This window comes from Chenopodium quinoa, unplaced genomic scaffold (assembly GCF_001683475.1).
Source record: "Chenopodium quinoa cultivar QQ74 unplaced genomic scaffold, ASM168347v1, whole genome shotgun sequence".
Lineage (NCBI taxonomy): Eukaryota > Viridiplantae > Streptophyta > Magnoliopsida > Caryophyllales > Amaranthaceae > Chenopodium > Chenopodium quinoa.
The window spans coordinates 1,013,561-1,080,431 of NW_018742523.1; the positions used below are offsets into that span (position 1 = coordinate 1,013,561).

General features: G+C 37.3%; 1 protein-coding gene and 1 long non-coding RNA gene across 5 annotated transcripts; one reads left to right on the forward strand and one right to left on the reverse strand.

Annotated features, from left to right (window-relative positions):
* Positions 1–34,172: 34,172 nt before the first annotated feature.
* Positions 34,173–41,913, reverse strand: LOC110719955. Of its 4 annotated transcripts, XR_002511192.1 has the most exons (5): positions 41,821–41,913; positions 41,056–41,189; positions 38,664–38,958; positions 35,895–35,996; positions 34,173–34,623 (listed from the first exon to the last, which is right to left on the reverse strand). It is a non-coding gene; the product is annotated as an uncharacterized LOC110719955 (long non-coding RNA). The 4 variants fall into 4 exon arrangements; XR_002511193.1 differs by lacking the exons at positions 41,056–41,189; positions 41,821–41,913 and adding an exon at positions 39,148–39,548; XR_002511191.1 differs by lacking the exons at positions 41,056–41,189; positions 41,821–41,913 and adding an exon at positions 39,133–39,548.
* A 511-nt stretch (positions 41,914–42,424) lies between these two features.
* Positions 42,425–46,232, forward strand: LOC110719954 (receptor protein-tyrosine kinase CEPR1-like). Its single transcript, XM_021898951.1, has 2 exons — positions 42,425–45,264; positions 45,558–46,232. Exons 1-2 carry the CDS (start codon positions 42,783–42,785, stop codon positions 45,950–45,952), a joined length of 2,877 nt encoding a protein of 958 aa, XP_021754643.1. The 5' UTR covers positions 42,425–42,782; the 3' UTR covers positions 45,953–46,232.
* Positions 46,233–66,871: the final 20,639 nt, after the last annotated feature.

Sequence of the window (66,871 nt, forward strand, 5' to 3'; positions counted from 1 at the left end):
TTGTATAGTTGTAGTGTTTCTTTTCTTTTGGCTCACTTTCCTTGTAGCTTGAAAACGGAAGCACAAAATGATGGGATAAGGAGCAACTCAAGCTCCGGAAACCTTGGTGAGATCGCAATTTTGCCTTGTGTTCTATTTCAAGCAGCATTTGGTGAGATCTTTCCCTACTTTCCTTTATTTTTTCCTTGTGTGCATAGTTAGTTTAGACTAGAATGGAGTTGATTGTTCGAGGTTGTTTGCATTTGATTCCTCGGAATCTGGTGATCGTTGGTATTGATGCCGAACGATCTTTGTTTGTCGATTGAGAATTATATGTTTACTAGCCTCTTATCTCTCTTGTACTCCTTGCATTAAAAAAAAAAAAAAAAAAAAAAAAAAAAAAAGGGTGAAAAAGATTTTCCTTTTTATTCATGGCAAACCACGAAAAGCTTAGTTGTTTCATTTTCATTTCGAGCATAATAATGTTGACTCGTGTGTTTGAATGCTTTGCTTCTTGAGTGTTATAAGTTTGCATGCTTCGGGATTGCCATTGGTTGACTCTGGGACATGTTCATGCTAAGGTAGTTGTTCTAGAACTCGTTAGGCCCATCGAACCCAAATTCACTTGTTTGTGGTAAGAAGGTGTTGCTCTCATTAGGGGATTTGAAGCCCTAGAGATGGTTTTTGTAACCCGATGTGAGCTTTATTGTTCAAGCCTCCAACATTACTTGTATGAGCGGCGTAGGATCCTCACCAAGGCATGCTTAGATCTAGAACTTGGCGTCTGGCTCCCGAGATCGAGACCGAACTAACCTACGAATGACAAAGGCATTCTTCATTCGGTGACTATTTTTGTTTTCTAGTATTAGTTTTTTTTTCTTTTGTATTTTTGGGTTGCATTTGCCCTTACCATGTTGAATCTTCCCCTCCTTGATTATAGCACATTGCAAGCTGATAACTTGCTATTTTATGCGGTTTTAGGGCGTGTTTGAACCTAGTTTACCTGAACAAATTTGTGTTTTGGTTCACTTTTACCCTATTATTATGCAATTTTTGTGTATCCTATGCTTCACGGGTTGTTAGTGTTTTTGTTGAGATTTTAGGTCCAAAGACGACCAAATGAAGCCCATGGTTACCAAACCGAGGTTAGAAGCAAGGAAATGATGGAAAGAATCCAAGTACAAGAGCAACGTAGAAGAAAACACGAAGAAAAGGGCCCAGAAGACCCTGCACGGCCGTGCAAGATGTTGCACGTCCGTGCAGGAGTGCAGACCTGAAGCCATCTTTCTGCCAAGGCCTGCACGGACGTGCCAAATATTGCACGTCCGTGCAGATGATGTAGCACGGACGTGCTTCCGTGATTATGAGGCAGCACGGACGTGCCAAATATTGCACGTCCGTGCAGATGATGCAGCACGGACGTGCCAAAGGTGCACGCCCGTGCTGCAGCAGGTCGTCTTAAACTGAGTTTCTGCCTTGGTCTGCACGGACGTGCCAACTTCAGCACGTCCGTGCAGACCTACAGTTTACCCGTTTCTTGTTTTCACCGTCCTCTTATTTTAGGGGGTAATATAAATAGCCCCTTTGGACCATTTTAGAGGGGTTCCCAATTTTTTCAGATTTTCATACTCCTCTTAGTTTGAAACACAAAAATCCTCAAATTAGCATAGATTTTAGTTCTTGTTTTGAAGGTTTTCAATCCAATCATTGTAGAAGACAAGTTCCACCATTGTTAGTCAATTATTGAAGCTTCTAGTAATTTTTCTTACTCTTTCTTTCTCTCTTCTATCTTTAATTCTTGCTTTTTATTAATTGTTTGGTTGTTCTTTGCATGTTTGATTGTTAGATTCTACTTAATTCTTAGTTTTAATTTGTTCATGAATTCCTTGAAATCTTTAATTGCTTTAACTTCCATGGATTGTGAGTAGTCTAATTTCTAGGGTTTGGGTGAACCCTCAATGTAATCACCAACACTTGTTGCATGTACTAATTTGTTAATTGTGGGGTGTTAATTAGTTGAGTTTAAGAGGTTTCATTGTTAATTCTTGTAATTGGCCATTGCTTGAATTATTTATCTAGCTTCCTCAACGAAGGATCGAGAGATGAACTTGAGGAAGCTCCCTTATGCTTGATTGACTTGATTTGCCATGAGAATAGGAATTTCTAGTCAAGGGAATTTGCATGTTATCGTGAGGATGTTTTAACACTTGTTTCTTGCCCATAATCACGAGAGTAGGTTATGGTTTTGATGTCAAGTAATCCCTCTAGCTTGAGAGAGTAGTTGGGTGCATTTGATAACTTCCCCTAATTTATCCCCTAAATCACCATTTCTATGCATGCTACTTGTGGTCCGTGATGAAGTTGAGTGGTGTAACCCATGCCCTAGGCCTTCTTAATATTGTTAATCACATCTTAGAATTAGTTGATTTGAATTAGAATAGTGTGACGTAATACCAACTTAAAACCCCCGACTTAATCTAGTTTGTTTAAACAATAACATTTGGTGGTTGATTCAACGCCTCTCATGGGTTCGACCCTTTCTTTCCCTTGCTACTAGTTTAGTAGGATCGAGTTAGGTCTTATTTCTTGATAGGTTAACGACGTCCTATCACAAGCCCATGGCCCTTTTGTTTTACTTTCACCCTTAGAATCGTGAAGCTCAAGCCATGAGGGCTTATTGTAGTTTTGATTTGAAATTTGGAAGGGAATGGTTCCACTTGGAAAGTGAAGCAGTGTTTTTGTGAATATATGTTCAAGAAAAGCAAATGTAAATCCTAGAAAAAGCCTTTGAAGCTAAAAAAAAAAAAAAAAAAAAAAAGAGAGAATGTGACAAACGAAGGGTTGATGAATGAAGATGTAAGAGGGAAGCGAAAGCTCAAAAGTGTTTGGCATTATAGTTCAAGATTGTGGCAACGTAGTTTGAAAATTGGTTGATGATTGATTTTGAAAAAGAGGCTTGATCACCCTTTGCTTCACGGTTAGGCTAAGCACCAATTTCCAAATTCCTCCACACCCTTACCCCCCTAGCCATCGTTATAACCCTTTCAATGCCCTGTTGACCTAGGTTGGTTGAGTCACTAATCGGTGGAGGGAGCTGGAACTCAAGCATATGGAGAAGGCATAACTTGGTGAGATGTTGGGTTCCCCTATTTTGCAGTGTTTTATCTTTGTTCCGGCTCCTTCGAGGAGTCACTTGATGCTATCTCCAAGGGCGGATTTGAATCTAGATGAGGGAACGCGGTAAGATTGTATGGAATGCGGGGGGAGTGGTGCATTTTTGAGTTCTCTATGCTTAGCATAGCTTATCCTTCAATCAACTTTCGGCATCCCCTTGCATGCTCACTTCTACTACTCAGAAAGTTTGACACTCATTCATGTTTGTTATGTCCAAAAGCTCGATTTGGCTATGATTTGTGTTGGATTTGTTGTTTCTTTTTCCCTTGTTCTTTGGTTTGTCTTGAACGCAATTTTGTAAGAGTTGTGGGGTATGCTCTCTGGAAACCCTCACGAGATCACAACTCGTCCTCATCGGCGACCTTGGGGTTTAAATGGCTTGTTGCTTTTGCTAAAAGAAATTTCGGTTTTTCTTTTGTTCCTTGCATGTTTGAATAACTAATTCTTTCTCCCTTGTTCTTTTTCCTTTGCTTTGCTCGAGGGCGAGCAAAGGCTTAGCGTGGGGGAGTTTGATGAGTGACATTTATGTCACTCTTAGGGGTAGAATTTAGGTCTTTTTCCTCTTATTTTTCTTAGGTTTTTCCACCTCATTATCCTCTTATGGCTTCTTTTTGTGTTGATGAAAAGTAATGCTTATTTTGATAATCTTTATGCATTATTTTATCATCCCCACGCTCTCGTGAACTTTGGTATCTTCTGCAGGTTCCGTGACGGTCCTATGCACGGTGGGAGGCCCCTTGGCCAAGCATGGAAGCCATGGACAAAGGCAAGAGGAGAAAAAGGGAAGGAGAGGAAGCAAGAAAAGGAAGTACAAGAGGAGGTGTGGCCGAACCTCTGAAAGGTCCGGTCGAACCTTGGTGTGGTCAAACTTTTCAAAAGTTCGACCGAACCTCCAGGGTGCAGTGAAGGCAGTGTCAAACCTGTTTTCAGCAATTTTGCAGGAGAGGTCGAACCTCAAAAGTTCGACCAAACAAGGATCAGGGAGGTTCGACCGAACCTACACAGGGTTCGACCGAACCTACCCTGAGTCCGACCGAACTTACCCAGAGTTCGGTCGGACCTTTTCCCGATCTCAGCCAATTTTGTACGGACTATTTAAGGTCCTTTTGAGATCGTTTAAAAAGGAGGGGAGAAGGGGGACAGTAGCCTAGTTTTCAAAAACCTATCTTAGTTTGAAACATTCCTTAGGATTAATTTAGCTTAGTTTTCATCAAATCAAATCATTGTATTAGTGAAATTCAAGAATTATTCTCAAAGTTTGGCAATTTGTATTCAACATGTGAAGCTTCAATTAGTAATTTCTCCAACCTTCTTCCTTTTAATTTCAGATTTTATTTGGTATTTGCATGTTTTTTAAATCTTCCTAGTTCTTGGTAATTTGTTATTGGATGATAGTTATTTCAATTGTTAACCACTTTTCCCCAATTATTGAAGTATTTAGAACCCTAATTCTTGATTGCATGTTGATAAACATGAGTTGTGAGTAGTCTTCTTGCTAGGGGTTGGGTGAAGCTCGACCTTTTGGGTTAACTATGCAAATGTGGGAGAAGCATTGATGTTTGAATTGCAATTAAATTGATTATATGAGATTGCTTGTTAGTTCCTCATGATAGGTTTAGCTACCCTTGACTAAGGAGCTTGATAGTATGATATGCCTAATTTGACATGGAAGTGTAAATTGAGTACGTCATTACTTATTGTAATTTGATTATGTATCATCTATTGCTAAACTAATGAGGAATCTAAGTTTAGTAGTGTGAGTTGTTTTCTAATTGCATGAGGTTGATTTTACATATAGTCCTTGCTATATCTTGTCTATTTTACTCCCCGTTTTCCTATTTGCCTTGGTTGAGTGGATCTCATTCCCTAGTATCTTTAATTCATTGATTTAGAACCATAGTTTGTTTGTCTTCTAGACGAACCTCAATTCACCAATTGACTTCGAGTTAGCTTAAGTGTAAAGATCTTTGGCAATCATATCCCGTTCCTTGTGGACCGAACTCTTACTTGTCATTATGCTTGGTTTGTAAGGTGTTTGTTAATAAATGTGTTTGATTGAGTGTGGAATGTACGACCGTTCGCACGCCCATCAATCCCCGAACCCTTATTTGGTTCAAGGCCTTATGGAGTTGACGATCTCTTGGATCGTTAAGGGGTGTAACCTTCACCCTGTGAACGGTTTACAAGTTCCAAAAACTTGTTAGCGACTCTTTTTCTCTATCTTCTTCCCTTTTGGACGCCACCATGCTTAAGTGTATGATCACAGTGGGGTTCAAGATAGGGGGTTAACGCTTGAAATTTATTCCCTACATGGTCCAAAACGGGTCCAATATACTTTGCCTAATTTTTTGCAATAAATGTAATGTTCGGGTCAAAAAATTTATTTCAAACTTACATTGTTGGTTATTAAGTTCAACCCCAAATTAACCAACTTATACACTCATATTTTGAATTTAAATTATAAACAACAAAAAAAAATACTATGTTACATATGAGCTAGTAAAAAAACAACGATGATGTATATAATATGAGCATCCAAAATTCATCTCTTGAAAGGGTTAATCTTTATTATTACTAATATTATCAACATTTTTAATAAAGAAACAAACAATTTTAGTTTTTTTTAATAGGAAAAATAAAAAAAGGGGTCCACGGATCTGAATCCGGGTCTAGGGCCCAGACCCAGATCCAAATCCGTTTTGGTCAGCAGGACCCGGATCCGTCGGATCCAAAATTTAAAGAGCCAGATCCGTGAAAAACGGATCTGGATCCACGGATCCGGGTCGGGTCCAGATCCATTGTCATCCCTAGTTGAGACTGCCTCTATAAGAAAAGATTTAGCGTAACTGGTCTCTTTGGTCTCATTTAAAATAAAAAAACGTATTTGACAAGCGCACTTTAGGGCGCGCTTTAGAGCATATTTTAGGTTGATTTTGGATGTATTTGGGGCCGCTTTGGCCGATTATTACCTTGTTATGCTTACGTTCCCCATATTACGTGCTTCACGGGTTTTCGATTTGTTTTTGATGTGTTTTCAGGTAATATCAACTGAGTTTAATCGGATCCCGAGCCCTTGATGCGTAACCGAGCTAGCCTTGACCGGAGTCCGAGGAGTTAAGGAAGTTCAAGTGCCGTGCATTGATTACATAGCACAGCCGTGTTACCATAGGCACCTGTGCTGGCCTATAAGCAAGCAACCCCAGGCAAGGCAGCACGGCCGTGCAAGCCAATAGCACGGCCGTGCAAGCCAATAGCACGGCCGTGTCAGTATCCACGCACCCGCACGGCCGTGTAGGCCATTAGCACGGCCGTGCCAGATGTTGCCCGTGCCCGTGTCAGCTTCAGTATGAGCCCCGTGCTAGAGCATATTCAGCACGACCGTGTCATTTTTAGCACGGCCGTGCCAGGAAGCTGCACGGCCGTGCCTTATATAGCAAGGCCGTGCCAATTTGAAGAAGAAACCCGGTTTACTTACTGACAAGCTAGCACGGCCGTGCCAAATACAGCACGGCCGTGCTGATCCAGGGTTAACTGCGCGCTTGACTTCTCCGAATTAGAAGACGTATATAAGGCCCGACTTTAAGAGGATTAAAAGACAGTTTTTAGAGATAGTTTTGAGAGCCTTTGTAGAGAGTTATTGGAGAACGTTCTTAGTATTAGAGATTCATTAGTTTTCTTAGAGATATTTCTAGAGATTTTAGTTTTCTTGGATTGATTTGATGCAAGATTTGTGAAGATTCTTTGTATTATTCATTGACGACGGATATCAAAGTTCTGAACTTTTCCATTGATTCGCATCAATACAATTGGTATTATTCATTCTTGTTTATTAATCAAGCTTTATTATTCCTTAATCAGAATTCATGTTTATATCTATTATGCTTTTGGAATTCATTATTGCTTTGATTATGAATATGTGTGAGTAGTCTCCTAGCTAGGGTTTCGGGATGAAACCCGGCCTAGGTAATCTATGTAATTGAGGATTGATTTTGATAAACGGATTGTGATTAAATTGATTATATGCGATTGCATGTTAATTCATTATAATAGGAGTAGCTAACCTAGAATCTTGAATTTGATTGCATGATATTCTTGATTTGAACAAGAGATTGTGAATTGAGTATTTCATTATTGAATGTGGTTTGATTATGTATCGAGTAATGTTAAGTGCATGAGAAATCCAAGCTTAGTATTGCCCGTTGTCTTCCTATCACATGATATTGATCAGACTTATAGTCTTTGCATATCTCGTTTGTCTCTGTGATTCCTTGTTGCTTAGTTACCAATGGTTAGGCGGATTCCCGTTCTCCCTAGTGTCTTAGTTTATTGATTTATTCCATCTTATTAGTAGTATTTTAGAACACCATTTTCCATTGATTTCGAACTAGCTTAGGTTTAAGATTGATTTGCAATTACTCTCGTTCCTCGTGGACCGAACCTTTATTTGCCATTGTACTTGGTTATAGGGTGTTCGTATAAGTATTGTTTGATTGAGAGTTAGATTGTAGCGACCGATTTAACCCTTGTCAAAATGGCGCCGTTGCCGGGGAATGGTATTTGTTAATTGCTTTTTGATTTCTTGAGTCTAGTTCATCATAAAAAAGCACAAAAAGATTTTTCCCTTTTGGCTACACTTGTAGCCTTGCTATTTAATTGGTTTGGTTAGTGTGTATGCGCAGGTCTAAACAGAGAGAATTAATACCCTTCGATCCAGAAATCGAAAGAACTTTGAAGAGCAATCGTAAATCTCGATTGACGTCATCAAACTCTCAAGGAAAGGAACACAACACACAACAGGTTCCAATGGCAGACATACCGCGCCAACCCAATCGGCCAGCACCACGACCCCTTAAGGAGTTGGGAACTCCTGGGGCGTATAGAGCTTCAAGTGGGATTGCTCCACCCACTACTGAGGCCAATGATTTCGAGATCCGGCCGACTATGATCACCCTCATCGAGAGAAGGCAGTTTAGTGGTGCCAAGCATGAGAGCCCTTTGGCTCATTTGAACGAATTTGAGAAGTACTGCAATACCATCAAGGTTAATGGGGTGAATCAAGAGTTCATGAGATTGAAGCCTTTCCCCTTTTCACTTATTGGGAGAGCTCTCGAATGGTTAGAGAAGGAGGTGAAGCCGAACTCTCTACACACTTGGGATGATGTCACGACAGCATTCTAGGGAAGATTTTATTCCCAAAAGAAGACGGCCGATGCTAGAGCTTTGATCCAGGGATTTCGGCAAAGGAGTGGGGAGTCAATCTACGAAGCCTGGGAAAGGTACAAGGAGTATCAAAGAGAGTGCCCACACCACGGAATCCCAACATATCAAGTTTTACAGATTTTCTATGGAGGATTGAGTCCTCAAGGGAAGACCAGTTTAGATGCGGGAGAAGGTGGCCCCATTATGAACAAAACCGAAGAAGAAGTCATTGATATCATAGAAGATGTGGTACGACACCACATGGATTGGCAAGATGGAGAGCGAGAGGCCATGAGCAAGAGTGGAGGAGCGATCTATTCGGTAGACCATCTTAATGCAATCGGGAATTTGACATCGCAAATTGTAAATCTAGGTAAGGAAATGTCAATTATCAAAGAGAAGCTCAACGATCCACCGCATCAAAATCTTCCATCCTATTCTAAGGGAGCAGGTATGCACTCTAACTCTAATAATATGCCTGCTGGATGTATATTCTGTGAAAACTGTGGGTCTTATGACCATGATACCTCTGCCTGTAACGTAGATTCCCAATTTCAATCCAACTATAATGATGGTAATGAGTGTGATAATGAACAAGTCAATGCCTTGTCTTATGATAATAGACCTAGGAATGACAATAACAGATATTTACCACCTAATCAAAGAGGGAACAATTATAATCAACAGGGTAATAATTCTGACTACCAACAGCAAAACCAGTGGGGAAACAGGAAACAAAGGGACCAAAATCCCCAAGGGTCTTATAATCAACATGGTAATTTTGGTAATCAGAATAATTACCAACAAAATGCAGGTAATCAAGGGCAATACAATCAGAGCATGAATGCCAATAACAGGGGAAATTGGAATAACAATGGTAACAGGAACAACTTCCAAAATCAAAATCCCCAACAGTCTAATGCGCGTGGCTCCCGAGCCTCTAATGACAACTACAATGCTCAAGGACCATCGCAAAGGACTAGTTTGGAGGAGATGATGGAAGCACAGACCAAAATGTTCAACACTTTCATGGCCACCAGTGACAAAAAGTTTAATGAAGTGATGACACATAATAAAATGCTGGAAACCCAGATTTCTCAGTTGGCTAGTGCTATAAAGGATGGGGTTGGAGTGTCAAAACTCCCACCTCAAGGTATTGACCCTAAAAAACTCTGTAAATGCTATCACCACTAGGAGTGGAAAGACATTGAGGGGGAGCGATGAAGTAGTACCCCCTAAGAGTCAATCTGTGACTACACCTACCACTGATACTGTTATAGAGAGTGAGGAGGAGAGGACCGGAGAGAATGATAAAACTGTAGAGGTCTTAAATGAAAAAAAAGTAACACAAGTCAAAGAGCCCAATCTATTGCAAAAACTTCCTTACCCCCATAAGTTTGTGAGACATAAGTTGGATGTTCAATTCGGTAAGTTTTTAGATACTTTGAAGCAAATTCACCTTTCCATACCATTCACCGACGCTATAAAACAAATGCCTAACTATGCTAGGTTTTTGAAAGATATTTTGAGTGGCAGGAGGAATTGTGATGGGGTGGAAACTGTTAACCTCACCGCGAATTGTAGTGCAATCATCATGAACAAGATGCCTCCCAAATTGGGAGACCCAGGTAATTTCTCAATCCCTTGTGCTATTAATAAAATGAAAATTGATAATGCATTATGTGATCTTGGGACTAGTGTTAGTCTTATGCCATATTCTGTATATCAAAGATTAGGGGTAGGAGAACTTCTTCCTACCAACATTACCCTACAGTTAGCTGATCGTTCGATCAAATTTCCTAAGGGTAAGGTAGAAGATGTTCCCCTACGAGTTAGGAAATTTGTGATACCTGTGGATTTTGTAGTTTTGGAAATGGATGAAGATAATCATATACCTATTATTCTTGGGCGACCTTTCCTAGCTACCTCTGGTGCTCTCATTGATGTGAAGAGTGCTAAGATTTCTTTAAAGGTAGGAGAGGAGGTCCTTGAATTTGATCTGAACAAAAGCATGCAATATCCTTTGTCTACTTCCGAAAACTGCATGATGATTGACACTATTGATTCGATTGTCTCTAGTATGCATACACTATTGCTTTCTACTAACCATGATCTTGAGCCAAGTGATACCGATGAGAGCAGGTACATAGAGGAGCAAATGCTAGAGGAAGATGATGGTGATAACAGTTTCAAGGAAATTACACCCATGTATGCACTTGCTGAGGCCACCACAAAAGAGGTAAACGAGGCCCCTAAAATAGAATTGAAACCTCTACCATTACATCTAAGGTACGAATTTCTTGGCCCTGATTCAACTTATCCTGTCATTGTGAATTCTTCTTTAGATGCGGATCAAACTCGGAAGTTGTGTGATGTATTGAGAGAGCATCAAAGTGCCATAGGTTATACCATTGATAACCTCAAGGGTATTAGCCCCGCTATATGTATGCATCACATAACTCTCGAGGATGGTGCGAGGCCTTCTATTGAGAGGCAGAGGAAACTCAATCCTCAAATGGGGGAGGTGGTGAAGAAAGAGATCACCAAACTTCTTGATGCAGGTATCATCTTCCCCATTTCAAGCTCTAGATGGGTTTCCCCTGTGTATGTTGTCCCTAAGAAGGGGGGAATGACTGTAGTTGAGAATGAGAATGGTGAGCTCATCTCAACTAGAACGGTGACCGGCTGGCGGATGTGCATAGACTATAGACGTCTAAACGCATCTACCAAAAAGGACCATTTTCCCCTCCCTTTTATTGATCAAATGCTCGAAAGACTAACTAGGCACAAGTATTATTGCTTTCTTGGCGGTTATTCGGGGTTTTTCCAAATACCTATAAACCCGGATGACCAAGAGAAGACGACTTTTACTTGTCCATATGGTACTTTTGCCTACAGGAGAATGCCTTTTGGACTTTGCAATGCACCGGGCACCTTTCAACGGTGTATGATGAGCATTTTTGGGGACATGTTGGAGGCCGAGATGGAGGTTTTCATGGACGATTTTTCTGTTGGGGGAGCCTCCTTTGATGATTGCCTAGTGAACTTGGGGAAGTGCCTACAACGGTGTGAGAGAGTGAATTTAGTCCTGAACTGGGAGAAGTGTTACTTCATGGTTGAAGAAGGTATTGTTCTCGGTCACAAGATCTCAAATGCAGGCATAGAGGTGGACAAAGCAAAGGTTGAAGTTATAGCAAAGCTACCACCACCGGTCAATGCAAAAGGGGTAAGACAATTCCTAGGGCATGCGAGGTTCTACCGGAGATTCATAAAAGATTTCTCTCTTATAGCCAAGCCTTTGACTGCCTTATTGCAAAAGGAAGTCGACTTCAAGTTCGACAAAGAGTGCCTACAAGCTTTTAACACACTTAAGAAAGCTTTGATTTCGGCACCGATTGTGCAAAGACCACGGTGGGATCTACCTTTTGAGTTGATGTGCGATGCTAGTGATACGGCTATTGGAGGTGTTCTTGGGCAACGAGTTGAGAAGAGGGTTCACGTGATCTATTACATGTCCAAGACCTTAAATGAAGCACAAAGGAACTACACCACTACAGAGAAAGATTCCTAGCCATTGTTCATGCATTTGAGAAATTTTGGGACTACCTCATTGGTTCCAAAACGATTGTTTATACCGACCATGCTGCCATTAAGTACCTAATTTCGAAGAAGGAATCCAAACCACGCCTCCTCCGATGGGTCCTCTCTTTACAACAATTTCATGTGGAGATCCGGGACAAGAAGGGAGCCGAGAATGTGGTTGCGGATCACCTTTCGCGCATGGAGAGGGAGCAACAAGAAGATGATGGGCTGCCCATTTGTGATGAGTTGAAGGATGATGTTTTATACCTCCTCAAGGAGAAGATTCTACCATGGTTTGCGGATTTGGTAAACTACTTAGCTTGTGCGGAGTTTCCCCCCGATTACTCCAAGCACCAACGGAAGAAGATTAGGAGAGATGCAAGGCATTACATATGGGATGATCCAATTTTTTTCAAGAGAGGTGTAGATGGTCTCCTAAGAAGGTGCGTTCCAGAGGAAGAAGTTCATAGTGTGCTGAAAATGTGCCACTCCGACCCTTGCGGAGGTCACATGGGGGCTAATAAGACAGCCCAAAAGGTTTTGCAATGTGGACTATGGTGGCCCCATATCTTTAGGGACGCGTGGGCATTTGTGAAGACTTGCGATGCTTGCCAACGGAGTGGAAACATTTCCAAGAAGAATGAAATGCCTCAAAAACCCATACTTGAACTTGAGATCTTTGATGTGTGGGGCATTGACTTTATGGGACCCTTCCCTTCCTCCCGTGGGAACCAATACATACTTGTGGCTGTGGATTACGTGTCTAAGTGGGTGGAAGCAATTGCCTCCCCTACAAATGATCACAAGGTGGTGGTGAAACTCTTCAAGAAGATTATATTTCCAAGGTTCGGGGTTCCTAGGGCGGTTATAAGTGACAACGGGTCACACTTTGTGCATGGGGCCTTTCAAAGGATGCTTCGAAAGAATGGAGTACATCAAAGGTTCGGGACAACCTATCACCCTCAATCTAGTGGGCAAGCGGAAGTCTCCAATCGACAGATAAAGTCCATCCTTGAGAAGACAGTGGCGAAAGAATAGGAAAGATTGGTCCGATAAGCTTGATGATGCACTTTGGGCATACCGGACTGCTTTCAAGACCCCAATAGGCACCACCCCATACCGCTTGATCTACGGGAAAGCATGTCACCTCCCGGTCGAACTAGAGCACCGCGCTCAATGGGCTATCAAGAAGGTAAATTTTGATCTAGCAAAGCGCGGGAGAGCAACGGATGTTGGACCTTCATGAATTGGAGGAGCTTCGGATGGACGCATATGACAGTGCGAACCTATACAAGTCCCGATCTAAGGAGTTCCATGACCGGAAAATAGAGCGGAAGGTGTTCAATGTTGGTGACAAAGTCCTCTTATATAACTCTAGGATGAAGCTCTTCCCCGGTAAGTTGATGTCAAGATGGAGGGGTCCATTCACTGTCAAAGATGTTTTCCCTTCCGGTGCGGTTGAGCTTTATGATTCTAGTGGGTTGCAATCCTTCGTGGTTAATGGGCAAAGGTTGAAGACATACTATGAGGGAGCCCATGTTGGTATGATAGATGTGTACGAATGCGGTCACAAGAGTTGAATGTGACCACGTCAAGCTATCGACGTTAAACTTAGCGCTTCCGGGAAGCAACCCGATTTTCTTGCTTTTACTAGAGTAGTTTCTTTTGTTTTGTAGTTGGTTTAGCTCCTAATTTGTGTGAGTTTTGTGTGCTCTTGTGTGTTATTGTGCAGGTAGAAGATTGGTTAGAAGTCGGAATGAAGAGAGTGATGAGTGCCTTGAAGGAAAAGAAAACCTGCAGACTGCAGCAGACAGCACGGCCGTGCCATCAGACAGCACGGCCGTGCCATCAGACAGCACGGCCGTGCCAGAATCCAGCATGGCCGTGCCAAATTCTGCACGGCCGTGCCAAACCTCAAAAGCCCACTGACATTCTAGCACGGCCGTGCCATTTTCAGCACGGCCGTGTCAAGTACTAGCACGACCGTGCTAATTTTAACACGGCCGTGCCATCTGAAATTCAATTTCGCAAAAAGCCTGCCAAGCCAACACGGCCGTGCCAAATTCGGCACGGCCGTGCCAAACCTCAGCACGGCCGTGCCAGTTATAGCACGGCCGTGCAGCGCGGGTTCCGGATAGTTTTTCGTGTTTTTTAAACACGATTTCACTCACACTCTCTCATTATTCTCCAACTCTCCTACCCTTTTTCTCTCTAAACTAACCCAAACCCCCAACCTCCTCCCTCAATTCCTCAAATCAAACCCTAATTCCCCATACTCTTCTTTCAAGATCTCGGCACCCTCCTTGCATTGGAGCATTTTTCAAGTGATTGGACGCAAAATTCGGCCCTCTTTGAGCTCGCCACAACTCCACTTCGTGGAGTCCTCGGTGAATTCGTTCTTAAACTCATTGATTTCCGCAATTTTTGTCCAATTTCATTCGTTTTATTGAATATTTGTTGTTGAATTGTGCTTTATTGTTGCAAGTTTTGGTGAACTAGTAGTGTTAGGGTAGTACATTGCATGCTAGGATAGTTTCTTGCTTGTTAATTGGTATATTTTGCTTAATTTCTTGAATCAAACATGCCTAGAACAAAGACATCGACTAGGAGACCGGGTCGGGACGATGCATCCTCATCCATGGTTCCACCCACGGTGGACACCATGGGTATTGTTTTTAATAACCCGTCCTTTTTGGACAAATTTGTAGGATTATCCCACCGACCGATCCGGCCTACCAAGTTCTACGACCCTTTAGCCGCTAGGGCTCTAGGGATCGAAAGCGACATGGTTCAACTATTTTCATTTACCAATTTTGACTATTTCCTTACCATGCATGCTCTCACTTACAAGAGGCTTACCCTCGAGTTTTTGTCTTCTTTGTACGTGCATCGGGATGAGAATAACTCACCTCGGTACTTGTCCTTTCAACTAATGAACTCGGGCACCATTCAAATGTCGGTGGCCCAAGTTAATGCCGCCTTTGGGTGGACATCCGACCTGAAATATGGTCCTAAGGATGGCCACTCAAAACACTACAACTCCGGGTTGTTTTGGCGGCAAATCACGGGGAAAATGGATAGAGATCCCCGTAGGGATAAGGCGACTTCCATCGTCAATCCCGCCTTTCGGTTGTCCCACAGGACCTTCTCCTCTACTATCTTTGCTAGAGGAGATAGTTCGGGTGTAGTCTCCATTAGGGAGTTATAGTTTATTTGGCACCTCACCCGTGGGGACGGGCGTCTAGACATGGGAGCGTGGTTACTAGACCACCTCGACGGTGTAGCCCGGGGTAGGGGTGATATTACTATCGGTGGCATGATCACCATTCTTGCGCAATATAATGGGATTGATTTTTCTAAATTGCAGGCTATCCCAGGCACTACGAGGCTTGATATGCGCACCTTGAGAGCCATGCAGTGGCTTGAAGGGACATCCCAGCCGGATTGCTATTTGTGGCTCGTAGCAGGCAAGCCATACGCCTACTTTCCCGATCCGGAGAGGACGGTGGTTTACAACAAAGACAACTAGATCTTCGACCCCGACTTCGCCTGGAACGAGGACGGAGGCACGGAGTATGTAGACCGCAATCCCCAGCCTCACCAGGGGGATGAGCAGGCCCACGGGGGCCAAGGAGGTGACGATGCTGATGATGATGATGATGACGAGGAGGGTGGCCCGGATGCGGCCCAGCAGATCCCGGCGCAAGACTTCGCCTGGCTCCGCCAAGGAATGGAAGATTTGAAGCTCGAGGTAGCGGATTTGCGCCGGTCGAACGAGGATATGACCTCCGCCTTCAGAGACCTGAAGAGGAGTGTTGATGATATGGCCTCCCGTTTCCCTTATGGCCCGGGCGGGCCTAGCTCGTGATCCCTTTCCCTTTCCCTTTCCCTTTAGTTACCTCCCTCTCCTTACTATTGTAAGTCCTTGATGTGTAAACATTGAGGACAATGTTTGATTCTAGCTTGGGGGGGGGGGGTCTTACTTGTATTTAGGGATTTGGATTTTTGGTAGTTTAGTTTTTATTTGCTTTCGAAAAAAAAAAAAAAAAAATAGAAAAACAAAAACAAAAACAAAAAGATTTACTGCTTTCCTAGACTAACCTTAACTTGTTTTCTAGTATGTCTTTCCTATTTGCAGATTGGGAACATTCGAGACGCGGCATGAGTTTGAAGAACGATGCTATGGCCGTTAATTGGAGCTCCCGGGAAGCAAATTTGGTGAGATCTTTTCTTTTTTTGTGTGTGCTTAGGATAGTTTAGTTTAGGAAGAAGTTGAATGGTTCGAGGATGTTTGATCGGTTCTTAGGAACCTGGGATAGTTGATGTTGATATCATTCGATCACTTGTTTGTCGATTGGGATTATTATGTGATTTTCATGCCTCTTTATGAGCCATTTAGCTTGTTCAGATTACTTAGTTGTTTATATATGTGTGCAATATAGGAAAAGCTTCTATTATGAGAATGTGTAGTCTAGTTTATATGATTTGCCTCATAGTCTTTTCCTATATTTTTGGATCGTGATAAACTTGTCTAATTGCATAAACTTTTGGAATAATGCTCATATTTGGATTCGAAATGTGAATGAATGTGTGTGGAATATCTATTTCTACTTAAGCCAGTAATGAATGCACAGTTTGAGTCTATTGTTGATCAATGTAGACGAGTCTAGGCGAAGGTAGTTGGTTAGAACACTTTTGTCATGTGAAACTCTATGCCTTTGGGCTGTGGTAAGATGGAGTCGCTTCCCATTTGTGGATTTGATCCCCTTAATTGGTAGTTGCTTTGTTTTTTTTAGATCCCGTGAGGTTTATTTGTTCTAGCCTTCATCATTCTTGTTGAGTGGCATATTTGGATCCTTGATTACGCATTTTTCGATCTTTGTGTTGACTAGTAGCTCCCGAGACCAACTTGACACTTTTAAAGGAGGAAGAGGGCACCTTTTTCATTTTTCTTATTTTGTTCCTTTTGTTTTGTTACAAATTAATTTTCTTTTTACATCATCTTACTTGCTAACCATGTTAAGCCTTTAATTCCATTCTTGGTTACCCATGTTACAAACCCGATGGCCGATGTTTTACCAACCCTTAGTTGTGAAGCGTTTACCTCGCAAGGTTTGTTTGAGCTTATTGTGTATAAATCAAGAATAATGATCGATAGTTGGTTTGAGCAAGTTTGAAAGTGAGCTTAATTGTAAAGATGTAATATGAAAATTTGTTTTTGAAAAAAAAAAAGGAAAAGAAAATCAATATAAAAAAAAAAGGAGAAAAGCCGTCCGAATTGTGAAAAAGGCAAGGACACATAAATAAAGTTTTGAAGTTTGAAAGAGGTCATTTGAGTGTGTATTATATGGATAATTCGGGATGTGTAAGAATGTGAATCAATGAGATTGTGGAAAGTGAATTACATCTTTTGAACTATTGTTTTTGAGAATTGTGATTCTTGCGCTTCATTTAGGAATTAACCCCACTTTTTTAAATTGTTTTCACCTACCTTACCCATTGCCAATACATTACAACCCTTTTAAGACCCTTAGACTTTAGAGGTGTTCGGTTCTCAAACGGTGGAGGGAGATACCTTTCAACCCTATGGAAAGATTATGCGTAATCGAGATGTCGGGATACCTTTGTTATTTCCTCAAAATATCACTTTTTTTGGTTCCTTCGAGGAATCACGAGGGGCCAATTAGGGTGGTGATTTGAAGCAAAAGGGGAGGACGTGGCCGGTTTGGTTGGGTTTAGAGGGAAGCATGACTTCTTTGTTCTCTATGCTTGGTTTAGGTTTTGTTTGCATTTTGATCAACGATACCTTGGATTGTGTGTCTCGTTGCTTGTTTGAGTGAGTTTTCATTTCGTGCATGGTTGTTCTAAGTAGGATCCATTGACTTCATTCCGTGCTAAATTGGATTTATATGTAATGGCAATAGTTTATTTGATCCTGTGTGTGTGTGTATCCCTTGGTTTTTGCTCGAGGACTAGCAAAAGTGTAGCTTGGGGGGTTTTGACAAGCGCATTTTAGGGCGCGCTTTAGAGCATATTTTAGGATGATTTTGGATGTATTTGGGGCCGCTTTGGCCGATTATTACCTTGTTATGCTTACGTTCCCCATATTACGTGCTTCACGGGTTTTCGATTTGTTTTTGATGTGTTTTCAGGTAATATCAACCGAGTTTAATCGGATCCCGAGCCCTTGATGCGTAACCGAGCTAGCCTTGACCGGAGTCCGAGGAGTTAAGGAAGTTCAAGTGTCGTGCATTGATTACATAGCACAGGCAGCACGGCCGTGTTACCATAGGCACACCCGTGCTGGCCTATAAGCAAGCAACCCCAGGCAAGGCAGCACGGCCGTGAAAGCCAATAGCACGGCCGTGTCAGTATCCACGCACCCGCACGGCCGTGCCAGATGTTGCCCGTGCCCGTGTCAGCTTCAGTATGAGCCCCGTGCTAGAGCATATTCAGCACGGCCGTGTCATTTTTAGCACGGCCGTGCCAGGAAGCTGCACGGCCGTGCCATATATAGCACGGCCGTGCCAATTTGAAGAAGAAACCCGGTTTACTTACTGACAAGCTAGCACGGCCGTGCCAAATACAGCACGGCCGTGCTGATCCAGGGTTAACTGCGCGCTTGACTTCTCCGAATTAGAAGACGTATATAAGGCCCGACTTTAAGAGGATTAAAAGACAGTTTTGGAGAGATAGTTTTGAGAGCCTTTGTAGAGAGTTATTGGAGAACGTTCTTAGTATTAGAGATTCATTAGTTTTCTTAGGGAATTTCCTAGAGATTTTAGTTTTCTTGGATTGATTTGAAGCAAGATTTGCGAAGGTTCTTTGTATTATTCATTGACGACGGATATCAAAGTTCTGAACTTTTCCATTGATTCGCATCAATACAATTGGTATTATTCATTCTTGTTTATTAATCAAGCTTTATTATTCCTTAATCAGAATTCATGTTTATATCTATTATGCTTTTGGAATTCATTATTTCTTTGATTATGAATATGTGTGAGTAGTCTCCTAGCTAGGGTTTCGGGATGAAACCCGGCCTAGGTAATCTATGTAATTGAGGATTGATTTTGATAAACGGATTGTGATTAAATTGATTATATGCGATTGCATGTTAATTCATTGTAATAGGAGTAGCTAGTCTAGAATCTTGAATTTGATTGCATGATACTCTTGATTTGAACAAGAGATTGTGAATTGAGTATTTCATTATTGAATGTGGTTTGATTATGTATCGAGTAATGTTAAGTGCATGAGAAATCCAAGCTTAGTATTGCCCGTTGTCTTCCTATCACATGATATTGATCAGACTTATAGTCTTTGCATATCCCGTTTGTCTCTTTGATTCCTTGTTGCTTAGTTACCAATGGTTAGGAGGATTCCCGTTCTCCCTAGTGTCTTTGTTTATTGATTTATTCCATCTTATTAGTAGTATTTTAGAACGCCATTTTCCATTGATTTCGAACTAGCTTAGGTTTAAGATTGATTTGCAATTACTCTCGTTCCTCGTGGACCGAACCTTTATTTGCCATTGTACTTGGTTATAGGGTGTTCGTATAAGTATTGTTTGATTGAGAGTTAGATTGTAGCGACCGATTTAACCCTTGTCAAAGAGGTAAGCTTTCAATCTAGTGGTTGAACACCAAAGGAGGAAAAGTTTGAGCTTCCGATGTTTGGGACCAACAACTACTTTATCCATCGGTGGAAAACACCACTTTGTCACTCACTCATATGTCCAAGCCTTATGTGCCATAGCTTGGTCATACCATCCTTTTGAATCTCAGATCAACTGAACTTGATAGAGTAAAGCCCTTTAGGAAATACAAAGTCTCATGCTTCACACCCTTTAGCACCACATTAAAACCCTTACAGACATTCAAAACTCAACCTTTACCCTTGAAACTGAACCCCTTATTGTATAATAGACTAAGTGAAATCAGATTTTTAGTCATTAGTGGAACATGTCTACCATCGTTAAATGAGCCAAACGTACCATCATGTGTCCAGATGTTGAGAGCGTTAATATCAATTGCCTTACAAACTGCACTATTAGCCATCAAAATATTTCCTCCATCTATTTACTCATAAGTAGTAAACATAGTACGAAAATGTGGTTTCGGTCGCAATCGCGGAAACGGCCGCGTGATTCGGAAACGAAATTGATGCGTTGATCGCGAATTGTATCGCGGTTGTCGCGTAAGAATTTAAAATTTTATTTAATTTTAAAACTCAGTATTTAAAACTCTGTATTTTTACAATGGTTTTTCTCTTAAATTTTGAAAATCTTATATTCTTATAGAGGTATATTGTTGTATTTCCCTTTTTACTAATATGTATTCTTATACTCCCTCTTTATATTTTAAAATTAAAATCCTTTTTTTTGAGTGTGGGGACCTGGTAGTAAATTAATAATTGAAAAGAGGGGAAGAGAAGGGATGGGGGGTCATGTGGGATGTGAGATAAGAAAAAAGCAGAAGGAAAGAAAAGCAGTGGGGTCAGGTTAATTTCAAAAGAGGATAAAAAGTGATGTCTGATAACCAGTTGTACCCCATTTTTTAAAAGAGAACTCGACTTTTATGGAGAATTCAGAACCCTCGCTAGAAAAAATTTCTACAAAGCTTAAAACACGGTATTTTTTCTTCGGATATTCGTTGGTAACGTTTGATGCGGCCGAATTTCACTTTAAAACGCCCATACCGACCGAAATCGCGGAGTATTGTAAAGCAGCGTGTTGTATCGATAAATATCGGAACGACAGCTTCAAAATCCGTTATGTCTCGGCCGATTCGCGGCGTAACGGCCGAGTTTTTGAACCATGGTAGTAAATTGCTCCTTACGTCGACATATATGTTACAATGGCTGATGAGTGGCATTTATGCCACTATTTCACCTCTTTTTAGGGAAGATTTACCCCCATTTGTCACTTGTTTGTACCTTCTCTAGTCTTTTTTACCCTTATATTGGTTAGATTTGCTTTCTCTCGTGTTTTTCTTCTTCTTTTATCTCTTCTTGTGTTTTCTAGCATTTTTATCCTTGTTTTGTAGGGCTTTTGGCGCTTTTGGATGAAGGTAGATGAGCTATGCTTGGTCAAGGAGTGGAGAGATGCCAGTTGGAGAGGGCTCTCCTCAGCCTACCGCGGGCACGGCCCCTTGCCAGCCATACTTCCCCTGTTTTTTGCGCCACGGCCTCTCCTCAGTCGAGAGAGGCCTCTCCATCAGCCACGGGCGCGGTGATCTAGGCCGCGGGCGCGGTCCTTGTGGTCTGCTTGTTTGTACCCAGATGAAAGAGGGCGCGGTGTAACTAGAGATGGCACAGCTTAGTTCGTTATTTCCAGATTTGTTAAGCGCTATAAGTAGACTTTTTCTTGAATTTGTTGATCTAATTTTTCCAAATATTACTAGAGATTTGTAGTGAGAGAAACTATTTGGTATTTTAGAGAAAGAAAGTTGCTTAATCTTCAAGTTTTCTTCATCAATCAAGCTTCATAGTAGTAATTTCTTATCTCTTTCCTTTTATTTTTGTTTGATTGCTTTTGATTGTGTTGATCTTCATCTATTTCCTTGATTTTACTTGTTTGATTGTTTTACTATGATTTTGAATCATGATTTGTTTGTTTAAGTTTGATTTCATGCTTAAAGTAATTGTGATGGCTATTTTCTCTTTTCTAGCTTAGCATTCTAGCTAGGGAAGGGGGTGAAGATCATGATTAGCTTGGAATATAGTAATGATTGATTGGATATGGCTTTTAGTTGATAATTTGGTGCTTAAATTGCTTAGAATTATTAATGTGCACCTTTGATTCCATTACTTCAGTTCTAAATTGGATGCATGGGAATGATCTAGTTTAGTGTTGATTTAATTCATCAATTTTCTTGAATAATTGCATGGGAATGAATTATTTGGTTAGAATTTGTATTCCTTGGCATGTATCCATGTTGATCTTCATTGTTCCCTTAGTTGATAATGATTGGAACCCCCTCTCCCTAGTGTTTTGATCTTATTTCCCAAATCTAATTGTTCATCTTCATTTTAGTTCTTTTAGTTTGATTTCATTTCATTTACTTGCTTTTATCAATTGTGGTAGTTTTATTTGATCATTAAAAATAACAAAATATCAAAATACCCCTTGTTACCTTGTAATAGATTCTTGATTTCATTTTGATTGTGCATATCCCCGTTTCCTTTTGGTTCAACCCTAGTTTTCCACTATCTTGTGTAATCTTGGTAGAGTGAGATTATGAATAAAAATTGTTTGATTTGATCGAGGATAATAGACCACGACCTATTATCCAGCCATCAAATTTTTAGCGTCGTTGCCGGGGAAACGGCTAGAATTGCACTTTTATTGTTATATTATTGGATTTGTTGCTTTTGCATTTTGTCTATTTACTCTCTTGCTAGTCATTGCTTATTGTTTGCTTAGCTTTGGTGGATTCTAAGGAGGTCTCAAGGACCACCCACACATTACATTGACCACGAGATCGACCGTACTTTAAGACAAGTCTATAGGCTTTATCAAGAAGAATCCCGGGGGTCTTGGTGGTATTGTTGAGAGTGAGAGTGATTCTTGGTCTTCAAGTTCTCAAAGTGAGGCAATGGCGGCACAAGAAGAGGATGTTTTGTTTCATGAGTTTGGAAACCCGGAGGATTATGAACTCACGGGTGGTATCTTGTTACCCGTTACGGAAACCAATTTCACAATCCATCCCCAATACACAAGGATGGTACAAGCGGAGCAATTATCGGGTTCTCCAAGTGAAGATCCAATAGAGCACCTTGATAGATTTCTTGAGCTTTGTGCCATGATTCAAACTAATCAAGTTTCTCAAGAGTACATCCGTATGCACTTATTTCGACAATATCTTATGGGTAGGGCCAAGAAGTGGCTTAACCAAGTCAAGCCAAACTCTCTCACGACATGGAGGGAGGTAGTCAAGGCATTCTTGAAGAGGTTCATCTCCGAAGAGAAGACCGCCGAAATGAGGAGAAAGATTGCAAAATTTGAGCAAGAAGCGGATGAGAGCCTTAGTGAAGCTTGGGAAAGGTTCAAAGAGTTGGTACAAGCATGTCCTCACCATGAATACAATCAAAGCTTGCTTATGCGTTTCTTCTATGATGGTTTGGAACCTATGTCTAGAGCGAACTTGGATGCGGGGGCAGGTGAACAATTAATCAAGATACCCCAAAACCAAGTTGAAGCAACAATTGAGGAGGTGACCAAGAACTATTCATGGGGAAGTAAAAGAAGGACTACTCTTGAGAAGGGAAGAAAGGATGAGTTGGAGAAGCTTGATCGACTTCAACATCAAGTGAAGCTTTTGAGTAAGGGTGTAGCCAAGTTGAGCTCTAGTGGAAATGTTGGCTCAAGCTCCTCACAAGTCAATGCCTTTTCTTGTGAAATATTTGGAGGTACGAACCATGATACATCATATTGTGGGGGTTCGATTCCTGAACATGTGGCGGCCTTAAACTCAAGGCAATATGGTTTTAGGGGAAAGGGAGTTGAAATGTCTTGGAGGCAACCCCCCCCCCCCCCCGGTTTTGCACCTCAACCCCAACAATGGAACCAAGCAATTCAATCACCTTTAAACCCCCAATTCCAAAATCAACCTCCACTCTATAGCCAAAACCAAAACCAAAGAGGAAACTATCCAAGGAAAAAACCAAAACTAATTCCCCTCTCCAAACCAATTCCCTCAAAAGCACCATGACCAAACCCCGCAACAAATCGACCAAGCCCAAACCCAACTCCTTTAAACCATGAGCCAATAACTTCAAGCTTTTGGCCAACTAATCCAAAACCAAAGCCAACAAATACAAGAGGTTAAAGCCCATAACAAAATGGTAGACTCCCAATTGGCCGAAAGTTCATCCTTCAATTCACCATCTACACTTCTGGTCAACTAAACCCTAACCCTTCACATACTTACAAAACCAAATCTTGCAAATCTATAACCTTAAGGTCGGGAACCACCTATGATGATCGTAAGAAGAGGGTTAGTGACGAGAAGAGAAGTAAAAAAGAGGTGGTTGAGGATGGGGATGTTGAGATGGAAAATGGCATTGAGAAGAACAAGCCCAACGAAAAGAAGACACCTTTACCCCCTAGTGATGCTATGAATCTTGATGGACCGGTGCCCTTTCCCGGTAGGCTAGCGGAAAGGAAGTTGAATGAGAAGTTTGTGAAGTTTCTAAGGGTGATGAAGGGTCTACACATCAATATTCCTTTCCTTGAGGAAATCACACAAATGCCTTCCTATTCAAAGTTTCTCAAGGAAATTATTTCCAACAAAAAGAAGACCAATGAAGATCTTGTCACTCGTCCTTCTCAAGTTAGTGCTCTAGTGCAACATAAGATGCCCAAGAAGTAACAAGATCCCGGAAGCTTTACTTTGCCGATTAAGATTGGAAATTTGGAAGAAAAGGGTGCCTTGGCCGATCTTGGAGCTAGTATAAGTTTGATTCCATTGTCCATTGCTCAACAACTCAACATTGAAATGATCCCTCCAAGGAAGACAATTCAACTTGCCGACCGATCGGTAAAGTTGCCATACGGAGAGCTTTAGGATGTTCCCATTCAAGTGGGACATATCTATGTTCCTTGTGATTTTCTTGTCATGGACATAGAGGAAGATGACAATACACCTTTGATCTTGGGTCGGGAGGCTCTTAAGACCTTGGGAGCGGTGATCAATTGCAAGAACAACACTATCACTTGTGAAGTTGCCGATGAAAAAATGGTGTTTGAATTTTCCAAGGTATTTAAGAATCCCATGGTGGAGAAGGTTTGTAGAGTAAAAGTAGAAGGTCCCCCTCAAGAGGAAGAATTTGAGAAAAAAGAGAAGGGATTGAAGGAGAATCCTAAGCCCCCTTTCAAGAAATCTAAGGAGATGGTCAAGGTGTCTATGATGAATGAGGATCATTTGGTAGGAATATCATCCTTGTTTGAATACTCTCTTGAGGAGGGTGAGGTTGTCCCTCCCAAGATGGAGAATGCAAGGAGTAGTTCTTCTAAAAAGTGTTTTAGGAAGCAAAAGAAGAAGAAAATAAACAACAACAACAACAAAAAGATGAAAAAGAAAGTTGAGAAAGTTTGGTCCCCAAAACGCCCCCACTTTTCCCTTGTGATGGAGAGATGTTACAAGATGTATTCATGCCCAAGCTTGGGGGCATGCATGCTACTTCCACCTCTAAGTTGAAGAAGGTGGTATCCTTCGATCCACCTTAAAAGAGGTGAAGGGTCAAGCTAGAGATCCTAAACAAGCGCTTCCCGAGAGGCAACCCGGAGGATTTCTAACCCTTTTCTCCCCTTCTTTTCTTTTTCTCTTTGTTTTCTCTTTGTTTTCTCTTTTAATTTTTTTCTTTTGTGTATTGTCTTGCCTTATAGGTTGCCTTTTGGAAGTTTGGAACGGGGTTACATTTGATGAATTCTATTTTATGCTCCTTTGTTCCTTTAAGAAAATCACCCAGTTAGACCTTTCTTATTTCTCCTTTTCATTACTTAGTGTGCTTAGTTTATGTTAGTTTAGGAAGAAGTTGAATGGTTTGAGGTTGTTTGCTTTGGTTCTACGAAATATGGGGATCGTTGATGTAGATATTGAACAATCTTTGTATGTCGATTGGGACTTGACTTGTTTTATATGCCTCATTTTTTAACTATATGATTTCTTCCTTCTTCTTTAATTTTCTTTCTATCACTTTTGACAAGCATGACCATGGAAAGATGATAAAAATATGTTTTGGATTTTGCTCTTACATTTGGACTTGATTGTTTTGATATTGTGTCTTTGAATACTTGATTCTTCCTAGTTGGTGATGGAGAACTCGGTTTGAGAGTGCTTATGGTTGAATTTGACAAATTTTAAGGTAGCAAGGTTAAGAACGCTAAGGTAGCAAGGTTAAGAACGCTGAGGCCATTTGAAACCTTAGTTCACAAGAAAGTGGTAAGATGATTTGAAACCCTTGGTTGGTATTCACTTGGTTTCAATCATTAGTGAGGTTATATTGTTCTACCCTTCATCATTTTGTTGAGTGGCACATTAGGATCCTTGACTATGCATGTCTCAATCCTTGTTTTGACCTCTAGCTTCCCGAAATCGTGACCGAGCCACTCTAGGGGAGGACAAGGACACAATTTCTCATTTTTGTTTTTCTTTCTTTTTGTTTTGTTACAAATTTGGATTTCTATTTTGCATTTGCTCCTCTTGATAACCCTTTGGGCCTATTCCCTTTCTTGATTATGAGCCACATTACACGCCTAATGATCTTTTATTTTCCTAACCCTTAGTTTTGTGAAGCATTTTGGTTTGAGGGTTTGTTTTGTGTTGTGATGGTTTGAATGATAATGAGAATGTAATATGTTCTTTGGACCAAGCAAGAAAGTAAATTGTATATATTGTGTGTAATAAAGCAAATGAATTTAAGTAAAAGCCGTCCATAGTTATAAAAAAAAAAAGGCAAGGATTAATTAGTTAAAAAAAAATAGTTGGTATGTTGGGGTGAAAGTGATATGAAGTGTATGTAGGGGTGAAAGTGATATGGATTAATACCGCAAACTGAACAGATCCAAACCGAATTAACAATTCGGTTCTATTTTTTTTGAAATTCGATTTGGATCGGTTAGAGATTTTAAGAAAATATGGATTGTGGATCGGTTTCAGTTTTAGGCTTCCAAAAACCGAAAATAGAATTTCCAAACCAAATTTATATGAAGCCTAATACCCCAGCCCATATTCTCCTTCATGTATAAACCTAAACCAGTAAACCCTACTTCCTTTTCCCTCTTTTCCCTTTCAGCCTTCCTCACTCTTCCTTTTCAATTTCCCTTTCAACTAGTAAACCCTAATTTTCCCCCCTTTTCTCACTCAGTCACTGTCCACCGCTCGTCCCTTAAGCCTCACCACCGTTGGTCCCTCAAGCCTCACCACCGCTCGTCCCTTACTCTTCTCCGCTGGTCACTGCCCTTGCGACCACCGCCACCGCTCAACCGCTCTCACTCTTCTCCGACGGTCCCTCATCACCGCTCGTCCGCTCGCACTCTTCTCCGACAGTCTCTTGCTTGTTAGGTTTTGATTTTTCTTGAATTTCAAACGGCGGTGCATGGATTTGTTTGTTAGTTTTTTATTTCGCTTGAATTTCAAACGGTGGTGTATGGATTTGCTTGTTAGGTTTTAATTTCACTTGAATTTCGAACGGTGGTGTATTGATTTTCTTGTTTGGTTTTTTATTTTGCTTGAATTTTGAAAAATGGTGTATGGATTTGTTTGTTTGGTTTTGATTTTACTTGAATTTCGAACGGTGGTGTATGGATTTTCTTGTTACATTTTTAATTTTGCTTGAAATTCAGTTCGATTTGGATTCAATTTCCAAAACCGAATAATTTTGGTTTGGATTGGATTGAATCCGAATTTGATTTGGATTCGGTTTCAAAAATCCAAAACTGAATTAATTCGGTTTGGATTCGATTTGGTGTAAAATCCAAATCGAATACCGAAATTTCACCCATATGTGTATGTTCACCCGCAACTAAAGCAATGTCGTCCTCATAATTTGGAGTCCCTGCTACTATAGCAGCAAAGCTAGATTTGTCGTGATGTTTCTTCTTGGGACATTCATTTTTCCAATACCCCTTCTCCTTACAGTAATTACACACATCATTTAGAACCCCCTTTAGAATTTTATGGCTTCGTTCTTAGCCTTCTATTTCCCTATAGTTCCATGATCCTTACCACCACTAGCCTACTACCAGATGCCTTATGGCGTTGTTCCCTAGTATGAAGAGATGATCTAACCTCTTCTAGGGATACGATATCTTTACCAACTATGAAAGATTGCACAAAATTTTCATACGACAAAGGCAAAAAAAACTAACAAAATTTTAGCAGCATCCTCATCCTTAACCTTAATATTAATATTACGCAGTTCTAGCAAATTTGTATTAAATTGATCTAGGTGATCTCTAAGAGGTTTACCTTCCTTCATTCGCAGACTGAACATACATTGCTTCAATAGCAACTTGTTAGTTATAGAATTTGTCATGTACAAAATCTATAATTTCAACCACAGATCCGATGCAATATCCTCCTTCACAACCACGATTATGATATCATCTGCAAGACATAACATGATCGTTGAACATGCCTTATCCTCCATCTTAGCAGTTTCCGGATCTGATGACTTCTTTGTCAACGGTGCCCACAACCCTTGCTGCTTCAACAAAGCCTACATCTTGATTTTCCACATATTAAAAATGATCCTCCGAGTGATTTTATCAATTTTTACATTCAACCCACACATCTCTCTCCCTTAGCTCTAATACCAATTTTTTATAACAAATGTGAGAAAAAACAAGTAAAGAAAACAAAATAAATCAATAACACACAGATTTATGTGGTTCACCAATAATGCATTGGCTACATCAACAGGCAAGCGAGAGGAAAATCTTTATTGATCTTGGGGAATTAAAGATTACATATTGATAATGAATATCACAGTGGCTAGAAATAACCCTAAGGAGTTTATATAATACTCCCTAAAATAAAAACAAAACGCGGAAACCAAAGAAACCTTAACCGCAACTTAATGTCGCACGAAATGCACGTGCCCTTCTTCGCCTGGTCTGATTGAGCAACCCCGACCGATCAGGCGTGCCAGCAAGAAGATCAAAGGATCTTCTCAAACATCATATTATGTAGCTTCCTTTGTCTGTGCCAGGCACCCGGGGTAAGTTTCCAACTCCTATTCGCCCTCTCTGCTAGCCATGTAAGGCGACCACGAATAAACCATATTACATAGCTAACACCCGTTTCAAGGCATATCTAACAAAGGAAATTGTTATTTACAAAAACAATTACCTATATTTTAAAAATTTTAAACATAGGTTATTATTTGTAATTAGAGGGAAAGAGAAAAACTTTGAAAGTTTTATAGAATAAATCTTAGGCATAGCTGGGTGTGCTTAGGTTGTGTATTCTTATAAGCGTAGTAAACATAACATATTTAGAGAGTTTGTCATATTTCTTAGTTTTAGTTATTCCTCCTTATTTGGAAAAGATTAAATTAGAAAAATAATAAGAGAAAAAGAATGAGAGGAATAAAAGGGGAGAAAAAGGAGAGTAGTAAGAAAATACGAAATAATTAATGGCAAATTATTTAACGATAATTTGCATCATTAGTTATTTGGTTATAGGCAAATTATAAATATGTAATCAGGAGTCACCCGTTCATTTCTAGCTAATATCCGCCTTCTTGTACTAGATTAATTGTTAATTGTAATTTAAATAAAATTTGTATCACCTTGTTTTGATAAATAGAGAAACACATTTAAATTGAGACTATACAATTGAATATTAGTTTATAGTTTATGAACACTTTGTGAGTTAATCTATTATATTATAGAGATATAATTCTTACCTATTTTGTTTATACACAAAGGGAAAGTGAATATTATTTCCGCTGCAAAATTAGTTGTGATCTTTCCCAACAGTCCGTTATCAGAGGCGGTTACATACATACACGTTATATAAAACAAACTGGAAGATTCGATGGTAGGCTTATCGGGAATGATTAAATTAACGTCATCCAACTATTCCATGCGGACGTCTCGAATGGAGGATATCCTTTATTGTAAGGATTTGTATAAACCCATTGAGGAAGAAAATAAACCGGAAAATAAAACCGAAGATGTATGGAAATTAGAGAATTGGAAGGCAGACGAGTTGATACGACAACATATTAATCAAAGCATTTTTCAACATGTTGCTAATGATACCAATGCCTACAAACTTTGGAAAAAGCTTGAGTCAATGTATGAGAGGAAGACAACTTTAAATAAAGTTACATTGGTGAGAAGGTTGGTTCGTATTCTATACAAAGAAGGTAAAAATATGGCATAACACATGAATGAAGGCATTACTAATTAGCTAACAAATATTAGCATGACAATTGAAGATGAAGTCCAAGCCTTATTACTCCTTAGCTCATTACCCGATAGTTGGGAAACTCTTGTTATCACGTTTGAGCAATTCGGCTCCGAATAGTAAACTCACCCTTGACATGATGAAAGATAGTTTGTTCAATGAAGAAGCTAGAAGGAAAGAATTTGCCTCCACAAATAATCAAAGTGAAGCACACATTGTTGAAAGTCGAGGAAGACCAATGTTTAAAGGCTCCAAAAGTCAAGATAAATCGAGAGTTAGATTAAAATCCAAGAAGAGGCTTACTTGCTTTTATTGTCATAAGGAAGGACATAAGCAAAGTGAATGTCGAATATTGAAGAGGGACATGAGATAAAAAAAAATGACAAAGAAAAATGTCACTGCTATATAGAAGTTGGTGATGAAGTTTATTTTGCAAGCGATGACTCATGTTATAACCTTACAATAAATGAATATTGTAGCTGGGTGATTGATACAGGTGCTTCATATCATCTAATTACAAACAAAGATTACTTCACATCTTACACTAGCGGTGATCTTGGCTTTGTGAGGATGGGAAATAATGGATCCTCCAAAATTATTGGTATTGGAGATGTTTGCTTGGAAACTAATGCAGGGGGAAAGATAACACTACACGATGTCAGACATTTTCTAGAAATTCAACTGGTAAACTTAACGATTTAGGGTATGCGAATCACTTTTCCAATGGAAAGTGGAAGTTGTCGAGAGGGTCAATAATAGTTTTTCATGGGAAGAAGCAACAAACCCTTTATGTCACAAATGAAAAGCTCAACACACAGTTGAATGTAGTTAAAAAATGTTCGACCAAGCTATGGCATAAGTGGCTCGGACAAATGAGTGAGAAGGGATTGCAAATCCTCTCTCGAAAGAAACTCCTTCCTTTGAAGGATGTTCATTTGAAATGTTGTGTTAATTGTTTAGCTAGAAAACAACACAGAGTGTCATTTTGAAGAAATCCACCATCTAGAAGACCACGTGTTTTAGATTTGACTCACACAGATGTATGTTATATGATAGAAAAATCTCTTGGTGGGGCATCTTATTTTGTCACATCTATTAATGACCATTCCGAAAAGTGTGGGTCTATCTTATGCATTCAAGGAGTTTCATGCAAAAGTAGAGAAAGAAATGAGGATGAAATTAAAATGTGTACGATCTGATAACGGTGGTGAGTATAGAGGTCCATTTGAAGAATACTGGAAAAAGTATGGGATAAAGCTTGAGAAAACTGTCCCAAAACACCTCAACAAAATGGTGTGGCCGAAAGAATGAATCGTACGATCACTAAAAGAGTTCGTTCAATGTTGTCTCATGCAAAGTTACCCAAATCATTTTGGGAGCAGGCAGTTAAAAAAGCAATTCATTTGATCAATATTTCTCCTTCAGTTCCACTTGATGGTGATGTTCCACAAATGATATGGTCCGGGAAAAATGTAAACTATAAAAGTTTGAAGGTCTTTGGTTGTAGGGCCTTTGCTCACATCCCAAGGGATGAGAGATCAAAAGTTGATAGCAAGACAAAATAGTGTATTTGTCTTGGCTATCCTGAAGATGAGTTCGGTTATAGGTTATGAAATCCTACTGAAAGATAGATTGTCAAAAGTAGAAATGTTGTCTTCTTTGAAGATCAAACTATTGAAAATATACAAAATAAGGAAAAATCCGCAACGTCACATGAAGAATCACCTATAATCATGAACCCAGTTCCTTCTCCATATATAATTAATGATCACGGGGGAAAAGTACACTAAGAAGATCAACCTCACAATATAGATGATGATAAGGATGATAATAAAGAGAATGTGGAACAAATGACACAACAAGAAAGTCAACCACCATCACCATTAGAGTTAAGAAGGTCTAGTAGAGATAGACAACTTCCAGCAAAACTAGCTAGTGGTGGTATTGAAGGAAGAGAGCCAGAGTCTTATGAAGAGGCTATAAGAGATAACCACCAAAAAGAGTGAATACAAGCGTTGCAAGACGAGATAAATATTCTTGCATGAGAATCACACATTTGATTTGGTACAATTACCAAAGAGTAGACGAAACCTCAAGAGTAAGATAGAGACCGAAGAAAATATTGCGCAACCAAGAGACAAAGCAAGGCTGGTTGTGAAGGGGTTCAGTCAAAAGAAAGGTATTGACTTTAAAGAAATATTCTCACCAATGGTGAAAATGTCGTTAATACGAGTTGTTCTCGACATGGCAGCATGCATGGATTTAGAAATTGAATAACTAGATGTGAAAACAGCCTTCCTCCATGGTGATTTGGAAGGAGAAATATATATGGAACAACCCGAGGGATTTCAGGTAGGGAAAAGAGCACATGGTATGTGATTAAGGGGGTTTTCCCCGCCCAATCAGTGTACGCCACGTGGACCAATCAGATCCTGCCAAGTGTCCTCCATCTGGACCTCTCAGGGGCTGCCACGTGGCACACAGCCATTTGTCCACCATGGACCAGTCAAGCCACGCCATGTGGCCTATTGATTACCAGCTTGGAAGGAGGCCACCTAAGCCCACTTCCCGGGAGAAGCCCAGTCAGATATAGGGTTTACCAAAAACCCTATAATTAGGCACGCTTCCCAAGGCTATAAATACATTAATTAATCCTCATTAAACGGGATTCAGCATTTAATTACTCTCACCTAGAGAAGTCAAAACACATTGATCACTCCTCACCTTGAGGGACCAGATCTCCCACCTTTACTTTTCCGCACTTATTACTCCTCAAAAAAGTATTAGCTTGACCGTTGGAGGCGGAGCTCCCACCACAAGGAGTCTCCGTTGTTTTGCAGGTACAGGCGCAAGGATTCCAGTCCCGGAATTGTAACTCTCCCGCAGGACATCAAAAAACCCCGAAACATTATGTCATTTAAGTAAGAGCTTGTATAGTTTAAAACAAGCTCCGTGTCTATGGTATTGAAAAATTGAATCCTTTATGAAGGATCATAAGTATCACAATATGACATCGGATCATTGTGTGTTCATCAAAAGATTTGCAGAGGGAGATTTTATTATGTTACTCCTCTATGTTGATGATATGTTAATTATTGGATGTGACACCAATAAAATTGCCAACTTGAAAAAGGCGATGAATAAGTTCTTTGCCATAAAAGACTTAGGACCAACAAAACAGATAGCAGGCATAAAAATCACCTGTGACAGTTAAAATAAGAAGTTATGGCTGTCACAGGAAAGATATATTAAGTAGCTACTCAAGAGGTTTAACATGCATAAGGCTAAACCAGTAAGTTCTCCACTTGCAAGTCATATTATGTTGAGTTCTCAACAATGTCCTACAAGTGAGAAAGAAAGAGAAAAGATGAATAAAGTTCCTTATTCGTCTGCAATTGGTAGTTTATGCTATGGTCTGTACGAGACTGGATATTGCCTATTCGGTAGGTGTTGTCAGTAGCTTCCTCTCGAATTCAGGAAAAAGAACATTGGGAAGCTGTAAAATGGATTTTAAGGTATTTTTGTGGCACATCAAAATTATGCTTATGCATTGGCCAAGGAGATCCTGTGTTAAAAGGATACACAGATGCAGATATGGAAAATGATGTTGATTCGCGAAATTCAGTATTAGGCTATATGATGACTTTTGCAGGGGGGGTTATATCATGGCAGTCAAGGTTAAAAAAATGTGTTGCATTATGAACAACGGAAGCCGATTATATTGCTGTGACAGAAGCTTGTAAAGAGCTATGGTGGATGAAGAATTTCCTACAAAAGTTAAGATTAAACAAGATATAAACACTTTACTGTGATAGCTAAGGTGAAAAATCCTACCTTCTATGCCTATTCCAAACATATAGACGTAAGGTATCATTGGATACGAGAAGCCTTTGAAGCCAAGTTGTTGCATTTGGAAAAGATCCATGCTGACAACAATGGTTCATATAATAACAAAGATATTGACCATGCAAAAGCTTGAAGTTTATTGAGAGAAAGCGGGTTTGAAAAAAAACAAAAAAAAAAAAAAAAAAGTCCCATAATAAGTCGGAAAGGGGAGATTTGTTGGTTATTCCTCTTTATTTGGAAAAGATTGAATTAGCAAAATAATAAGAGAAAAAGAAGGAGAGTAGTAAGAAAATCAGAAAAAAACTAATGGTAAATTATTTAACGATAATTTGCATCATTAGTTATTTAGTTATGAGCTGATTATAAATATGTAATCAGATTAATTATTAATTGCAATTCAGATAAAATTTGTATCACATTGTTTTGATAAATAGAGAAACACATTTAAATTTGAGAGTATACCATCGAATATTAGTTTATAGTTTAGAAACACTTTGTGAGTTAATCGATTATATTATAGAGATAAAATTGTTACATATTTTGTTTATACACAAAGGGAAAGTGAATATTATTTCCGCTGCAAGATTAGTTGTGATATTTCCCAAACACTTAGTTTGTGATACTTTGAAAATATTATTATTCTCACTAATCTGACTCACAAGGAAAGTTGTACAATATTTTCTAAAAGGAACCACATCTTAAACATTAGGAGCTTAAAGAGTTGTTCGATACTTAAAAGGCACTTGGGTATATTATTGCATGCCTTAAGGGTTGGTGTGACCCGGATTGGGCAGCATTCCCAATTACTAGGTGTTCTTTGATAGGTTAGCTTGTGTTTTTGGGTCAATCTCCCTTTTCTTGGTAAATAAAGATGCATCACACGATGTCCCGCTCTTCTATATAGGAGGTTGAATGCTGCCAACTGCCATCACATGTGAAATGAAGTGGTTAAAGAGTTTGTTATTGAACAAAGGAGTTTATCATTCACAGGCAACTGAATTATTTTGTGACAATCAATCAGCTCTACGTATAGCCAAAAGTCGGTCTTTAATGAACGAACAAAGCATATTGAATCATATTGCCATGTTGTTCGTGATGCAATAACAAACAGATTGATAGCACCATAGTACGTTTCTACAACAACTTAACTAGCAGATTTCTTCACAAAGGCTATAGGAAATAAACTATTTGATTATCTTCTGTCGATATTGGGCATTTTTTACTTTCATTTTCCAACTTGAGTGGGGTGTTGAGATATCTTTGTGATATCCTTATTATTTGGTTAAATATATTTAGGAATAAAATGGTCACCTAATGCTAGAGTTTTCCATAATTAGGGTTGTTTCATTATCTTAAAGTATTGCCACAATTACAATACTCTGTGTACTAGATACATACAAATTCTCAATGAGAATCAAGGGCAAGCATTTTAGCCTTCACATAAATTTACACAGTTGTACAAAATAAGGAATAAATTTGTTGTTAGTTTGATTGGACGTGTCTGACAACCCTAAAGGCATGTATAATGTTAAGATTTAAGAGTGGATTATTGTAGCTCAGACCCCAAGTGCAAAACATTTCTCTAATCATAGCTTCACCTGCTGGTTGGCTAGGCTTGCGAAAGCAAGACCTAACAGGAAATTGTCCCTATTCAAGGTATGTGATGATGGCTTTTGTCGCCTGTGGCAATTGCCCTAAAATCGTCTCCCACCTTTTCATCAAATATCATTACAACTGGAGTTAAGGGTTTGTTCTTGGTAATTTGCAATGATACTGATATGAAGTTGTTTGAAAATGAGCAAATCAGAATTATAGTAGTTTAAGATTTGACAATCATACCTCTTTTGTTCAATTGCTTCTACTATATACTCTATCTGGAAAGCCTACAACCAAATTCTGTATGAACTAAGTGTGCGTTTAACTAATTACCCGTTCAAAGATATCATATAATTCTAGAGTTCATAAAGTGTACGGTTTAAGAAATAGCATCAGGGTTGTGCTTCCTGGGAACACTTCAAGGAAAGACAAAGAATGGTTTGAGACTTGGAGTATCTGTGATCTGTTGTAATGCTTACAGGGTCCAAGTGTGTGACAGGAGATTTTGAAAGTGCTCTACCAAGTATGTACCTCCTGATTTCATCATCTTGGTATATATATTTGTCTTTTTGGGCAGCAAAGCTTTTAATTACTTACCGAGATAAATATACAAAATGCTCTGCTGCATCAGTGTGTATTGTAGTTTCTCTACCACAGAAAATAATCCGAAGTCCCTTACACCCCACACGTGAGATAGTCCTGGAAATTCGATGTTATGACATTAAGTATCCAGAAGGTTAGCATAACTACATGTAATATAATGCAACGGTTAATTTTTTCGAAAGATAAGGGGGTAAAATGAGAACTTGAAGCTAATATATCCTTAATTAGCCAAATTTTTAAAAAATTAAAGAAGCATGTCATTCCATCAGAATTAACAAGAATCTCTAAGCTCTAGGTGTTTCGGCCAACACAATCAGATAGCTAAACTTCTAACATTATAAACATGATTCAAACCCAAGATCAATATTTAACAAGAATCTCTAAGCTCTAGGTGTATCGGACAGCACAATCAGATAGCTCAACTTCTAATATAGTAAACATGATTCAAACTATGTGCCAAATTTCTAACCAGATAAGAAATGGTGACTCTTTTGCTGGGAATTCTGCCAGTAAATTAACTACTTTCTCTGTTCTTTTTTACTTGACCTGTTTCTTTTACTGCAAACTTTAACAATCAATAACTTTAATTATTCATTAGTAAAAATTATAAAAGTTATATATTATGATAGTACTTATTGAGACAAATTCAAAAATATCTCACATGAATATGTTCTTGCTTACATATTATTCACAAAAGACGGTCAAAGGAGGGTGGTGAATAGCGTAAAAGTCAAAGGGGGTCAAGTAAAAAAGAACGGAGGAAGTATGTTTTATGGCATCCAAATAGAAGAAACTTTAGTGCTACAAATTTAACCTAATAAGGGAGTGCAATGCCCACTTTTTATAAGGAAGTCATCGTTGATTGCCTATAATGATATAATGTTCAGAAATCTTGTCCTGCAGTAACCTGCAATTCAATGATTTTTTGATACTTTAGGCACTTAGGGAAATGATTTAGGCACACCAAATTGATTTTTGGCACACCTCAATGTGAGAAGAGCTTTGAAAACTGCGCTCTCACAATGGGTGTCCCAAAATCAGTTTTTGGTGTGCCTATATCCAGTGGCGGAGCCAGGATTTATAATTCGGGGGGACAAATTTTGGAGGTTAAAGTTTCGGCAAAAATCTCAAGAAAAAAATTGATAACCTAAATTGTTTAATATTTATTTGAAATCACATATGCCAATTATTTCTATATGGAAAAAGAGGGGTAAAAAAGTTTTATTGTATATTAAGAAAATTATCCAACAAAAATGAATAAATTTATATTTGTAAATCCTGTTATGTAATCACATAATTGATAAATACGAATTAATTACCTTATCATAAAGTCAAATAATTATCGTTAAAACAAATTGATGGTAGATATGAAGGGCCAGGGTTTGAGTTACATTCGAAAAAATAAACTCAACTTTTTCAAATCAATCATATTATTAATATGTATTTCGTTAAAACACAGTTACAAACAATTAATTAATAGTAATCTATTTATTAGAAATGTAAAAAAAAATTGAGTTTAAGCACACTTAGTTAAGTGATAATTAAAAACAAGAAGTAGGAAATAAGAAATAACATTAAAAATCCTAAAACAAGAAATAGGAAATAAAAAATCAAATTAAAAAGGTTGTTGAAAATTAGAGTATGTAATAAAAAAAACAAGAAGTAGGGGAAAAAAAAAACAAAAAAGCTGAAAAACAGTAGAGTAGGGAATCGAACCTAGGACCAAAACACAACCTTACTAAGGACTCAACCACCAAACCATATTCAATATTGTGATATCTACTGTAAGTATATGTTATTTATAGCCTTTTACTGTATTTTCTTGATTTTTTTTTTTAAAAAAAAAAATTTTTTTCCGAAAATGGGGGGACAACTGTCCCCCCTTGTTCTAATGTGGCTCCGCCACTGCCTATATCACTTTCCCCCTATATACTCTAGTTGTCAACCAAGCACACTATACATGTATTTATTGACCATAAAATGATGAATATTGCACTAAGTAGAAGCTACTTTTTGATACAAGCAATTTACTGATATGCTGGCACTCTTGGAAGAGCTATATATATATATAGACATTTGCTTGTCACTTAGCATCCATACCACTCATGAAGTTCTCACTCTCTTGAAACATTGTTGGCTATCAACTCTTAATACTTTGGAGATCATCATGCAAATTTAATAACTGTGGACTGTTATGCAGTCTGGGAAGAAGAACTTGGCAAAGACTAAGCATCATTGGGAACAAAAAGGGAAATTTTTAAATCAAAATTCTAAGGTTAGGACATGGTCAAACTGTTACCTTAATCTTCACTCATGATGCCAGCAAGTAGCAAAGTCTCAAGCTTTTGTATCTGTTCTCCAAACATAACTTCATTTGTCCTCTAATTTAATCTTATTTTGTTGTTGTGGCTCACGACATTAGAAAGACTACAAACCTCAATTTACAAGAACAATCCTTTACTTGTCTAAGATGCACAATAAAACAAAACTAGGAAGAGTCTTAATATTTTTCACATGTTGGTCGCTGTAAGTGCATAGAAACATTTATCAGCCTAACAACAAATTCTTATGTGCTTTGAATTACAAAGTTTGATAAATATGATTATAGCTAACAAGCTTAGGCTGTCTCTGCTTAAGTCCATTAAGTATGTAGCTCAAAATCCAAGATCATGCAGGTTAATGCACATAGTAGAAGATATAAATGCCAGGGTAGTAGAATTTCCTAAAAACTACTTATCTCACTTGAGAAATGAGCAGATTAACCTTGAATATGGATGAAAGAAATTCCATTCTCCTACTGCTGAAGGTATGATTTGGCTGCTTCCGCTTTCATTTGTACCTCCACATCCTTAGAGCACCTTATTAGTCTGTTTTCCTACTGCACACGACCAAATCATACATGTCAGCAAGATTGTCATGTTGAAAAAGAAACAAAATAAAATGAAGGGGGAAAAATAAAAGAAAAGAGAATGAAAGTAAAGGATAATGCTTAGCTTCTAGAGGAAATAAGTGGGCATGTTTTGACCTTGTAAACCATAGATACCAATTAGATAAACTTCTGCGACGGAAACAAAAGAAAAAAGAAAAGAACCAAATCGTGCACTAGTTAGTTTTGCAATCTGCCAAAGCAAGGACTCATAGAATAAACATACATATCCAGTAAAACCAACACATTTCGACATCAAGAATAAATTCCCATAAACAGCTGCATTAATTCATTTAAGGTTTTTACCAAAAGACACATAACTTCGTCATTTTCAAATAAATAACAGCATTCTTCGTGTTTATCCAGTGCACAAGATGCTTTAACCTAAGATGTTGTCCAATCAATTTTCAGCCTTATTTCTATGCATCAAAGTAGCTCTTTCTTGAAGAAACTTTCAGAAAATGAATTTCTTATTGAGCAAACGGAGGATTACTGTTACTATAGGGGCAAGAAAGGTTATGTAGCACATACTAGCATAGCAATGTCTTCAATATATAAATATATCACTGTAAAAATCCCCTAAAAAGCATCTTGTATGAGGAATTTCCTTTTTCAAAAATTTTACATTTATGCAATCGCAAGAACTCATCTTTAACTACTAACATGCACATGATGCCCCTTCCACTGAGAGTTTATCATAACTCAGTCCATTGAATTGAAGATTTAAATAATATAAGGTAGAATCACACTCATGAAAATAAAAGCTCCAACATCAATTATTCTATAAAATTATGAGAAATTTAACAGGAAAAAGATGTTAATTAAAGGAGTTTTTCTATATAATATGACTGTGACATGACAATTCAATATGAATCCCTATTTATTGCATTATACAATATAAGCAAAGCTAGGGATAAGTGATGGGTGTAGCCTTTCACATACCAACACATAACCTCTACTTTGCCCGACCTCTATCATCAATGAAAAGTTTGCAATTAGCTATCAAAAAGACCTATTAAAAATAGTCCTGCTTTCTGAGGTGCTCAATTGTCCAATAAGATTGCAGAAAGGGAGGGTACTGATATGACAAATATAAACCAAGTGTGACACATATACTTGGAGGCTCATTTTTGTTTTGCGTTACATAATCAGAAATGTTAAGCCGAAACAACCAACATGGCCCAAATTATAGTAAATTTAAAACATTTAAGCTTTAGTAAAAATAAAAATAAAAACACCATCAAATAAGATGTATTATAACCAAAGACACTTGTTATCTCAAATGTCTTAGGTATATGCAATCTTATTGCAAAAATCTTCATACATATTGATTGTGTGATAAGAATAATATTAACATGTCAAGAAGCCACTTAATAGTAAGAAGTACGCCAATTTTGTGAAACTATGTAATACTACTACTTTACAGCATATAATTACAGAAAAAGTCTGAATAGGTTATAAATTCAGTCCATACTCCATAGTAATTCCAACCCAATACCACTCAGACTAAATTTTGTCAAATAGTTTTTAACTTTTTATACATATTTTCTCTCATTTAATCTTGCTTCTGATCAACGCAGTGAAATTGAAAACCATAAAAATGAACACTTATGTTCTATCTGCACCTTATCTCCATTTGAGCTTGTTGCTAACTTCATCATTATTAAACAACATTTACAAGAGAATAAAATAGCCATGTCAGATCATATAAGTTTCTAGCTGTCAAAATACACAACCATAACTCGATATGAGTGGGCATCTGTCTTTTATTCACATTCTACTATATCATTGAGGGCATCTAAATAAGGCATGAGATTCTAGATTTTGGGCTCACAAACTTTTATGGGCTTTCCCCATCAATATCCATTTCTATCCATTGTTGCTTACTTGCTCAGTAAACCAAGAAACAATGAGTAAAATTCCAATGCATACTAAGAAGTTAATAAGCTAACTTGGTGGAAGCATTACTCAGGAAAAAAAAAGGGGGAGATCTTGTTCCACTTATATGATAGATTTTCATGACCACAGTTTTTAGACATCTTTGTTCGGATGAGGTTGTGTTTATAAGAATGAATGTGGTGCAGACATAACTCAATGTTGCATTCATGTTTTTTTTTATATCTAGACTGCATGAATTTATATATGGACTAATGTTCCAATTCAAAACCAGAAAGAAATTATTAATTCCAGGTAGTGTGGACAATAAAGTATAAAGTAACAAGGAAAAACCTGCTTGCCACTTTTTGGTGTGAAGCTTTGGAAAATAAAGCCATACAGGCAGAAGTTTGTTGTAGTAGTAACCTCCACTGTCAATCTCTTAATTCCAGTAATTTGAACATGCTCCCTTAATTCCACAATGTCCTCTAAAACGACGAAAAAGAAAATTAAAACCAAAAAAATCATAAACTGAAGAAACAAACAAGAAGAAAAGGTAACGTAAATGATTTCCATTAGCAAAACATCATTCTTTAGATCAAAGTCAAATCATTTCAAACAACTCAGAAAGTTAAACTTTCTAAGCTTTCCTTTAAAGAAATAAAGAGAATGTGCCACTGCCAAATTGATCAGAATCTCACAAATTTGTACAATATTACCATTAATAAACTTCCACATACGCTCTCTTCAGTAATACATTTTATCAACCACACAGACTATCATTAGTCTATGATTAAATTACACAGGCACAAATTTCTTTTTCATTCTATTTGATGTACAGTTTTTCCTGCAGGCAAACTGATTCAAATTTCAGCATTAAACCGTTAAACCCGGATATTTACCAGTGAAATTCCTCTCAAAACAGAGAACACAACACAAGCTATCCGTATCAGTTACAAACTTATATGATACAGTCTAAACTCTAAGTTACATGGTTATGGCTCGCGATGATTTTCCCAGAGACAGAAATCTTTTGCTACAGATTCTTATTAAAGAATTTCCATAATAATGAACAACATCTAAAGCTTTACCCTATGAGAATATAAAAAGATGAAAAACCTGACACATGTTTCATATGTAGACGGTTGGAAACCATTAAGGATTAGCAAATAGATAACGATACTGCAGTTTCTTATGAATATAATCTCCTGCTAAATCTAATCAAATCAATCTGGTTGGTGGGACCCAAGAAGCACAAAAAAAAAAACTTTATTCTATCAACTACAAGGCTTATTCAAGTGTAGTGCTGATAGCGCAAACAATATGCTAGTTGCAGAAAAGCACTTTAAAAACAATTACTATAGCATATCATATGTTATGTATTATTGTACGTCTATAATAGACAAGATACACCTATGATTCACAAATTGTTCGCCCAAAATATTAAGCTAGCAAATAACATATATGATAATTGCATAGAGGTCACAACCAAGCACCGAAGAAGAAAGAAAGTAACAGAGAAAGAGCTAAGGATTAAAGGAAATGCCGAAAAAAGAGATATCAGGCAAGAAGAATTTAGTCGAGCGTACTGCACAATAATTTAACCCATTTCAAGCAGGATCAATACATACAAAAACAAGTAAACCTCTAAATATAAATAATGGTTCTAGGATGATATTTTGTACAGTAAACATCAATTATCTGAAGGAAGATCAGCTTTTAATTGAGAATACATAGCGATCAAGTGGTCCTGATTGATCGAAACATGAAACAGTTATTAAAAGTACGCGCTGTTTATTCATACATTATATAGGCGTACACAATCATATTCTCTACATAAGTTAGTGGGTACAGCATAAAGCTTCTTTATGCTAAATATGTATCCTCTCTCTTTCTTCAGCAGTGATTAGTACCGGAAGAACCTTCTTTTTCCATCAAGTCTCATTACTGCAGCACCCAATTATCTCCTCAATCATGCTAGCTATATACATATTCTCTTCTCTGCTCCTTCAATCGCAACAACCATATTAGACAAACACTTCTCCTTTCTCTTCCCTAGTTTCATCCACCAAGGCCGAGTCATGGCTTTTCAATCTTTCTGTTTATCTTCTTTCGTGTTAATTCTTTCTCTCCTTAACTCTGTCCATTCCACAAGTAATCAGCAGCCTCAATATTTTAACCTCATGAAAAACTCTCTCTCAGGTGGCGCTTTATCTTACTGGAATGTCCAAGATGGGAAGTCATATTGTAATTACACTGGAATCACTTGTAATATGCAAGGCCAAGTCACAAAGATCAATATTTCAGGCTGGTCACTCAAAGGCTCATTTCCATCGAATGTTTGTTCCTACCTGCCTGAGCTGCGTGTGCTGGATATCAGTAACAACTTTATTCAAGGCCGTTTTCCAGACGGCATCATCAACTGCTCTCTCTTGGAAGTGCTCAATATGAGCTCCTTATATCTCAGTGGCAAACTTCCAAATTTCTCTCGCATGAAATACCTTCGTGCCCTGGACTTATCGTACAATTTATTCGATGGGGATTTCCCCATGTCCATCATGAACCTCACCAATCTTGAGATGATAAACTTCAACGAAAACAACAACCTTAACCGCTGGGAACTTCCAGAGAACATCACACGACTGACATGGCTTAGGTCACTGGTCTTGTCAACATCCAAGCTTCAGGGTCTAATCTTACCATCCTTAGGAACAATGTCTTCCCTTGTTGATCTTGAACTAAGTGGCAATTACCTTCATGGACAGATTCCACCCGAGCTGGGGAAGCTGAACAATTTGAAGTCGCTCATGCTTTACTACAACGAGCTCACAGGTACCATTCCAGAAGAGTTGGGTAATCTAACAAAGCTGACAGATCTGGATATGTCAGTTAACAAATTGACAGGAAGAATACCAGAGTCAATATGCCGCCTTCCCAAACTCCGGGGCTTACAGATATACAACAACAGCCTCACGGGAGAAATTCCAACTGCCTTGGGGGACTCGAAGAGTTTGAGCTTCCTATCCATCTATGACAACTTTCTGACAGGGGATGTTCCCAAAAACCTTGGGAAGTCGTCTGCTATGACTCTGTTAGACTTGTCAGAGAATCAACTGAGTGGTAAATTGCCACCAGAAATCTGCAAAGGAGGTAAACTCGTGTACTTTCTCGTACTATCTAATAAGTTTACAGGAGAAATACCTGAAACTTATGAAAAGTGCACATCACTAGTACGTTTTCGTGTAAGCAATAACCAGTTAAAGGGCTCAGTACCACAAGGACTTTTTGGTCTTCCCCATGTGGCAGTTATTGATTTAGCTTTTAATCAATTGACGGGTCCTATAAGCCCCTCGATTGGAAATGCCAAAAACCTATCAGAATTCTTTGCTCAGAGCAACCAAATTTCAGGGGCTCTGCCTCCTGAGATCTCTGGAGCAGTAAGTTTAGTAAAAATAGATTTAAGCAACAACCTTCTGTCTGGCCCTATACCTACTGAAATTGGTAACCTTAAGAAGCTAAATCTCTTACTGCTACGAAGCAACAAGCTTAATTCTTCCATTCCCGATTCACTATCTGAGCTAAAATCACTTAATCTCCTTGACCTGTCAAACAACCAATTGACAGGGAAGCTTCCTAGGAGCCTATCTGAGATAATCCCCAATTCTGTCAACTTCTCAAATAATAATCTTCATGGTCCCATTCCTCTCTCCCTAATTAAAGAGGGTCTAGAAGACAGCTTCTTAGGAAATCCAGGGCTCTGTGTGACAACATACACAGACACATCAGATAGAAGCTTCCAACTTTGTCAACAGGCTTGCACCCGGAAGAGAGTGAATCTAATGTGGGTAATAGTGGCCTCGGTAATTCTTTTCTTATTTGGAGCTATCTTGTTCTTTAAACGATGGTTAAGAAAAGGAAAATCATTGATAGGACATGATGAGACCATGTCATCGTCTTTCTGCTCATATGATGTCAAAAGCTTCCATCGAATAAGCTTTAATCAACGTGAGATCTTAGATGCCATGGTTGACGAGAACATAGTTGGTCACGGAGGATCAGGAACAGTGTATAGAATTGGGCTAAGCAGTGGAGATATTGTGGCAGTGAAGAAGCTATGGAGTCGGAAAACAAAGGACAAGGTGCCGGAAGACCAGCTCTTTCCAGATAAAGAGCTTGAGACAGAAGTTCAGACTCTGGGAAATATAAGGCACAAGAACATCGTGAAGCTGTACTGCTATTTGTCAAGTTTCGATTGTAGCTTGCTGGTTTATGAGTATATGCCTAATGGAAACCTCTGGGATGCCCTACACAAAGGGAAAATTCAATTGGATTGGCCAACTCGCCACCAAATTGCCTTAGGGGTTGCTCAGGGTTTAGCTTACCTGCATCATGATCTGCTGCCATCAATTGTACACAGGGACATCAAGTCATCCAATATTCTCCTTGATGTTGATTTCCAGCCTAAGGTTGCAGACTTTGGTGTGGCTAAGGTCCTGCAAGCCAAGGGTGGAAAAGATTCAAGCAACACTGTTATTGCAGGCACTTATGGGTACATGGACCCTGGTAAGTTTCAGATGCTAATAGTCTCTATATGATGAAAAAAACGAAAGTCTCTTGTTTTCTCATCTTAAGTACTCACACATGCATATTCTGCTATATAATACGAAGTATATGTGATGTTGTTAAGATCCATTCAAAATTTAATGCTGCATACAATAGTAATCAACTTGCATCAACATTAAGATTTCCAAAGTTAAGCTATAATACTGTATTTTACCAGATTTAGAGCTGGTTGGGTCAAAATTTTATGGAAATAATACATTATTTAAGTTTTTATAACTCTGAATGTCTTTCAGATTATGCAAATACATCCAAGGCAACAACAAAGTGTGATGTCTACAGCTTTGGGGTAGTGTTGATGGAACTCGTCACAGGGAAGAAGCCAGTGGAGGCAGAGTTTGGTGAAAACAAGAATATCATAAATTGGGTTACCACGAAGGCAGAAACCAAGGAAGGAGCTATGGAAGTCTTGGACAAACGTGTTTCGGGTTTGTTTAGGGATGATATGCTTCAAGTAATCTGCACAGCCATTCGATGTACAGCTAGGGCCCCAGCCCCACGCCCAACGATGAATGATATAGTGCAGTTCCTAGGTGAGATAGACCCATGCAGATTCGATTCTTGTAAATCGACAAGTAAGACCAAAGCCACATTGAATTCCACAAAAATAAATAAAACATTTCAATTATGAACATACAGTAATTAATAGACATCTAAAGTGAAGCAATAGAGCATCTGTACAAAAAGCATCGTCTCACCAAGTGCATCAGGAGACCCTTCATGAGGAACAATTTGGCCCCTTTTGTTTCTTTCATAGAAAAAGTAGTAGGTAGATTCTATCTTTTCTTTTTTACACCTTTCATCCAAGAACCCTTGTAAGATATGAGGAATGTAATCAATATAACTGCTATATAACAAAGCAAGCATCTGCATTGCACAAACCATAAAGGAAAAATAATTCTTAGCTTTTATTTTTCTGTTTTTTTCCTCTTTTTATCTTTTCAATATGGAGGGCCCAACTCAGCAATTAGTTATCCTGATTCAAGATGAAAGACGATGGCTGATTGAAGAGCACCCTAGTTGCAATACAGGCCGTAGGGCAAAGCACAACCTGCAGTAGAAAAGAATTTCATAGTATTATTTCTCCTTTACACTGGGAATTTAAAGCGTGTGTTGGGAAAAAAATAAAACAAAACAGTACACCACACAAATTGTGACCAAGAGAGCCCACTAATCAACTTGGTTCACTAAATTAGTAGAATTAATTTAGTATTACAAGTCAATCATCAAACTCTTGCATTCTTTAAAGCAAATCTTTATAGGTCCTTAAACAAATGGCTTGTGGAGATGTGGTACATTAGTTTCAGCAAGTGTTTGATCACTTTCCTCAGAACCTAAAAAACTTATTAAATCTATATTTCATATTGCCTCAAGCCCGGCGGCTATGTGCATGCACACTTGTTTAATTGAGAGTTTCAGTAGTCTGAGTGTACGCAGCATCAACTCCCGCCCTTCACCACTATAGAACAGCAGAAAAACCAACTACTCTAGGATCCTGAGAAGGTGAAAAACACTGCAACAAACTGTCATCATTTCATGATCTATCTCTAAATAGCTGATACTTAGCATATTTTTTTATCAAAGGTTACAGAAAAAGGATTTCACATGTTGGCTTGTCACAAAATTGTTCAAGTAAATGTATTATGTAAGTTTTCACATTCTTCAATAAATATTAGCCAGAACTTAACCTCACAGAGTTACAGACCGACTAGTACTTGATTTGCCTAATTAATCCAACACGACCTAGACCCGATCCGCCCCCAAAATCTGATAACGTGACATTGAACCGAGCTGAAATTAATACAATCTGAATCAACCCAACCCAGAAAATCAATATGATCAATATTGATGGACTTTTTTTAGGACAATTGAAAATCAATTGACCCAATTTGAATCGACTCGAACAGAACAGAATGACTTAAATAAAATTAAGCCAAACCGACCCACATCTGAACGACCCATTTCCACCTCTTTCTAAAAGTACCCTAAGCTACCAATACAATAATTGTAGCTACTAATATAAAAATATAACCAGTACATCACTAAAATGGTCTGTAATGATTACCCATATTCAACCAATGAACCAAATCAACTATAAAAGCAAAGATAAGTGCAAAGATTAAATTAATTTACGACAAAAGAATAAGCATTACAATGGTCAAATTGAGTAAAGTAATTCAGCAATTCGATGATGGGCTTTGCACTGAAGCCAGTTCATCAAACAATTGGTGTGCACAATGTAGTGAGTGTACTATACCCATTAGGCCATTACCATGCCCATTTTGTTACAAGATTACTGAACAAAAATAACGCCAAAACAATAAGTTTATTAATACCTAAATGGATTTGGCAAATAAACAATACTATACGAGATTGACGAGGTTCAGATATACGCAATCATATAGCCTATCCGGCAAATTGGGAAAGAGAATGTTCCCAATAAACCTTTTGTTTTATATGCATATTACAAGAATCTAATCTCTGGCACAGCAACAAGAAAGATAGAAATTAAAGAGCTTGAATATTTTTGCAATTTGGGGAAAAATTCAATTGTTCAAATTTGTCCATGAACACCCACCTGACTACTTTAGATCAATGTAAAACTTCCAATAAAAATACAGCAACAATTACGACAGTACAAGATTGTACGATTTTAATTGAAATTCAAAAAATTACGGAATATTTTGAAAAAAAAAAAAAAAGTTGAGGATGACTCAGGCTGGTAACTACTTACATATTCTTTACTGATTATAAGGAACCAATAAAAAAAATGCTTCCAAATTGGGATTATTAAATAATAATCGATATGTGGGAATATTATCTGTAAACCGACTTAATGTGGGATTATTAAAATCAATTTTTTCATTTTAATAAGATAAAATTAGCCCAATACCTTGAAGTATAGTTTGGATGCACTCACCACCCCAAAGTTTGACTACTTCTAAACAGTAAACACCACCAACTATTGATTGGGGGTGCAACATGTTTGACCTTCAACACATTGATTATTTTTATTGCCTACAGTGTTTTAAGTATTATTTAAAAAAAAAACAAAATAAAGTGAATGAAAGAGTTTAATTCCTTTCCATTCTCATTAACAAACACGGTATATATACACCAATTACAAGAGAGAAACTAGGCTATAATTAACTAGCTAATTATACAATTAAACATATATACCTAACTAATATGTAGACATAATATATTCCCATATATTCTAACACCCCCCTCAGCCGTCATAGCGACAGGTTGTCGAACAATGAGACCGTCCCAAAAATCAATAAAAAGAACCAAAGGAGGACCCTTAGTAAAATTATCTGCAATCTGATTTTGAGAAGGGACACGTATTTTTCCACGAGCAACCTTTTTGCGAATATAATGGATATACATCTATGTTTAGTGCGATGGTGTTGAACCGAATTTCTAGAGAGATAGATCGCACTAAAATTATCACAATAGACCAAGATGCAAGCCATGATCAAGAGTAGCTTGAATATAGCGCACAATGCGCTTGAGTGCTAGCATGTGCTCCGATCCTCTCGAGGGTCTTTCATACATATATACACCTGTTGCACCACAGAAGTAATGCCGGGCCTCGTGAATAATGTAAGATACTTAAGAGCCCAAGCTAGACTCCGATAGTGAGAAGGGTCGGCATATGGTCGGCATTAGTATCTACCAGAGTAGGAGATGAATTACAAGAAGACATGTATGTCCCTTCGATAATTAAGTATGAGTGTTTGGTAAAATAGATTTTGAATAGATATTAGATGTAAATTTCTAAAAATATAGAAGAAAAATTCTAACATGTACCTAACTTTTCACAAAAACTAATAATATTAACTTTTCACACGAGCTACTTCAATCACTAAATTCTACTCCTAGCACCACATTTCCAAACACTCATGTTTTCTACAAAGTAATGGTTTGAATAAGTCAAACTACTAAAAGCTATTCAAAAGCTACGAACACGCCCTACGTCTTTTGTGAAAGAAATAACCCACCTTATGGCGAGTGACAACTCAAAAAATAACATAATGGACCAGGTCTTTCATAGCAAATTCAAAACAAATTAAAACATTGAGATAATAGACTATGAAGTGCATCTGAAAATGCTGTCAAGATAATATCATCCACATACAAAAGAATATACATGCCATAAAAAATACCTTGTGCAAACACAAAATTAAAAGCGAATAATCCAATTGACTATGCAATGTGTGAACCCAAGTGTGGAGACATAATTAATCTGCAAATCTCTTGTGTACCAAGCTCGAGAGGCCTGTTTGAGCCCATACAAGGATTTCTTTAACAAGCACATGTGATTAGGATAAATGAGGTCGTGAAACCCCAAAGGTTGAGGCATAAACACATTCTTCTTAAGATCACCATGCAAGAAAGCATTTTTCACATCAAATTAATGAATAGGCATGGCATGCCTTTGATAGAGCCAAACTGAGTACAGTTCGAGTAGTTGCCGATTTGATCATTGGACTAAATGTCTCACCACAATCCACGCCAACTTGGTGTCTTTTGCCATCACCTACAAGACGGTATTTATGCCTCTCAAATGAATTGTAAGATTTTTCTTTGTGAGTAAAAATCCACATATAGAATGAAACACATTAACATCATGTAGACAGGGTATCAATTCCCACGTCTTATTTTCAATTAGAGCATTATATTCATCATTCATAGCCATTTTCCAATTAGAGTCATGAAGGGCTAACACGAGATTACGTGGTAAATGGGATTTAGTACCTTCACAAAGAAGATTAAATTGTCGTTTGGATTTTAAAATACCCCTTTGGTTGCATGTTACCAGACGGGTAGATGGAATAGTAGTAGACTAGACATTGGGATTTGCCGGAGTGGCATGATCGTCTGGGCTGGGCTGAGGAATTGGCAAGTGTGGGCCTAGAGAGGTAGGCGGTAAGATCAGCCTGGTCCAAGTTAGGCAGGCTAGGTTGAGTAAGATTGATTTAAATATTCTATCACGCCCCTCACATAAGAGTTATTTAGGCTTGAAATGTGGATGCAACACGGGTCTTACAACACCCCCGATTTGCTAACTAATAAAATATAAGAAATAAAAGGTAATAAACAACCTTTGATTAAAATTGCGGAAGTATAAGCCTAAATCGAAGGCATGATAGACATACTTGACAACCTGTCAAGTGCTAAGGCTTACAAAATCCCAATAGTTACAGCTCAATAAATCTAAGTGAACTATTTGTACAACTCTACAAACTCTTTATAACATACTTATTATAATGGATGCAAGAAAGAACAAATATTGAATGTAAAATTAACAGGAAAAACGAACATACACACATATACATGGTTCACCAACAATGAGTTGGCTACGTCCACGGGCAGACGAGAGTAATAGTTTTATTGATCTTAGGAAATACAGATTACATATTCAGAACAGATTTGAAACCAATCACAGAAAACAGATTGATTGTCTCTCGGATTTCTAATGTTATCTCTTTCAGAACAAATGAGAAATACAAACTCTCAGATTTCTGAATAATCACTCAACTAATGATCATAGCAGGTAGGAAATAACTTAGGAGTATTTAGGATAGGATATATAAAAAACAAAAGAATTCCTTAAATAAGAAAATAAGGTCCCACGCGCAAACCTGACGAGCTCTCGCTCAAAATCTAGTGAGCTCTCGCTCGACCAGACCCCTGATAGAGCTATCACTCACCATCGAGCGAGTTATCGCTCACCCCCATCACGCCTTCTATCCCCCATGAGCTATTGAGCGAGCTACCGAGCAAGCTCTCGGTCATCCCTTACACATCAACTATCCTCTGTGAGCTATCTTCGAACTAGTGAGCTACCTCACAAGCTATAGCTCGCTGCTCCAAAGACCCAAAATCAGATTCAAGGCATATTTCTTACAATAGTAATCAAAACACTTGACCTCCTTTAGCTGCGATCACTTGATTAATTTGCTTAGACAATCTTGATTGTTCACCATTGAGGAAAAATTCCAAAATCGATCGTTGCAGGGCCACCATAAGAAAAAGACATGACCGCAAACCCAAGTAGCACAACAAAACAACACACACACGTCAACAAAAAACTGAGTCATCACCACTTATCAAAATATATCATAAATAATAAAATTATTAGTACAAATAGCTCACTTGAACAACGTAGTTTGAAACTACATTATACTTATATACCTCAAGGGTAAATTACCTCCATACTCTAAAAGTAACCACCTTATTTTTAAATTCTACTGGTTGATTTTTTATTTATTATTTATTTTTTATTTTAAATGCTTGGTTAAAGCTCTTTTTTAATTTTTTTTTAAATCTTTTTCAATTTTCCGAAAATTAAATTTTGTTTTTTCGAAATTTTTTTTTTTAATTTTTTTTTCTTAATTATTTAATTAAAATAACTTTTTAATAAAATCCAAAATTAAGATTAAATTTAAAATATTAAAATCAAAAAATCGTTCTTCATTGTTCATCATCATTATACATTATTCTTCAACGTTCTTCGAGGTTCTTCATCCATGGTTGAAATTGACTACCAATTCATCATCTTTATCCCGTAAATACACTCACACAACGATTGAAATTATTCTATAATATGGGTTCATCAGGCAAATCTCGCAAGAAACCGCAAAATAGTTTCTTTGTAACTCTGTTCGATAAAAAAAAAAAACAAACAAACATGAAATTATAAATCTTGTTTCTGTATAAGGAGTTTACCCAAATACTCATAGGACATTACCTGTGAGTCTGTGACACATATTTTTATTAATTATTGCCTACGACCAGATGTACATAATTGATAATATATAATATTTGATAATTTAAGTCAATGAATGACTAACCATAAATAAGGTGGATATAATTTGACTAAAATAATGTAAACTATAATTACGATGTATATTATGACCTAATACAATAATACATGTCAGTTGATTATCTCTTGTATAAAGGTAAATATTTTATCAGCTTATGATTATATGGTCAGTATATTTCAACATATAAAGGTAAATATTTTATCAGCTTATGATTATATGGTCAGTATATTTCAACATATAGTTACATACTTAAATATACTTTATATATCCTATATTATGTACTCCGTGCATATGATATATAGTCTATAAATATATACAAATGTAAAGGCACTTAGAATATACTAAATTAGGTTAGTTCCGTGCGATGCACGGTTTTAATAATAAGAAAAATTTCTTGTAAGTGTGCAATATAAATATTTTAAGCAAAACATAACAAATCGTGATCACTCTAGTTAGATTAATTGAGCTAAAATGAAGGACATAATTAATCAATCATTTTCAAATATTAGTTTTACCTTGAAAAAGTTTTTAAAAAAAATGATGTCAATAATAGTTTGGAGGGAAATTTTTTTATAAGAAGCTGCCACGTGGATAATGATGATGTCAGCGATAATTACTTTAGTATTAGTTATAGATATACAAATGAACATACTTTATTAATTTATCCTTTAAAATATGCTTACCAAAAAATCTTAGTATTAAAATTTGTTTAAGGAAAATATTTTCAGTCCTTCTTGTGTGCGGCTGGCCACACCATGTGGCCGGTTGTAAATGAACAAAGTAACCCCTATAACACTAATCGAGTAACCCCTGTAACACTGATCAAGTAACCTCTATAACACTGACGAAGTAACTCCATTAATACTGACCGAGTAACCCATACAACATTAACAAAGTTATCTTCATTGTGTGACAAGCCACATATAAAATTTGTGAAATATTTTATTTGGTATATTATGGTTAGCTTAATTCTAGGAAAAAATTTCAAATTTAAAGAACATATCACAATTTAAATGATAATGATTCCTTAACTATCGCCTATTATGGTGATAAAATATCAAACTACAAGCAATAACTACCATTAAAGATATTATCTTTATAAAAACTTAACTAACTAAATCTTTCTTTTAACTGTGATTGTATTTAATTTATTTTTATTTTGTTTCTTTTAATGTTGATCATTTTTTTTTTAACTATTAACAAAATAGGGTTTTATGTTGGTTATACATTAGGCAAATGATAAGCAAGAATCTTTGATATATCAAACGCATTCAAAAAAGTACGGAGTACTATTCCAAATAATTATAGGTCAACACCAAAATATTAAAAAAGCGAAGTATTATTGAATATTTGAATTAAAGTTATTAAAATCAGGATTATACTAGGGGTGTTCTAAAAAACCCAACCCGCTTGATCCGATTCGATAACCCGATGATCTGCAAAATACCCGACGAATAGTTAATCTTTTTTACATTTTTCGAGTAGGGTACCCAGCCCGCTAAAATAGTCAGATCATGGGCCGGGTCATGGGCCGAACTTTGCTAGTCTCGGGTACCCGACTACCCGGTCAATACCATTTTTTTTTTAAATTTAAAATTTTTTTCCCTGAAAATATACCCAGTGAAGTAGTGACTCTCAATTCCCCAACCTAGGGTTTATTCCTTCATTCTCCTTAAGTCCTTTCAACTTCTCACAGCTGCACCTCTCAACTTCTCACTCGTATTCTCACCCTCTCGCCGATCATTCACACCCTCCGATCTCGGCGTTTCGACATCATCTTCTCCGATCTCGGCGTTCTATCTTTCTCCTACCCACGATCTACACCAGTTGGAAATAGCACCGACGACTTGGGATTTGCACCGTGGTGGTTGTGGCTGTAACTCCAAGTATCTAGCTTCTCCATTGTCGACATTCGAAAGCCTAAATCCAAATAAAAAAATGATGGATGCTGGACTTTTTGTTGCTTTAAAAATCAAAAGTGTTGATAGATCATTTCAATGGGTAGATTAATATAGGTATTCTAATTATTAATGGATGAAAAAAAAAAGACCCTTAATTTTGGGTACAAGTGTACAAAGACATGTATAGATTCATGGTTTTCTATCTTTTCTTCATTTTCTTAACTGATTTGTAATTTAAGTAAAAAGTAGTAGTTTAATTTTGACTTTTTGTTACTATTAACATTATTATTTGTATATGGAGTTGGTTTTTATTTTTATTTAGGTAAGGATGTGTTTAGGGGTTTCCTGATGTGTCATGCGGGAGAGTTATAACTCTAAGATTGGATCTGCTAGCGTCTATACCTGTAACAAACAGAAACTTTGGTTGTTCAGAGTTCTGCCTTCGACGATCAAGTTAACAAATGTCAAAGTTGAGTAAAATGCGGAAAGTAAAGGTTGTTCTTCTCGGATCCCGAAATCTAAGAGATTTCACTGTTGTAAGAATAAGTGAATAGTGTAATAATTGTAAGATGTAAAAGTGTCCCTCCCAAGGTAATAAATATCTCTATTCATAGGGCATGGGAGTGCGTGCCCTTACCTTAGGTCATTAAACTTAGGTAATTGGGCTGCGCCGTGTTTACGACGTCTCGAGATTTGAGCCCATGAAGGACTCCATTTCCTATATGATGGATGTGCCACGTGTCTTATCCGAGTTGGCCCATTTCGGGTGCCTCCTAGGGTGACACGTGTCATGACCTGATTGATCCACGTGTGTAGACATCTTACAATGTCTCCCCAAAACCAAACCCGATGATGAACAACCTTTCACCGCCATTACCGGTCGGGTCGAGTATTTAATCTCAGGAGTGCTTAAATGTAATACCTCGTATTTTTATACGTATTTTAATTTAAATTATTATTTTATAAAGCATTTAAATAATTTGAAATGAATTATTTATGATATTTTATTAATTTTAAAAAGGTTTATTTAATTAAAGGTTCATTTCTATTTATTTAATTGCTTTGAAAATATTTTTTTTATTATTTAAAAACTTTGGAGCATATTATTTTATAAAAGGAAGTTTTAACGACAATGGAATTTTAAAGGAAGTCAAATGACTAGTTTGAATAGGAGAAGGGATCATTAAGGGTACAAAGGGAATTTAAGGTTATGAGGGTTTTAAGAGGGGGTATAAATACCTATCTTTTGAGCAAGTTAGATCTTGTCCAAGGTGGAGAATACCCAAAGGTAAATTCTCCCTCTCTCTCCCTTAATTTTTCTCCTTCCTCTTTTATTTTACACATCACATGCACACACACATAGTGGTCGGCCACCACCACCACTTCCCACCGGCCGGCCACCGCCGCCAGCAACAACCGACAGCAGCAGCCATCGGCGTGGAGGGCGGCAGCAGCCCCCTCCCGTCGTGCGGTTGTGTGTGTTTAAAAAAGAAAACTATTCTTTGTTTTAATTTTAATCTAGCCTTGATTTAATTATTATTTTTGGCTGTGTGATGATTTTCATGATGTTTGATTATGATTATTATGTATATAATTTTCAAATTTAGTTTTCGAATTAAAAAACCCCAAATTGAAAACCCTAGGTTTCTAAATTAATGTATATGGATGGAAATTGATTGTAGTTGGGTGTTTTAAACATAATTACAACAATTTTACATGTTTTTATAAAGCTGGAATTTTTATATAAAGGTTAGAATTATGTTTCTTGAAAGGATTTTAATTACCCAATAATTGGGAATAAAAGTAGGGGTTTTAAATTAATTTTCAGCATGTTTTATAGGGTTTACAAGTGATTTAAAGAGTGTATATATTGCTGGAAATTTATATTTAATAGGTATTAATGTCTCTTTGTAATTTTGGGTTGTAGGAGATATCCAAGTGAGTGATTCGTGACGACTTTGAAATCATATTCGAGGTACGTTCGCGTACTCGGTAATTATTTAAGTGTATAGAAGCATGTTAGGCTTTGTTTAATTAACTCCAAGGTAGTATTATTATAGGTATTGGTTGGAATTGTTGATTGGATTGATGTTGGTGATTGATTTGTGAAGTATGAATTATTTGTGGTGAATTGATAATTGGAATTAATTATGTTCGCATGTTGAATATGAACCACACTTTTATTATTGGCATAATTGAGAGCATGTTTAATTAAACAAAAGGCTTAATTTGGTTTGGAATATAAAAAAAGAAATTTTATTATGGTTCATATAATTTTTATTGTTGCTTTAAGCATGGGAATTGAGCTATTAAGTGTCTTAGAACACAGGAATAAAATGTATTGTGGTGCCTAAGTGCACTTAAGGTGTTCTAAACACCAAGGGATAGGATTTGCGATGCTTTATGCGCTTAAGGTGTTATTTAACGCCGAGGTAGTTTAAAAAGGGTTCAACATTAAATTTATGTGGTCACTAATGATTCAAGAATTAAATTGGTGTGTTTGATTGCTTGAATGATTTATTATGATTGATTGTATTATGGTTTGAGAGTCATCACCAAGTTTAAAAATATGTAAAATAACATAAAGTGAAAGAGATTCCGCACCAAAACTCTTGGAATGTATATACCTTGAGTATGAACATATGGGGGGAGTTATGTGACTTTATATTTGATCATAACTTCTACTGGGAGTACCGGACGCTGTATTTTCCTTTATTTATTTTATGCGCAGGACGTCCAGTCACTTTTATGTAGCATTTGCCGACCCGGTTAGCTCCCGGTGTACTTTACCTCAATTTATTTGGGGCAGGGAATTGGCCGTTCGATGCGTAATCAAATTAAATAAGTAATTTATTTAGCTATTTATTGGTTGGTTGTGTTGTATGCTTGTAAACAAGTGCAACCAGCTAAGTTGTATATTAATAGGATGAAAGCATGTTAGTGTGTAAGTTGTATATTGATAGGATGAAAGCATGTTAGCCCAAAATCCACATATCTTAACCCATTTTAATTATATCTTTTCATGACTGTAGTCCCAAAATCGAACAAATCTACATTTTTTGCCTCATAATTTTTATCCAAATATTTCATGGTTGGATAGCCCTTGACATAATATTTCCAATGATATATCTTAAGCCTGATTCCGAGCTATAACAAAAAAGATATGATCGAAATACAAAACTCTATCCAAAACCGACATCCTTGCACTATTTTGACCATATCTTTTGATCAGTAAAAGATATTGACCTGATCCTAATTGGGTTGGAAATTAGACTTGTAAGGATTTCCAACGATATATTATTTTCCTTCATCCATATTTGGGATCAAAAGTTATGATAATAACAAATATCGCAAAAATCGGAATTCTGCCTCAAGGCGTCGTTTTGGCGCGACACGCCAAAAACCGTCGCGTGGTGCCAAATTTTGTCGCTGAGCGATAGTTTTGTTTTGTGGGGCCAAGTGATGACATGGTGCAACAGTGTTTTCCTTCTGGGAGTGTATTTTCTATCTTTTTTTTTCTTTTTCCTATATATCGTGGCCTTTCGTGGGTTACGGAAATCGTTTTCTGCTCATGATCTCTCTCATACTCTAATTCTCTTAATCTTCATCTTTCTAAATCTTTTCAAAGTTCCTAATTCAAGTGTTCCTAGAATCAATACTTCACCCGAAGCTCTATGTAATACCCCGTATTTTTGAAACGTTTTTTCTAATTAATTAATTAATTAGTATTTTCTTTTAAGGTTATTTTAGTAATTTATTTTACTATTTGAATTTTGGAGCCAAAATGATTATTGAATTTTGGCGCCAAAAACATTTTAAAACTCAATTGTTATTTTAGAGTTTGGATAAGATTTATCATCCATTTATTTTATTTTAAAAACCGGATTATTTATATATATTTCGGATATTTAAATTAAACAAAATTATATTTAATTTAAAAGGGCCGAATTTCCCAAATTAATTTTCTAGGATTTTTGGATTTTCTAAGTGTAGAAAATCTGATTTTTTGAGTTAAATTAATTAGTTAATAATTGGTATTTTTCTAAATAATTATTTTATATAAAATATATTATTTACAAAATCATTTTTATTCCTTAAAAACTAGCAAAATAATTGCCTAAATATTTAAAGGGAGGTCCAAAAATACGATCTTAGGAAAGCTCAAATTTTCGGCCACCATATTGTATTTTGAGAAAAATTATTTTGGTAATTTTTGTATTTTAACTATCTTCCTCAATTCTATTATTTTCCTTAATTCTTATTTTCCATCTCCTAAAAATTTGATCATCTTATTTCCCTACCTTAAATCATTCTTGAGTATTCCCCAAGCAAAGCCATTTACCATTTAATATTTCATAACTACATACTTACCTTATTTCTTCATTACTTAATCACCATAACCTAGACTTTCCATAATTCTTTAGCTCTCTTCTCCGAGTAATTTCTTAAACAATTTACCATAATTCTTCCTACATTCTCCTACCATAGTTCTTGCATAAGCTAGCTTATAAATAACCCCTCATACCTATATATTCTTCACACCAAAAACTCAATTCTCTTCTTCTCTCTTACTCTTCTTTTCTCTCAACCTTTTTTTACTTTCCTTTTCCTCTTTTCTAAAAGAAAATCAGCCCGTATATCTTTGGAGTTTTGGGCACTTATGTTCAGTTTTGGGGTTTTTTTATTTCACGGAAAATTGTTCCTCTCAAAAAATCATTGAGGTTAGGCTCAAGAATCACCCAATTCAGAGTTATATTGAAGGAGTAATGGCCTCTGCAAATGCTGCCTATTCTTTCCAATGCAAATCCAATTCTCTTTAATTCTATTCCTTTATTTTCTTCATGGTTAGTTTTCTAAGATATAAATACCTATTTCAAATCTATAATTTTACATTAAAGTATTATTTTTAAAAGATTTTTATAGTCCATGCACATTAGATTTGGGTTTATGTCTAAAGATGTTGTGATAAACTTATGGTTATGTTAATTGCAATGTGTATTTGTGATTGAACTTTGAAAGTGCGAAGTGTTGAATGAGATTCGAAATCAAGGTACGTTTAGATGACTAGATACCTTCGAAAGTGATTGGTTTGAATAGCATGTTTTATTTGATTTTATTGGTAATTAAATTAAATTGATTTGGATTATGATTTATGAAACAAAGTATGGTTGGAGGAATTGATTTTAATATTTGTTTTAATAAATGTATTTTTGAAGGATTGATTCTAATATCATGTTTTGAATGGTTTGAAATTATTTATTATATTTAAAGGAATTTGGTTTTAAAAACTATGTTGGATTGTTTTAAAGAGTTTTTAAAAAGGTTTATCAAAGGAAGAGTTATTGATTTTGAAAAGTTATTTATATGAGATTTAATTCTCAAGTATTAAAAGGTTGATTTTGAAAGCATGTTGAATTAAATAAAAAGGAGTTTTGAATTAACCTATTATAAAGGTTGATTTTATTCAAAGAGGAATTTTATGAGGATTTATTGAATTATTTACCAAAAAGCTTTACAAGCATGATTATTATATTAATCCCACTATGCGGATTCATTGAAGAATATGAACTTTGTATGAGCTAGTCTTCTCCAAGAAATAGCCTTGAAATAGTAGGAGACTAGCTTGGGGGGTGTGCACACTTAGAGAGGAGGTTGAGTTTTCAAAAATAATTGATTTTATTAATCATTATTATTGAGTTATTGGAACTATTTTGAGAATATTTGAGAATTAGTTTTAAAAAGAGGAATTGGTTTTCAAAGGAGGAATTTGTTTTATAAATCGTTTCATCGAATTATTGAATTATTGAGAATTGATTTGAAATCATGAGTTTTGGAGTTCATTGGATTAATTATTTGAATTGGTTTTAAAAGCATGTTTGCAAATAAATTGAATCTACTTATCTTGCACTTATCGTACTTAGCATATTTTTCTAATCCGTATATCCTATTTGTTTCGGTTCGCCCTGTTTATCTTAATGCTGGTAAGCAGTGTTGACTATTTTCAGGTGGAGTCAATATTTGAGCATATGGGAGTCTCGGGAATGTTCTTCACCTAGAATTAGGATTGTTGGTCTTTGTTTAATTATGAGTACTCATGATGATGGTCTCTGTTTATAGTTATTGTTAATAAAGAAAGAGTTTGAATTTTCGCTGCAAGGTATTGGTTTTGGTTAGCAGTTGAGTAGCCTTGCGTAATCACGCGGCGGCAATACGTCTATGTCTATCTCTACGACATAATTATATGTATTATACTAGTATTTCCGTAGAAGGAGATTTGGGGGTGTTACACTCTATCGAAGGTCCACGGCGTGAAAGGTTGATCATCAACCCTGAGGGTTTCAATCTAAACTCAATTTAATTTGTTTAATTTAATTTAGCTTATTTTAATTTATATATTTTATTGAAGTTTACTAACCGTTTATTCATGATGTAGTTGCAAGGTTTTGCAATCGAAGTAAGTAGATTTAATTGTTCTTTTGTTTAATTAGTTCTACAATATTTATTCTTGCTAGCTTAGCATCATGTTTAGGATCGTTATTTTTAATTTTTAGTATCATGTATAGGAGTTATATTAATCTTGTTAGTATCATGCCTAGGATTTTATTAATAATTATTTAGTATCATGTTCAGGATGCTTTAAAATTTGTTTCTCTAATTATCATTGAGTTGCTTCCAATATTTCTATGCATGCTTATATTTATTTATTGCTTTAATCACCTATATTGCATGTTTGATTGAGAATATGTAATTGAAAATCACGCCCAATAAGATAATTTGGACAATCGGTTTAGGTTCCTTGTAATCTTGTTGCTTAATTCAAGTGATCACAATAATTAGTTTTATGTGTGCATTAAATATTCAACCAACTTAGATTAATTAGTTGGAGCGAATTGAATCTTGTTTGTATGTCTTTTGAGTTGCAATTTATACATGTCGCTATAAGAATCGAGTCGAGGCCAATACGAGCGACATTGGGTTCATGTCTCAATCCGTACCATCATCCCCGAATATTCAATTATGGTTCAAAACCACTATGGACTTAGTAATCTCATGGATTATGAATGGGGTGTAACCTTCATGGATTAAATCGTTGTTGCCTTTCAGTTTGTCCTTTTTTCGTGGTTGCCTTTATTGATCTAGGAATGGTTTACAAGTTCCTTAAAAACTTGTTGGCAGCTCCCTACTTTTTGTCCCTATTGTTATATGTATAATCCAACTTCCTATGATTGCCAAGCATATTCACGTATGCTCCACGTAGGCGCACTTCGTGCGACGCCTACAACATTTTCACTTAGTAGGTATAACCAGAGTAGTCAGCAAAACCAAACCTCGATGACTATCCTTTCATTCTAACTATAGAAGAGTCGAATATATATAGAACCAAATCTAATTTTGAATTGTGCAATCTTCATTTTCTCTTGACTGAATCCCAAGCATACCAGCTTGCCAAATTCTAGCAGCATTACCACGTAATCTAAGAACGTGGTTAATACTCTCTTCTATATCACCACACATATCAAAAATATGATCAGTATTACTCATTTCGATATAGGTGATTACTAGTCTTCACTGCAAACCCATTATTTAAAAAAAAAAAAAAAAAACTTTCCACACAAAATTTTTCCATTTTAGCAAAAGTTTCTGTTTCCACAAGAGCTTAAGAAAACAAACCGCATCCTGCGTGATTTAATCATGCATTATCCTCTTGTAGTTTCACTTAGTAGGTATAACCAGAGTTTTCGTAGTAAATTCCCACAATTTTGACTTACTCTAATGGAACAAATCGGGAACATCCCGATTTGGGAGTTCTAAAGATCGAATTTCTTTTGTATCATCAAAGGTGAAAGCCTCCCTTAATTTACTTGCATTCCAACTATTAGTCTCTCTATCAATAAACTATTTTACCTTCCATGTCGAAACCTGTCCAAGAGTAATATTTGATCTAGCTTCTGACACTTTACCATTCATCTAATTGTCCTTCAATGCTACGATTCTTTCACCATTCCCAACTTTCCATGCCTACCCCTCCTTGAATTTTGCCTCACTACCCCTTACACCACGCATTCCCCAAGAGAGCTTTTGGTTTTAATCTTAGAAGCAACATCACTTGCTAGCATTGATTTACTTTTTGACGAGTAGATACTTGAGACCAGCAATTGTGGATTCTTGTGCATTCTCCAAGATTGCTTCATGTGCAAGGTATTATTAAAGGCCTCGATTTTTCTAACTCCCAAACCACCCATGCCTTTTGGTAATTGAATCCCCCCTTCCCTTCTTCTTAACCCAATGAATATCTTTACTTCCTTTGTTCACCTACAAGAACCTCATAATTAAGCTTTCAATCTTGGAGGTAATGCTACTCGGTAATCTGAAGCAAATCATGACATGAGCAGCCATGGTACCCAGAACAGTATTTGACAGAATTATTTTTGAAGTTATTTCCCTTGTTCCCCTACAAGAGCCTCATATTAAGCTTCCAATCTTAGAAGTAATGCTACTTGGTAATCTGAAGCAAGACATCACATGAGCATCCATAGCAACCAAAACGGTATTTGGTAGAATTATTTTTGAAGAAAAGGACATTCTTATAGAATTCCATGATACAATGTGAGCTCTTTTTTGCTTGCGAATTGATTGGGACACCAAGATGAAGACCTAGGTTTTCCAACTGGTTCATTCTCAAAATATTCTTATAAACTTCCTTATTGGTCGTTGAAGTACTCATACTAAAATTTATAAACAACTTATTCAAGTTCAATTGCTCACTAGAGATCGTGTAAAATCTGTGTTAAGTAGTAGAAATGGTCATACAAGCCTCCACATATGGTTAATAGAATAGTAATGCATCATCAGCAAAGAACATGTGATTAATCCTTGGGGCATTCCTTTCCCTTCGTATAACTTTATATCTTTCCCTATTTTAAGCATCATAGAGAAGATACTCATACAAGAGAGAAATAAATATGGAGATAATGGGTCACCATTTCAAAGATCGCACTGCGATTTAAAGTCAGGAGAAACACTTCCACTAATTAAAACCTTGTATGAAACTATAGAGAAGCATTGTGCACACAATGAAATTTAATGTTCAGGAAATCCATATCTTTGCAAAACATTTGTTAGGAAATCCACTTGTTGGAAATGGTAATTAATGGAATCGGATGAATATTGCTAGGCTGCTATGACCCTCACTCGTGCCTGGTCGGGCGAGGTGTGCCCAACCGAGCGAATTAAAGTATTGTTTGTAGATGTCCTCGTGCCTGGCTGGGCAGGCTTCGCTCGACTGGGCAAATTGGCTTGTGGATTTTGACGTGCTTACGCGCCCGACTGGGCGGTCGCTCGCCCGACCGGGCAACAGTACTTCAAATTTTACGAGCCCGACCGGGCAATCCTTGTCCGGTTAGACGCCCGGGATTTCTTGTCGAGTGCTGGGTTCTTGCCCAACCGGGCGCGACAGCTCCGGTTTGGGAGACTGCACTCGTGCCTGACCAGGCGGCTGGGTGCCCGGCCGATTGGCTGGTTGCGTCACCGAGCGTACCTCTTTCCTAGGGTCGATTTGTTTATTTTGCTTCCTATTTTTGGAGCATATATAAATACAAGGGTCATCTTCTTCCTTTAATTATTCACATATTTCGTAACCTGAACACTAAACACAAATCCACCCTTTGAGATCTGAACAGTTCTTATGCAATTCCAACCTTCGAGTTCGGGTACATGGATTACGGAGGTCGTTGTATAAAACTTGGGGGGGGGCATGCATCACTAGTTTATATGTATCAGTGGTAGCGTATTTCGCTTCTAAGTCAGTGGGGTTCCAAACCACAACACAACCGAAGGAGGACGAATCTTGATTTTTTTTGATACAGTATCTCTCGTTTGTCTTTGATTTCAACTGGTATTTTTCCAACAATTTAGAAGCGAAATAATATTATTAGATATGTTGATATCATGACTAGCAATTCTCAAACCCGTTTATATTTAGATCTGTCTAAAGTTGAGTCTCTTGATGGTACCAATTATAAGAGATGGTCACAAAGAATGTTGATTGCTTTTGAACAAGTAGAGGTTGATTATGTCTTGCTTAATGATGCTCCGAAACCTATTGTTCAAACCAGCGCTATGATTGAAATTCCGAGTACTCCAGTTAGTGGGGGTAAAGAAACCGGTCCTACTTAAAGTACCACACACTACTACTATTGTCAACGAAATTGAAATCAAGAAATTTGATCGTGATAACAAGTTTGTTAGGGGTCATCTTTTGAACCACATGAAAAATAACATCTTTGATCTATATGTTAAAATCAAATCTTCTTAGGAAGGGTTTCATTAGAAAAGAATTATGGTGCTGATGATTTCAAGAAAAAGAAGTATGTGACAAGAAACTAGTTGAATTTTAAGATGGTTGATTCGAAGCTTATCATGGATCAAGTCCATGTTTATGAAAATCTTGTTGCTGAAATTCTTGTTGAAGGTATGAAGATGTGTGTGATTATGCATGCCAATGTTTTGATTGAAAAAATGCATGAATCCTGGTTTGATTATCGAAATCATCTCAAGCATAAGAAAAAGGATATAACCCTTGAAGAACTAGTGAGCCACATGAAAATAGAGGAGGCTAATTAGCTAAAAGACTCAAACCAAGCCGAAAAATGAACTAGCTGTGAAAGCTAATCTGGTATAATTTAATTCTAAAAATGACAGGAAATCTAGTGACAATTGTGCTGGCAAGGGGAAATATGAAAAGAACAAGGGTAACCTCAAGCCTAAGGACAAGATTGATAAAACGGTCAAACTCACATGCTGAAACTGTGATAAAGTGGGGCACTATGTTGCACAATGCAAGTTCAAGGAAAAGGCTGATCAGAAAGCAAGTGAAGGGAATAAAGGAAAATTCAAAAATCAGACTCATTTAGTTGAGGATGAGGATGATGATGTAATCGTTGCGGTAGTTTCTGAGGTTAACTTGGTACAAAATACTACTGAATGGATCGTTGACACGGGTGCTTCCAAACACTTTTGTGCCAAAAAGGATTTGTTTACTAGTATGGAGGAAGCCAAAGAAGGTGAACAGGTCTACATGGGTAACTCTAGCAGCTCTGTAGTGCTGGGTAGAGGAAAGGTGATTCTAAAGCTGACTTTAGGAAAGACTCTGGCCCTGCACAGTGTTCTGTATGTTCCTTCTCTTCATTGGAACCTGATTTCTAGTGCTTTGCTTAACAAAGTAGGAGTTAAGTTAGTTTTTTATGCTAATAAACTTGTCTTAACTCGTAATGGGGAATATGTTGGAAAAGGGTACCTTAGTGGGGGTTTATTTGTCCTTGAAATTGTAACTGAATCTTTGATTATTAATAAGAATTCTTCTTCTTCTTACATTGTTGAGTCCTTTGATTTATGGCATGCTAGATTGGGTCATATTGGTGCAACCAAATTGAAACGAATGAAGAGTTTAAATTTGCTCCCTAACATGTCATTAGATGGACTAGAAAAATGTGAAGTTAGTGTAGAGTCTAAATTTGTGAAGAAACCATACAAGTCTGTCACAAAAAGGGAAACTGCATTACTCGAGCTAATACACACTGATTTAGCAGATTTTAAGAACTTGGAAAGTAGGGGTGGAAAACGATACTATGTTACTTTCGTTGATGATTACTCCAGATATTACAGGATTTATCTTCTGAGGTTAAAGGATGAGCTGAGTCCAAGTTTCTTATGTATAAGGCAAAAGTTGAAAAATTAGTTAGGTCGGAAAATTAAACGAGTTCGATCTGACAGAGAAGGAGAGTATGGCTCCAGTTTTCTTAAGGGCTTATGTGAGGCTGAAGGAATTATTTATGAAGTTTCAGCTCCGTACACGCCACAATAGAATGGGATCGTAGAGAGGAAAAATAGGACTCTGAAGGAGATGATGAATGCAATTCTTTTGAGTTCTAGGTAGCCAGACAACATGTGGGGGGAAGCTGTACTGTCAACTAATTTTTTTTAGAACAGAATTTCTCACAAGAACTTAAACAATACTCCATACGAGCTCTGGAAAGGATATGCCCCGAATCTGAGTTACTTGAAAGTGTGGGGGTGTTTAGCAAAGGTGGGATATCCTTCCTTAAAACGATTGATTGTTGGTTCAAGGATATTTGATACAGTGTTCATCGGATATGCTGAGAATAGTGTTGCCTACAAGTTTATGAGTCTGGACGACAATTCCCTTAGCAAACCCCGCGATAAAGAGTTCTTTGAACAGGTGTTTCCTTTGAAGAAAATTGAAAATACTAACAATGTTTCTTCGATTCCTTTGTCTATAGACCCAGTTGACATTTGTCCCAGGACTGAGGATTTGCCTCAACCTAGGAGAAGTAAAAGGCAAAGAATAGAAATAACTTTTGGCCCCGATTTTCTCACAGCATTTCTGACTGAAATGGAAGGGGAGAATGATCTGGATGAGGTCATGTTGTGCCTTCAAGTTGTAGATGAAGATCCGAAAACGTTCAAAGAAGCAATGAGCTCGGTTGATGCTAGCCTTTGGAAGGAAGCGATTGATAGTGAACTTGATTCCATCATGCAGAATAGTACTTGGGAGCTAGTTGATTTGCTAAAGGGAAGCAGACCTATAAGGTGCAAGGGAATTTTCAAGAAGAAAATGAGAACAGACGGTACTGTGGAAAGGTTCAAGGGCCATATTGGTGATTAGAGGATTCACTCATAAATATGGCATGTTTATTTCTACACTTATTCTCCGGTGACTAAGATTGCTACTATTCGTACTTTATTTTCCTTAGCCTCATCATTTAGTTTGTTTGTGCATCAGATGGATGTCAAGAC

Bases quoted from the DNA above. Each gene is read 5' to 3' on its own strand.
- LOC110719954 (XM_021898951.1), top strand. From the start codon at position 42,783: ATGGCTTTTCAATCTTTCTGTTTATCTTCTTTCGTGTTAATTCTTTCT. The intron at 45,265-45,557 runs GTAAGTTTCAGA...AATGTCTTTCAG, and splicing joins TTATGGGTACATGGACCCTG to ATTATGCAAATACATCCAAG.